General features: G+C 37.8%; 2 pseudogenes; one reads left to right on the top strand and one right to left on the bottom strand.

Annotated features, from left to right (window-relative positions):
* Positions 1 to 26,693: 26,693 nt before the first annotated feature.
* Positions 26,694 to 56,110, bottom strand: LOC149246844 (polyadenylate-binding protein 2 pseudogene; annotated as a pseudogene).
* A 1,364-nt stretch (positions 56,111 to 57,474) lies between these two features.
* Positions 57,475 to 59,223, top strand: LOC149246843 (arginine decarboxylase-like; annotated as a pseudogene).
* The last annotated feature ends 12,866 nt before the right edge of the window (positions 59,224 to 72,089 follow it).

Here is a 72,089-nt window from a genome sequence, read left to right as displayed (position 1 = left end):
TCGGGTCCGAAGCCCCATCACATATCGCATATCAGCGGAGCTCAGGATCATTTATAAAATGCAATGCGATATGGCAGACCCGCCGCGTTATTAAATACATATATATATATATATATATATATATATATATATATATATATATCGATGTCGGGTCCGACTAAGTCACATATCGCAATTGGCGGAGTCCTAGGCCTGTGCACATTGCAATATGCGATTTGGTGGACCCGCCGATCTTATCAAGTAGAATATATATGTTATCGGGTCCGCCTTCCCCACTGCTAAGTCTCTATTGGCAGAGTCTAGCACTTATGCCTAAGGCTCGAAGCGATGAAACATACTCACCGATAACTATGCATCTGGGCGTATTAATTTTGAAATCCAACCTTGTGATCAAATGCGGTATTTTCTATGTATTCATGTGTTTTCGGTAAGATGTCATGGTCTGCGTTTTCTAAAGAAATCCAATAGGGGAGGTGTTGCATATGATGTCCCATTGGGATGTGCAATTACAACTCGTCGTAGCACAGCTTCGGCTGAGCCAGGGGCCATTTCTTTCACACTCGCTCTTTTAATTTCATTACGCCTTATCATTTTTCAATGATGGCGAGAGATGTTCTTAGATGTTTTTATCATTTGTTCGTAATCATAAGGCTAATATGAATTATTTCTGTAGGTGAGTTCGAGTGGATCCAGTAGCAGATAAAGGTGTTGTATGTCTAGATGACACCTCTGCACCCCCAGTGTTGATACTACAAAAGCAAAACTTGCAGAAAGGGGTATGAACTGCCATAATGCATAATGAAGGCATGTTCTGTGTCAAAAGGGAAGTACAACGCTGATCCATCAAGATGTCACTCCCTCCAGAAACACCTCAAAGCATGCTAGATGTGGGATGATGGGCACGACATCTTGAGTTTCCTCCAAGAAATGACAGGGAATAATAGCCACTCCACACAGGTGCAACGAAATGATACACAACCATTCTCTGTTTCATCGACATCCATTCATTTCCCCAGGAAGAAGGATGCTCCAGCAAAGGTGGCTTCGACGTGTCAACAATCTCATCGACCGTTCTCCTATGTACATTTTTTGATCCATGTAGTGAAAAGAGAGGGGAGTGGAAAAGTTAGGGGAGACAGGGGGGTCAGTTCCTGAAGGCATAAATATTACTTCCATAGATGAGAGCAGGGCTTTTTCGTTTGGTAGAACAACTTTTGTTTATTGTGAGTAAGGAAGATTTTTTGGGTTAGAGAAGGAGCCTTTTCTCAGATTGATTTTCCTCTTCTTTATATGTTAAGAATCAGGATGTTGTTGTGAGCATAAATATGAATGTGATTTGTGTTTGTGCCCATTGATGACTTACAGTTTATGATTAGCTTTGGTTGTTTGAATGTGATTCTTCATCATAGTTAATTCATGAGCAGTCCTTGATTTGAAACTATGTTAAACATCAGTTGCAAGCTTTAATTCCATAAAATGAATGTGTATTCCTGTATGAGTGATTGGATTGCAATTTAGAATTGATGCAGCCTTGTTCTTATGTGAACCAGTAATTGATTCATTTAGACTTGGGATTCATATATGATGTTTAACCTCTATTTCGTCATGCTCATGCAGGATAGATTAGGATAGCTAGAACTAGATTTGAGTAGTTAGAAGTAGTGTAGATAGGATTTAATACATAGAGGTTAGTTGTTTTATTTTGTTGATTTAATTTAAATCTTCCTCCCGAAAGCAATCTAACAATGCATTTAACAGTTTACGAGGTCCACTAAAACCGGTTAGAACCAGCCATTCTAAATGAAAGTAGGTCTAATTGGGGCTTGCGATCGGGTTAGTTCCCCTTGTTGGTATAGCGAACATTCGCCATGTCAACAAATTGGTGCTAGAAGGAGGGCTTGAACCACACCGTCCACAGCTTTTCAAGATTTCATCTATAAGTGCCACACATGGATTCAAGAAGATTAATACATGGATTATGAAGATCGAAAAGACCCCTCCTCTCATTCGGAAAAGCCTCATTTCGAAGAAGAGACACTGTGGGAGTATCCTGTCACTCAGGAACAACCAATTAGAAGACTTACTCGGGCTTATGCTCGTTCCCTATCACATATCCTTATCTTTCAGTCATTACCTCCGATAGCAAAAAGAAAGCCAAGGGTCTATCACATAAATGAAGAAACTTTTGCAGCCCCTTCTCTTGAAGATATTGTGCTTGATTCTTTGCAGAGTATCAACTCTCCTTGGGAAGAATCCCTGAGGATTCCTCATCCGAAGGAAATCCCTGGCCTGATTTGGAAAATGCTAATGAAGAAGGCCTCAACCAGAACATCCCTATCCTCGATATGGCTAATATTCCTCCACCGGGTGGAAACAAACTCCCACCTCCTCTGGGAGCACTACCGCCCTGGCTCGCTCAGGATGCTGTGGCGATACGTGGGCAACAACATCCCTTACCCAAGAATGCAGAAAAGGTACTGCCTAAATTCAACCCTGAGCGGGGAGACACCACTAAAAACCATATTAATTCGTTTTTCCTGCTCGTGCACATGTTGGGGGTAGCTGATGAAGATATAGTCTGTCGCCTATTCCCTTTTACCGTGACTGGTGCAGCTTCCATGTGTTACTTTAACTATCCCTGATGCCTTAGTCCTAGAACCATCCTGTTTGAAAATGGAAACCAAAGAAAAGGTTAAGGATTTTAATATCCGGTTCAACGCCTTGTTCAACATAATCGCGGCCATCGCCAAACCTACAAAAGAGGTGCTTATGGAATTCTACATTGCTGCTCTCCTTATCCCTACTGTAATGTGGGTCAAAAGGAGTAATGCACAGACCTTACAAGGTGCTATCGGTGAAGTAGTAAAAGTCGAGAATGAAATGCTTAGTGGCCACCCTACAATCGGAGAAAAGAAAGCCTCTGAAGTATCCAAGAAGAGTAATGGGAGTGATAACAAAGGGGCTGAAACCAAGGAAAAGGATACCACAGATGTAGAAGGTTTGCATTGGATCATTAAGAAGCTGACAAATGCAGTTGTCGATATGAAAAGGAATCTTGGAGAGAGTACGAGTAGGAGTGGAGGAGAGTATAACAGCAGAAGACCCTTCAAACCTTTCTATCGTAAGAAGATAGAGGGTAGTCATGGTCCACTTGCACTGCCTGCTCCACCCAATGAAGGGAATTTAAACATGGAAGAGCTGGCTCTTATTGGATCACTCCTTAACAAATAAGAACCTATAGTGGAACAAGAATATGAGGAAGAGTACTAGGTAGAAGAACCCTCACATGAAGAATCTCAAATCAATGTACTACGAGATTTCTACACTAATGAGAATGATGACGATGAAGGAGGTAGCACGACAGAAATAAATGCTAATAAAACCCACACACAAAGCAAAGGGTCAATTGCAGGCACCATGAAGCCTATAGACCAGACAAAGAAAGATACTCGCCCTTTGAAAGCATCCACTCCCAAGGTCCTTATTGAGAAGGTTAAACCTAGTGGTGATTCCAAGAGTACACCAGTCATGAAATATCTAGAGAAAGAGAATACGTCTTCGGCTGCAACGAAGATGACCCAAAATGGTAAACTCTTGCCTAAGAACAACAAAACTAGTATGTTTACTCTGCCCTACCCTGTTTATAACATTGATTACAACATTGTATATGATCTTAAGAAATCTAGGGCTAATATAACATACTTCGATTTGCTAAAATTAACGCAGCAAGGGGATCTGCTCCTGAAAGCTATGAATGAGCGGAATTACAAAGCTCTTACCAATATAAGTAGCCAAACCAAGAAGTCAGAATCCAAACCTCTTAGTACCCCCAGCATAGCCCAAAATCCATCAGCTATGGAAGCCACTCTGTCAAAAATGAATTGAAACCCCCAAGATGTCAGTGCAGCCATGATAGGGAGGAAATCAAAATCAATGGCTCCACCTTTCCTTATCACATTTGAAATCTTCAACATGAATGTATACAATTGCTTGGTAGATCCTGGTGCCTCATCCATTGTTATGCCTTACGCTGTTGCTAAAAGACTGCATGCAATACCCGAGAGAATTGGAACCCGAATTATGGAATTGGATAGAATAAATGTGAAAGTACTTGGGGAGTTAAAATATATGTTGATTCATATGGGTACTAAACCACAATACACACAAGTCATTGATATAGTGGTAGTCGACATACCTGAGGCTTATGGAATGTTGCTCAGTAGGGATTGGTCATCAAATCTGAATGGATATTTCCTAACTGATTGGTCCCATCTCTTGTTGTCTCAGAGGGGAAAAGGTGATATTTTGAGAGTTGATTGAAAAAGATACATGAAGTATGTGGTAACAGAACTAAACAACCCCAATGAACCTGTAATGTTTACTAACTCCATCCTTGGGAATTATAGTTTCAACCTTTATACCACCGAAACCTGTTTCAGATAATTCCAGGTAGAAACAGTTGAAGAAACTGTGACAAACACGTAGTTGGAAGCTCTCCCTCGTGATCCAACTGATGAATCATCGTGTATTATAGTAGATGAGGGGACTATTTTCATAAGTCGCAGTTATTGAATGTAACATTAGATTCTATTTTTTGGATGCTCTATTTTGATGGCTCTAACTACCTTGGAGGTGTAGGCGCTGGAAACATTCTCATTGACTTGCAAGGGAACCAACATCTAATGGCCAGCTGGTTGGAGTTCGCGTGCACCAAAAAGACGGAAAAATACGAAACCGTGCTGCAAGGCCTCAAAAGGGCCATTGATATGAAAGTGAAAAATCTTAAAGTTTTTGGTGACTCACAGATAATTGTGGACCAGGTAAGGAAAAGGATGCGCTACAATTTGCCACACCTAGTAAGGTACCAACATGAGATATGGAGCTTAATTGATAGTTTTGATGCTTTTAATATTTCATACATACATCGAGGGCAAAACCAAGATTTCGATCGGGTGGTTGGTATGGCTACAAAACTTTTGCCTAATATTACATTGAACAAGAATAATTTTTATGTTGAATTAATTTTTAGACCATCCGTACCTGATAACATCTCAAATTGGCAGGTGTTTGAAGGTGATAATCAAATCCCTGAATTCCTGCATTACAAAAAGGCATTCACAAATACATTCATTGGTGAAAAGGAGCGTAAGTATATACTCACGGTAACCGACCACCTCACCAGATGGACCAAAGCCATCTCACTTCAGAAGGTTAATGAGGACAAGGTAATATCATTTATTGAGAAATCTATTATCAACAGGTTCGGCATCCTTTACGCTCTCATATTTTATAATGCTTCTTCCCTTTCATCTCTAAAATCGACTGGATTTGCTAGCAATGTTGGCATTTTGGCACAGGTGTGGCGCTACGATACGAGTGTTGTCCTTGATGGCAACTCTCTTTGATGACAGATCTCAGTCCAGACTACAAGTATGAAGAGAAATTTCATATACGCGGGTTCATTAAGCCCAAGTTGTGTATACACGCAGGTACTCTATATACTAAGTCGCGGATACGCTGGTTAGCTATATACGAAGTCGCGTATACACGCAGATGCATGAACAGAAAAGGGCGTATATGTCGGGAAGCTTCCCTTTGGTCCGTGGTAGTTAGTCCTCGGTACTTGAGCCCATGTCTTTGGACCAAAGTATCTCGACAGACGTGTTGATCCCTAGTTTTGAAGTTGTTGGTATTGGATTTCTATGGTTTTGGCCCTTGGTATTGAACAAGGCCTAAGGCTATATAAGGAGAAGGAAATCATTAGGCAAGCGTATCTGAAAAGTCTTGAATATCTGATGAAGTATTAGATCCAGTATGCAGGTTATTGGTTGATGATGTATTGCTTGATCTGAGCTAAGGAGAGATCTTATCGGTTGATGGAGAACAAGATCTAAGGAGAGATCGGGATCAAATGGTTTGAAATGCACTATCTTTATATGGTTGATTATGCGTATTTCTAGATCTGCATACTGACGCAATGTTATGTTCTGGGTATAACTGATGTCTGGTACAGCTGCAAGTTATGAAAAATTATTTTTAGATCTATACGCAGGTTGTCTTCGGTAAAACCGTGTGTATACGCGGGATGCCCTCATTGAAGTAGCGTATATCTTTTGGAGCTTGATTTTTTGGGTTGCAGCTGGGTCTGACTGTTATTGCAGAGTTCTGTAGTCTGCTCTGTGTTCTGGAATATCCAGTCTGAAAATGTATGAAAGGTGGTACCTGAAGGAAAGAAGATTGTAGGCCAGCACCTACGTACTAGTATCTTAGCTAGTACAAGAGCAAAGGGGGTTGGAGCTCCCTTCCAAGAAAGTTTGGAGAACGAGAGAAGGTTGAAGCATTCAGCAGGTTGTAGCCTGCGTACTGGTATAAGGCTGCACCAGTACAAAAGATTGTAAACTGAAGTTTCATATTAAAGAAAGATAGAGACGACTTGCAGCAGGCGGTTTTCACCCACATTGGGTTTCCACCTTATATCATGGTGTTCATGTGTGTGTTTTTTGTGTGATGATCTGTTCTGTTATACTGCACCTGTTTTACTATCATGGTTAATAATGTCCTGATGCATTTACTGAAGATAAGCTACTGAATCATAAGTTTTCTTGTTATACGCTGGTTGCTTTAGACAAAGTTGCGTGTACACGCTGTTTCACTTAACTGAAGTAGCGTATATGTTTCTGAGCATAAAATGAAAAAGTTTTTCTGATAATACTGATTCACCCCCCCCCCCCCTCTCAGTATTATTTCCAACAAGCAATAAACCAATCCACATAAGGCATGCATCAGACTATTATCCCTAAGGAAACGGAGAGCTAGTCCTAAACTGGGGCAAGCTGAGTAAGCTGAAAGGTGAACACACGAAGTTTCAGCACTTATGGTTGGGCCCATTCCAAATTAAAGAAAATATTGTTCAGGGAACTTATAGACTGAAAAGTTTACGGGGAGAAACTGAAAAACTCCCTGTTAATGGCCAACACCTCAAAAGATACTTCCAATAGCCATGTAGGGTGGTTACCTCTTGAGTAGGTTAGGACTCCTTTTATTTTGTTGTTATCTTAGTTGCATTTTCGTCCTATCCATTCCCGTTTTGTGCAAAGTTTATTTCTCTGATATCTGCAATTTTAGTCTTTTGTAGCCATCCGATTTCTGTCTTCCAGCCTTGTTTTCACCTTCTCAAACCTCTTCAGATTGCCTTCATTCACTACCTTCAGCTTTTTCAACCCTCATTAACTTGCTGATGGATCTACTGATCCTAAATCCATCGTTACCTTGCAAATCAAACAAATTTTCAATGAGCCCATGAGAACTTAAAAAAAAAAATCAGCAGTGGAATTCAAAACTGAAGTCACTCAGTGGCATCTGTTGGAAACTATGTGAGATTTGTTGATAACTTGGATATCTGGAGCATGTAGGGGCATCTTTATAAAACAAAAATGTGTAACTACAACTGGACTGGCATGGAGGAATGCTACATTTTTAAATAAATCCCACTCAGACCTAGCCTATTCTTGTCCATAAGGTTTGCAGTCATTCTCCATTGGTTTCGTCCACTACACTAAGTTTTCCAATGCTTTCCATATACAAGTAAGCCTCCTTTCATGGGCTATGCCCACTGTCATATATCCTGTGGCATATCCAATTGTGCTCTAGTCCTTGTGCTTGAAACTGGAAGGACTTATTTAAAATAAAATGAAATGTTGAGTCCTTGTGCCAATCTCGAAGGACAAGTTAATTGGGAAGCTGGTTGGAGTAAGGACTGTTACTTGCCTCAGAGAACCGGTTGACACAACAAGCCCCAACCTTGCTTCAGTAGTTTAAAAATATGGCATGATCCATGATTACGCCCCATTCAATCATATGAAAGTATAGCACTAAAATTTCTATAGAAAGTGCAGATAAACATATCTTCATCAAGTTTGATGGGCAATGAAGAGCTGAAGTACACACCTGAACAGGTATTGGCAGGCTAGTGATGGCCCCGAAAGGATCTTTAAAGTAGAAAACAGGTAAAGGAAGGTCAACAAACCCCATAATATGACCATTGGAGAATGCCTGTCAAAGCCTTATCAATAAGTAGAAGCTATTTGTCTTTAACCCACCTAAAGAAACTAATGTTGAAGTGGAATCAATGCCTGTCCATCTATGCAGTTTGCATTTCAAGTTTATCTTTAACACCCTGATGTTCTATTGATCTAAGGGTCATTTGGAAATAGAGATAATTGGTTCTCCCAGCGGTTCACCATTTATTCTGACCACAACCACCACCCTATTAAAATTTTATCTAATAAGAAATTTTGAATGGGTCCCCTAGAAGTTGATTTGCACCCCTCCGAATGATCTATTTTATCCCAGGGATTTTGACTCTTGGCCAAGTAAAATCTTCAATTTTTAAATGGTTAAGGCCCCCTTTATAAATCCCTGCTGCATGATTCATCTATTTCCTTTCTTAGCCCTTCATTCATATCCTCATCAGGACTTTTCCAACCCCTCAAAACCTCCCATCACATCTTTATTCCCATTATAACTCGTTATAATGAAAATACCTCGAAACCATGCCCAATTTCCCCTTTTCGCTTATCGCATGAAAATTAAACACATAATGCTTACCATAATACACTGGACCTGACAGCTTTATTGAACGAAATACATATATTTTCGGGTCCAGAGCATTTCTCATATCGCAATCGGTGGGGTCCCAAGGCTTGAACATAAAGTATGCAGTGATATGGTGGACCTGCCGATCCCATTAAACATAACACATTCATTTCAGGTTCGAAGCCCCATCGAATATCGCATATCGACGGAGCCCGGGATCATTTATAAAACACAATGCGATATGGCGGACCCATCACGTTATTAAATACAACATATATATATATATATATATATATATATATATATATATATATATTGGGTCTCGCCGAGTCGCATATTGCAATCAGTGGAGTCCTGGGCCTGCACACATTGCGATATGTGATTTGGTGGACTCACCGATCTTATCAAGCAGAATATATATGTTATCAAGTCCGCCTTCCCCATCGCTAAATCGTTATCGGCGGAGTCTAGTGCTTATACCTAAGGCCCGAAGCGATGAAGTGAACTCGCTGATAACTATGCATCCAAGCGTATTAATTTTCAAATCCAGCCTTGTGGTCAAATGCAGTCTTTTTCGTGTATTCCTGTGTTTTCTGTAAGATGTCATAGTCTAGGTTTTCAAAAGAAATCTGATAGGGGCAGTGTTACATATGATGTCCCATTGGGATGTGCGATTGTGACTCGTCGCAACACAACTTTAGTTGAGCCAAGGGCTGTTTCTTTCACACTTGCTCTTTTAATTTCATTACGCTTTATCATTTTTCAATGATGGCGAGAGATGCTCTTGGGTGTTTTTATCATTTTTTCATAATCATAAGGCTAATATGAATTATTTCTGCAAGTGAGTTCGAGTGCATCTAGTAGCAGATAAAGGTACTGTATGTCTAGATGACACCTTTGCAACCCCAGTGTCGATACTACAAAAGAGAAACCTGTGGAAAGGGGTATGAACCACCATAATGCATAATGAAGGAATGTTCTGTGTCAAAAGGGAAGCACAACACTGATCCATCAAGATGTCACTCCCACTAGAAACACCTCAAAGCATGCCAGATGTGGGATGATGGGCACGACATCTTCAGTTTCCTCCAAGAAATGACAGGGAATAATAGCCACTCCACACAGGTGCAACGAAATGATACGAAACCATTCTCTTTTTCATCGACACCCGTTCATTTCCCCAGGAAGGAGGACACTCCAACAAAGGTGGCTTCGACGTGTCAACAATCTCATCGATTGTTCTCCTTTGTATTTTTTTGATCCATGTAGTGAAAAGAGAGGAGAGTGGAAAAGTCAGGGGAGATAGGGGGGTTAGTTCCTGAAGGCATAAATATTACCTCCGTAGATGAGAGTAGGGCTTTTTCATTTGGTAGAATAGCTTTTGTTTATTGTGAGCAAGGAAGATTGTTTGGGTCAGAGAAGAAGCCTTTTCTCATATTGATTTTCCTCTTCTTTATATGTTAAGAATCAAGATGTTGTTGTGAGCATAAATATGAATGTGATTTGTGTTTGTGCCCATTGATGACTTACAATTTATGATTAGATTTGGATGTTTGAATGTGATTCTTCATCATAGTTAATTCATGAGAAGTCCCTGATTTGAAACTATGTTAAACATCAATTGCAAGCTTTAATTCCATAAAAGGAATGTGTATTCCTGTATGAGTGATTGGATTGCAATTTATAATTGATGCAACCTTGTTCTTATGTGAACCAGTAATTGATTCATTTAGACTTGGGATTCATATATGATGTTTAACCTCTCGTTCGTCATGCTCCTGCAGGATAGATCAGGGTAGCTAGAACTAGATTAGAGTAGTTAAAAGTAGTGTAGATAGGATTTAATACACAGAGGTTAGCTGTTTTATTTTGTTGATTTAATTGAAGTCTTCCTCTCGGAAGCAATCTATCAACGCATTTAACAGTTTACGAGGTCCCTTAAAACCCGTTGGAACTAGCCATCCCAAACGAAAGTAGGTCTAAATGGGGCTTGCAATCTTGTTAGTTCCCCTTGTTGGTATAGCGAACATTCACCATGTCAACACTATCAAATACTTATAATTTTAAAGTTTACATATCATTATTGATATTTACATAAATTTTAAATTCCATCTTTATGGCTCGATTAAGCTCTTAACCTAGGGGTTACACAGGAGATTGATAGAGATTTAGTTTTAATGCTTAGTCGAGCTACTTTTTAAGCGCTTGAGGAGCTCGATTGAGCCTTTAAAAAAGTCTCGATCAAGCACTTAAATGGCTCGATCAAGCCGTAATTTTTTCCACCCAAACTCTCCCTCTCCTGCCAAAAAGTGTAACTCATCTCCATGCTTCGATCCCTCCTACCTAATTTTAAGAATGTGAAATTAATGGAGACAATTACTATCAGAAGTGATCATAATGGCCTACTTAAACCACCATAGGTAAGTAGATAGGTAAGAGGTGTGTTTGTTATTTTATATTCCATTTCAAGTTATGTGTGTTGATTTTAATGTTTTTTAGTTATCACTTAGTCTATAAATGACTCATTCTTGTTCCTAGTGAATGTCTAAGTCTGTTGTCCTTTGTTGTGCCCAATTTATCCAAAAAACAATAGGCAGATCAAGGCTCATCAACGAAGACAACAATGTTTTTCAACATCGCTCTAATGATTTTGGGAATGATGGAATTGGGATGGATCTAAGATGTGTATGTAGTTACTTTTCTCTATATTCATGACTTACATGCATATATTGTGATAATGCAATAACTTCATGTCTCCTCCTCCTTAAAACCTTTATTATTTAATTATTAGAATGGTAATTTATTCTTCCTCATTTCTGAGGCTTCCTTCCTCCCTCTTCCTCTTCCACAAATATTTCTCTCTCCCTCTCTTTCACCTTCGTTGTCTCCCAAAAATCTGTTTATCTCTCTCCTACTTGTCTTCTCTTTTCATACCCCATTAAACCCACCCTTTCTCTCACTCTTCTCCCCTATCTCTCTCACAACCTTTCACTCACTCTCCTTATCTCCCTCTCTCACCCTTCCCCACCCATCATTGTTTCTTTGTCTCTGTCACTCATTCCCTCTATCCCTCCTTCTTCCCCCCACCCCTATCCTCCTCTTCCTCTCTCTTTATCCCTCCACTCCTTCCCCCAACCTCAACCCTTCCTCCATTTCCCCTTTGCAATACTTCCTAGGGACTTCCTAGATCTACGTAGTTGCATGCACTCCTATCTATAGGAATACACATATTCTTTTTCAAATTCAAAAATTTTCACATGGGAAGCTTACATGCATGACAAGTCATTTTCTTCATATATAGGTTTAAAATGAAAAACTTGGTTGCTTGGGCTAAAAATACATGAAACACTCATTTTTTAAGAAACCCCTCTATATCTCTATTTTTAATGCTAGTTTTCTATATGATAGCTACATTATTTATCCATGAAATAAAGATACATATATAGGTTACTTTACAATATATATATATATATATATATATATATATATGTGTGTGTGTGTGTGTGTGTGTGTGTGTGTGTGTGATTGTGTATGTGTGTGTGTGTATATATATATATATATATATATATATATATATATATATATATATATATATATATATATATATATATATATATATATAGTTGGAAATATAATTCAGTTTCCCACATTTCATTTTTTACACTATATTCAAGTTCATTATGGAAGTATCTTCAATCATCCATCCAAGTTAACATATTTTTATTTTTCCAGGATTGCATTACCAATAACATGTCATGAGATATTGTCATTAGATTGCACACACCCTCATTTTGTTAAAAAAAAATCTTCTTTTATTTTCAAAGGTCTCGAGATTCACCTTCCCTTCAAGTATCTAGCTTTTCTTGGTGGGAAAACACTATAATAGAAGAGACCCTATTAACTCATCTTTGTTCCCTTTTGTTGAGAGGCTAATGGTCACTTAGGAATAGAGTTATCACCTTATTATGTGTCCTTTGGCTAATTATCATGAGGGACCACATCTATGGAATACTTTCACAATGACATGTAACCTCAAAGAAAATGCGTCGATCATAGATTTTTAACTTGGAAAGAATGAAGCGGTAGTAGGTGGAAATAGGAACACTACAGCTACTCTCCTAATGGCACTAAATACACTTCCATATATCCCCAGTATTGATATGTGAATTGATTTTGGAAGCCTCCTCCATACAATGATGCATACATGTACTGCCCCTATGAATGCACTCTTGGTAGTAGACGATGCCCCTATGAACTTGAGCTCACTGATGAGGCATGGACGAGGGATCATAGGATAGGAAAGGCCACAAAAACAAATGGAAATTTGAGGAATGGTTTCAAATAATCAGGAAGAGTGTCATGTATCTCTCTCTTGCATAACGAGGAGGGGAAACATGGAAAAAGGGACAACCAATTAGTGCCACTGGCTATCTCTATGAGAAGGGCGAGGGGAAATTGAAGGTGTGTTCCTATAAAGGATAAACAAGAGTAACCCAAAGCAACAACCCACATAAAAAATCCCCCACTAAAGGATCATGAAATGTGATGGAGAAGATAGGAGATTGAATGTGTGGAAGCACAAAGGGAGCATAAAGAGCCCTGATAATGGGGGAGAGGAGGGTATGGGGATTTAGATTAGACCAAAAAGAGACTGAAGAAAATATGTGAGAAGGATTATACCAAGAGAAAGGAGGGAGGTACTAAAAAATAAGGCCCAAGAACAAGAAAATATGAAGAGTTTACCAACCTGCAATGAGATAGTGAGTGTTAAATGAGAAAAATGATGCAAAAGATACAAATATTAGCAATTTGATTTTGATGCCACAAACTAGAGAGTGAAGAAACTCCCTTGAATTTATAAGTACCCAATTGAGAATGTATTATTTTATCAGTCATGTGCATGAAAGGGAAAGGATGTGTATAGCAACATGAAAAACTATTCCTAGTCACTTTTGGTACACTGATCAAGTTTACTTGCTCTCCAATTTCATCAATACTGAGCTTGGAATGAGATTATAGTCTTAGATCATGATGACAATGTTGGATACCAACAAAATATAGGGGGTATCCCCAATGTAAAGTCCCAATTAGACCTCAAATTGTTTGGAGTAGGAGCCCCATATATAGTATCGTTCTAACCACCATAATTATATATTTTGCGTTGGCTGCAATGAATAAAATAAGAGATCACACACATATCCTATGAAATCAACAAGTAAGTTTAGACTATGAAACACCAATTATAGTGTGTAAATGGATACTTTCATGAGAGGGTTGAAAAGTGTGAGTTTCTAGGAGGAAAGTAATAGTACTATCCTAGGAGAGGCAAACAAGAGCAAGGAAAGATTCGTTAGTTATCTAGAGAGAGAGAGAGAGAGAGTAGGAGGAGGGAGTGACAGGTATATAGATAGATTGGAGAAAGAGAGTGTATGTTGTAGGGGTGATATAGAGATACAAAGGGAGATTTAGATATATATGGAAGGCGAAGAGAGGGAAGAAGAGAGAGATGGAGAGAGGGAGGGAGGGATAGAGAGATTGATAGATATGGAGAGAGAGAGAGTGTGTGTGTTTGGTGGGGTGAGATAGAAATATAAATAAGGAAAGATGGAGGGATATATATATATATATATATATATAGGTATAGATATAGATGGATGGGGGATGGAGAGGGAAGAATATTTCTTGCACTATATGCATTGATTTTAGTGTAGACGTCAATTTCTAATGATATTTGATTGCTTTCACTAGATACATTGATTTCAATGTTGATAATTTCTAATGCCATTTGATTTATTGCACTAAATGCATTTGTTTCAGTGTACATGGTGATTTATAATCCTATTTGATTGCTTGCACTAGATACATCAATTTCAATTTAGACGTTGATTTCTAATTATATTTGATTTGTTCCGCTAGATGCATTTATTTCAATGTAGATGATTTCTAATCCTGTTTGATTGCTTGCACTAAATGCATTGATTTCAATGTAGATGGTGATTTCTAAACCTATTTGATTGCATGCACTAGATGCATTGATTTTAGTTTAAATGTTGGTTTCTAATCCTATTTACTTGCACTAGATGCATTGATTTGAGTGTAGATGTTGATTTATAATCCTATTTGATTACTTGCATTAGATGCGTTGATTTCAGTGTAGATGCTATTTTATAATATTATTTGATTTCTGGCATTAAAGGCATTTATTTAAGTGTAGATGTGTATTTCTGATTTGATGTAATTGGATGTATAATGGCACATTAATTTTAAAGTGATTGGATTAACAGTGTGCATTGATTTCAGTGTAATCACAAACATCTATTGACAATGTACATTGATTTTTGTGTTATAGTAATTCAACCTATTAATATTGGAGAGCAAGAGAGACAAGGTATGATGTTTACTACAACAACTTGAGCTAAATGTTTAAATGGTTTACAATTTCAACTGCCCTTTTCATATAATCGATATGAAAAGATGACAAAACTAATAAGGGTGACAATAATAATAGTAGAAAAGAATAGTTTGAGATTGATCACAATGAATACTATTTGTAATTGATTACATTCTTATTATTCATATTTTATATCAGTCAAAATTATTACCTTGTCACTTTGAATTCCAAGTTTTTATTTCATCATTTTTCATCATCAAAGTTATTAACAATATTTATCATCTCAAAAAACTGAGGTAACTACGAAAATTTAAAATTAAAATGACTAGATCAATCTCAAACATATTTAGCATATTTAAAATGATTATATTAATATTAGATGTATTTAAATATTATTGATAAAATTAATCATATGTTCTATTGTCTCTCCCAAAGATAGGCTTGGATTGCTTACAAGACCAGTGCTTGGACACATCTAAATTCTATGTAGCTCATATGATCCTCAAGAAACCGAAGGCATCATATGCATCTTCTACAAAATAATTACAAATATACAAATACACATATAACAACATGGTTTGTTTCCTTCATCCAAGGATATAAGCCATGTATTTCTGGTATCCTTTCACATATACTACTCACAAGAATAAGGTAGAAACAAGTGGAGGCTAAGTAATCAAGGACTTACAGTTTAATCAGATTTTACAAAATAATGAAAGAAGAGAAAGAGAATAATAACTCATCACATACAACTTGAAACATGCTATGATTTCAGGAAGCACACATTTAAAGATATAATTTCAGACTTGCATATAGGAATATGTATTAAATATTTAACACCATTGAATCTGTAAGAATATAAGAGATATTTCTGGCGGCCACAATTGCTTGAAATCAGAGAGGAAGTGCAAACATAATGGAAGTTTAACATAGACACAACATACTATAATACTCGAACATGGGAATCACCATTGTTTCATTCATATTAAGAAAGATTTTGATCTGGAGTCCATACAAATTCAGAAGCATAAAATGTTTTTTCCTAGAATTCATAACCTTTCTTCAATGTTTCTTCGTCCATTTTATAATGAGAGGGAGGGTAACAAAATCAATTACAAAAATATCTTCAAGTGGAAATTTACAGTTGTCTATATGAATGGTTGTCTTAGCATAACTCCTCTAAATATTACAACAGGGAGTTTCCTTTCTTGAAGGAAAAATAGAATAACAATACAATGATCAAAACAAAAAAATGAAATTAGTCCATCACAACTGAAATGATGGTTTTTGGAAATATCTTCATGCCACTCTTCTTTGTTGGCCTTTAGTCTTCCTCAACTTCTTGCAACAACTTAGTTGTTGGCATTACTAGTTGAGAGTCCCAGTTCCTTTGTTTTTGAATCATGGTCTTCTTTAGAACTCTCACCATAATTTTATTAGAAGACACAACCAAGCCATTCCCTTAAGGGTAGTATGTAGTGGAGTGTCAACAAAGGATGTTGAATTTGTGGTAGAAGTTGGTGAACTTGGCAGATTTGAAGACGATGCATTATCAATGATGATTTTAAAAGGACACCCAAAGCGGGATCGTATGTTCTCCTCCATGAATTTAATTACCACTGAATAAGTAGCATTCGTAGCTGGGATAGACTCTACCCACTTGGTGAAATATTCAGTGGCTGTTAAAATCCATTTATGTTGGCCGCTAGAAGGTGGGTTGATTTCTCTGATGAAGTCCAATCCCCACTGTCTAAAAGGGCTCCTCTACATGCACAGGAATCAGGGGAGAAGATAAAACTTTTGTCTTTCAACAAAAAACTGGAATCTTTGGCATGAACTGACCTTAGAATAAACATCTCCAAATAGCATGTGCCGGTAAAATCTTTCCTTGAGGGTTTTGTGTGATGTTTCCTTCCCACTGTAGTGTCCTCCATAGAAAACCCCATATAAATATTCTATCACTTCATGGGTTTTCCCCTCAACCAAACACAATAGTAATAACTCCACCGAGTCCTTCCAATAGAGCAGTCTGTTGGATATAATGTATTTCTGTACCTGCAATCTCTTACTCTAGTATTTTTATCTATCCAATCCCAACGAGCACCTTAAAAATAAGAGGTAATTAACAATGTTCTTATACCTGGGCGATCCCTCATACTTGGCATAGATCTTTTGTTCATTCGTTTTAATTTTGCTGTGTTCATCCTCTAGACTGCCCTCCTATGTGATCAGGCTTATCCTAGAGGTTGGCATATGGATTCAGACAAAATCTCGGCCAACCGCTAGCCTTTGATGAGCTTGGTAGGCTTGATTTCTAGCTCATATTCCTGTATTTTAGCTGTCCATCTACCCCTCTTTTCTTCGTTGTCTCCCTACACCAGAATTTCTTTGACTATAGTAGTTGCGTCAAACACTGTGTTTTTGGATTACAATACATACATATGGAATGCCTTCAGTGCCTTGAATAGTGCATACTATTTGTAATTTATTACATTCTTATTATTCATATTTTATTTCAGTCAACATTATTACGTTGTCACTTTAAATTCCAAATTTTTATTTCATCATTAAAGTTATTAACAATATTTATCATCTCAAAAAACTAAGGTAACTAAGAAAAATGACCAAATCAATCTCAAACATATTTAGCATATTTAAAATGATTATATTAATATTATATGTATTTACATATTATTGATAAAATTAATCAGATGTCTTGTTGTCTCTCCCAGAGACAGGCTTGGATTGCTTACAAGACTAGTGCCTGGGCACATCTACATTTTATGTACCTCATATGATCCTCAGGAAACCGAAGGCATCATATGCATCTTCTACACATAGTAATTAGAGATATACAAGTATACGCATAACAACATGGGTTGGCTCCTTGATCCAAGGATATAAGCCATGTGTTTCTGGTATCCTTTCACATATACAACTCACAAGAATAAGGAAAAAACAAGTGGAGGATGAGTAATCAAGGACTTACGGTTTAATCAGATTTTACAGAATAATGAAAGAATGGAAAGAGAATAATAAATCATAACATACAGCTTGAAACATCAGGATCTTTATACTTATTTGACCTAAAGATAGACAGGTGGATGTAAGAAGAGTGACTGTTATGATTTCAAGAAGCACACATTTAAATATATAATCTCGGACTTGCATACATGCATATGTATTAACTAGTTAAGACCAATAAATCTATAGGAATATAAGAGATATTTTTGGCAGCTAGAATTGCTTGAAATCAGAGAGGAAGTGCGAACATAATGGAAGTTTAACAGAGAAACAACATACTATAATACTCGAACATGGGAATCACCACTGCTTCATTCATATTAAGAAAGATGTAGATCTGAAATCCATACAACTTCAAAAGCACATACAATTTTTTCCTAGGATTCAAAGCCTTTCTTCAATGTTTCTTCCTCCCTTTTATAATGAGAGGGAGGGTAACAAAATCAGTTACATAAATATCTTTAGGTGGAAATTTACAATTGTCTGTATGAATGGATGTCTCAGCATAAATTCTCTAACTATTACAGCAAGGAGATTCCTTTCTTTAAAGAAAAATAGAATAACAATACAGTGATCAAAACAAAAAAACAGAATTAATCCATCGCAATGGAAATGATGGTTTCTAGAAATATCTTCATGCAACTCTTTTTTGCTGGCCTTTGGTCCTGGCATGTTCCTACTAAGTCATGGGTAATCCTCTCTCAGTAGGTTCCAGGTCACTCTCAGTCTTTAACAGCCTCTGAAATAACTGCCAACTCATACGCCTTTTTAACTTTATGCTAGATAATATCGGTGGCCTGAAAATTTTGGTGTCGTATTTCATGGAGTACCCTGGAGCGTTTTGAACATTGGCCTTTTAACACAGGAACAACATGAAACAGGTGAGCCCGACTTACCTTTACATCGTTCGGCATACAACCCCCTTTCACTTCTTCTTTTATGTGATCGAAGGCTTGAACTGAGCGCTTGGTCCTTTGGGTGCTAAGGCTTTCAATTGTCTCACGGGGGCCTTTTCCTTTGTTACCTGGAAAACCTTTAATAACCCCTTACACTGCATCAGATGATATCCCAAATGCAAGAAACTTATGAAATACAGCCTCTGGAAGATCATATCTTGTCTTAAACTATTTTAGTCCTTCCCCGAAGATACAACATTATATCGCAGATCGACCCCCCTGAGTTCTTGGAGTATGCAGTGACTGCATGCCTGCGATGACAACCAATTTGTGGGATTGTGATATCAACCCTCAGCATCAAGAACCGCTGATAATATTTAAGTGTGAACCCCGAGAATCTGTCGATAGCCGATTGCGATTTTCCCTCCATACTTAGCAATTTTTTGGTTTGTTGGGATTTTCCAAGGTAGACCTTCAAAATGCTTTATCTTCTGCTCTCCAGGAGTCCATTTTTGGATTTCCATATACAGTCGGAAATCTCTTTCCGATTACTACCCAATGGGGAGGGTATGATTCCGCTCTAACACCTTTTGTGGACTGGGGAAGGGCTCCAAACTTCATTGCTCTTGGGAAACTTTGACCATTTAAAACCCACAATGCAGTCAGTGACAACATGTTCAATATATTTTCCTTGACCGCACACGATTAAACCCAACCTAAATCCATCTTAACTCTGGATCTATCAAGCACTGAGAGGGATCAAATATCTAAAGGTGCAAATCTTTCCTCAAGTTTTGCACTCAAAAACGACGTTTTCACATCGAGATATTTGGTCCCTCTCTCTCCACTTATAGAGCCTAAGGAAAGTATTATAGAGCAATAAATCCTTGTGATTAGGTGATTTCATTCAGAACAAAATTGTTTACTATCTTTGCGAGACTACCCTAGTATTATTGACATCTCTTATTATCCTAAATATTTTTGTTTTTTTTTGCTTCCTTCATGTTCTTTGTTGTTGTGCAAGGACATTTGGGTTTGATTTACTCCCCTTGGCTTGAAACCTGGTTAGGTTTCATTTGATTTTTTGTTTCAAAGTATATTGCTAGATAGATGTTGATTCAAAGCTAATTACAGAGTGTTTTACCTTAGGGATGCTTATTAACTATTATTAATGTACATCAAAGACTTTGTTTAGCCACTATTTAGTCAACATTTATACCTATAATTTGATTTTTGTAGGGTTGTTCTCTTAGGACTTGTTTTGAGGTTTTATGTTTGTGTTTCCTCTATATGTTTCAGTTAAGATCTATTTTAGACCATATTGAGAACTATTTCTTTGATTAGATCAAGTTTCTTTCTTATTTAAGGGCTTCTTTTCAAGTGGTTTTGCTTTGTTTTTCTAGGGATTTTCCCTCAGATCTTGTTTTCATATTTTAGATCTATGCTCCCTATGATTACATTAGTTCATATTTGTTTTAAATGTACATTAGAGAAGTTTTCTTGAAGTGGATATTATTTATTCTCTAATTTTGGTGTTTCCATTGTAGGGTTTTGCTTGAGTTTGTTTGTTTTTAGTGGCATTCTTATGTTTGGTTCTATGCGGTTGTGCAAATTTGGACCTGAGAGGTCTAGTTTAGTGTTTCGGATATGTTCATCTTATTATATTCAGAGAAATCTCTTTTGTTTCCATTACTTTCTTGTCTTCACCTTGACTTAGGGTTAGGTTTTTTAGCCATTTTAGATCATTGTTTATGCTTGATTTTTCTATCCACTAAACTATAGCCATAGAGTTTCTTTGCACTTCCTCTTGTTGTTTATCAATTTTCCTTGATTTCTTTTGAGGGGTCTTTTATTTGCAAAGCCAAGTTTGGGATTTTGTGTGCTTGGTGTACTTCCATTGCAGATAGCTCTAATGCTATGCCAAACTTTTGATACCTAGAAGGTATTACGAACTTATTTAATTATTCTAATTACGTATACATGTCAAAATTAATTTATCAACTAGAATTACTCAATAAAAACATGAACAAAACCATTCATAAAATAAAACTTTTAGTGGAGTACACAAGAAACCAATCACATAAGTAACACACCTGTTTTTGACAAATGACCCCAGAAAAGCCCCAATGTTGGGAAAACCAATCTTTGGTTGGGTGTGGAGCTTGCTTACCTTCTTGATTCAAATGTATTGTTTTAGTTTCGTTTGGTTCTCATCCCCGATGGGGGACGTGTGGGGGGGTATTCCCCAAACTAGTGCCACTAGGGGGGTCCAACGGGGGGTGGAAACAATTATTTAGAGCCCCACCTCTAGATGGTGTTCAGGGACAATGCCTTTGAAGCAAAAAATTAGATAAAAATTTCCTTGTAAAATACTATAATTTTGTAGTCAATATAGTCATTCATTAGGCAAAAGGTATGAAGGTAGAATTTACGTTAATTTAGGGTTTTTTTCCTTAGAAGGAAACCCCTGGTTTATATGAGGTTATTTTATTGTATATGACCATGATTTTGTGTGAGAAAAAGGGAGGAGATTGTGTGAGAGTGTAGAGGAAGTTATAGTGAATTTTTTATAGGATGCATCCCTTTAGTTTGATAGATAATATAAAAGGAAGGACTAGTTATTCCTCCATGGATGTAGCCCAAATTGGGTGAACCACATCTATCTGTGTCTCTCTTGTTCTACGCTTCTCTATCTTTTTTGTTTCTACATTATTTTATGTGTTACATTGCTCTGTTATTTGATTTATAATATTGTATTGTCATGAGGACTAGTGTCTTGTAACTGTAATGTATTGTGTCATGCCATGCATAGTTGAGCCAAGGTCTAAGCATTGAAGTGTCTATGTTTTAATCTTCCTTATGAGGACTTTACATTGAGGATTGCTACATGTGTAGGTTGATGTTGATTTTGTATCAAGAGAGTGTGGATGGGGTTTGTATTGTAAATCATTCACCAATCCTGATGGTTACACAAGATGAAGTTGTCAATAATTTTATGCCTAGAGGTTGTGTTTTAAAAGTATGGTTGAATGGTTGCTACTGTTGATTTTGGTTGCACCTATTGTTAATGATGCTATGTTGTGTTTCTTTCTCTTCACAACTGAAGTTTATGTTTTTGTATGTTATTAGTATGGTGATGGATCTATGATATGTGATTGATTGCAGGAGGATGGATAATGGTATATTAGTGGACATTGTCATGTGTTGATGGAGAGATGCTACTACAAATGATTTTTATAGCGTTATGATGTTAATGCTTCTAATTATTGATGATGAAATTTATTAGTGTTGAAATGTGTTGTTGATGACAAGGATTGAGTGGTTGGATTTTTGAGGGTTGTTTATGCTCTTCTTGGTTTATAGATGTTTATTCCCTGATGTTGAACATGGTTTCTACTGCTAATAGTGAATTTGTAGAGATTAATGAGGGTTATCATATTTCAATCATGTATGGGAAATTGTATGCATTTTTATAACATTGTAATTTTAGTGTTATAGCCTTGTACTCTCATTAGGAAGCCTTGTATCATTATTGTTTATCATTTGGTTAGTTGGTTGATTGATCTTTGTGCTTACATGCATAGAGGAGAGAGCGATCATAGTATTGTCCATATAAATTTCAACCTTATCATTAATCAAATGAGAATATATGCTTCATATTTTCCGTTGGAAGGTATCATGTGCATTGCAGAGGCCAAACAGAAGAACAAGATATGTGAAGGTGCCCCTTCGTTAGGTGAAGAGCCTCTTCTCCTAGTCCTCTACATAGATCTGAATATGATTATACCTACTAAAACCATCAAGGAAAGAGGAAAACAATTTCCTTGGTAGTGTATGCCAGATCTGACCAATAAATGGTAGAGGAAAATGGTCATTTTGTGTTGCTTTATTCAGTTCACGATAATCTACATAGATTTGCAAGTTGCAACTTTCCATTCTTCTTTGGGACAATCAAATTAATTCATCAATTTATAAATATATTGTTGACCTAAATAACAACTGCAAACATTGATAAAGATAAAAATACAATGAGAGATAATTGAATGTTCATTTAACTATGGAGTCAACTTCATTGAGGTACAACTAAACTTTGATATAATAACATTTTAAGAGTTTAAAGGGATATTCAAAAAAAATAATTTATGATTAAATAATCAATGGAGACTATCCATATGTTTCAACTCATGCATAATGAATGAAGTCTATTATTACCTCACGCCATAATAATATTCTAGTCATAGAATGCACTACCATGGTCAAGTACGATCATTCTATTTTACCGAAATATAACATATGAAATGGTGACATTTATCCATCTCACTTAATTTCAATTCCCACTATGACTCCCTATGGGTGACCTTTATCACTGGAATTTAGGTTTGATATGAAATATAACACCATATGTTTCAACAACAAAACTTGTTTTCTCTCTACACCTTATGATAGTTGCATGTAGGCACTACATATGAGAATGAATGAATACATAAGATGGAAGAACACATGTAAATACTAAACTAGAAGATCAATCTCTATAATTGAATACCAAATTTAATGCCACCCACTATTACCTTGTTGGCTCTACCTATAACTAAGTAAAGGATTTCTTTGAAAGAAGAAAGATAAAAAAAATCAATAAAATGGTATTACAAAATGCCTAAAATAAGGTTGAGAGCAAAAAATTGAAAATTGGATTGAAAACAAAATCGGAAACTCTATCAAGTAGACCAGTAGACGAATTGATGTTTTTTGAAAACATCAAATATATTTATGCATTGGAAACAATAATTTCATTGATTTAAAATTGTGGTCGAGATCTAGTCATGGCATTTCAGAAAGGACATGAAAGGAAAGAGTATAAAGCCTTGATTTGGTAAAATTATGAATATGGATAATTTCTATAATGCATGGAAAATAAATTCTCCCACGTTTTTTATGACACAAACCTCAACCAATTTTAGCATAATTTGACACATCTCTTATTTCTTGTAGCAATGGAATCTTGAAACATATATTCTATGGTTCCCCTAACAAATCGAACTTAGTTCGTGGAGTTGTTTTCACTATCGATAGTGTTTTTGAATATGGGGAATAACAAATTGGATGTTTGTTGGGATGGAAACGACCACGTGAGTGGGATGGAAATGACCACGTGTGTTTCAATTGTTACTCTAGGATTTTTAGTATTGTAGAGCCCTCTTTTTCTTCATTATCATTTTTCACTTCAACGCGTGAGGGAGGCTCATCCTCTACTTTTTTTGTGATTAATGGTGGGCTTTGGGGGTGAAGTATCTTCCTAGACCTATGTTGTAGATCATTCCATGAAAGAAGACCGGCGTCATGTTTTCTTGAGTGGCTGTCCTATTAAATAAAGGAAAGGAGATGGTCATGAGAGGAAAAGCACAAGTGACAAATTTAGAGAGAAAAATTGACATTGAGTAGAGCCAGATCCAAGTAGTTAGGCATTGAAGGTGGATAAGATTTGGGAAGGAGATGAATAAAAACCAACAAACAAAGAGGATGATCTAACTCACGAGGGTTCAAAGAGGGTGACAAAGAGCCAACTAGAATGAACACCGAGGAAAGGGGAATAACCCAAGGGACAAGATTAAAGAGAGACATATTTGGCCCTAAAGCAAGATGAGTACCAAGAGGAATGCACTTGATGAGTATTTTGAGTGAGGAAACACCATAAAAGAGTCCAAAAATGAAAACAAAGACTAGATTATGGGTGCTACTTAAGTTAGAGCATATTGGGAGAAAATATACATAAGTAATCAAACAGTAGAATGAGTAATCTTAATTCATGCAAGAGGAACCGTATTGGGAAGCTGCATTAGGAAGGTCAAGCCTACAAGGGGAATGGAATAGTTAGGCAAAGCATATTCTTCAGTTAATCAAATGGAAATTTCCTTCATTGCAACAACTCCAATCCATGTTGAAGGTTCATTCTCTTCCAGAGTCGCTAATTCTTGCCAGGATAGAAAAACGTCCTAGCGAGAGCTCCAGGGGGAGAGCTGATAGGACACCCCAATTATAATTAGGGAGAGCCATGGATTGTGTTTCAGTAGCACAACCTAGAATCCAATAGCATAATAATAGTATTGAGCCATGACAAGGGATATAATAAACCACAATATAACTCATTAGGGATTCCCACAACTAGGGAGAGCCATGGATTGAGTATTTTAGAATAAGTTTGATATCAACTATTTATTATGCATCTTATTTAATATTATTTTGAATTAAAAATTATAATTAATGACAATAACATCACACTAAATATGATTGTGTGGAGAGACACTTTGCAACCTAGTATAGGGGAGATGGACTGATGCCTAAGATGAGATATTGTAGTGAAGCACTAAATCAGAAAATAGTAATAATAATAATAACAAAATACAATTTTAGCTAGATTAAAAAAGTAATAAAAATTAGTAATAAAATAAGTTGATTCAATTAAATTTGCTATATCATTTCTTTTATTTTAAAAATTTGAAGAATTTATTTAGGAAAATGCATACACATATAACATTAAAATGATGATTAATATTGGTAATCATAATATTAGAGAACTTCACATTTAAATTGAGTCAGTATTTAATTTTTTTTAATACTTTATACATTTATATTTCAATTCAATTTTGTAATACTTACAAACACATTAATTCATCAATTTATGAATATATTGTTGACCTATATAACAACTACAAACATTGATAAAGATAATAATACTTTAAGATATCATTGAATGTTCATTTAACTTTGGAGTCAACTTCATTGAGGTACAACTAAAATTTCATATAGTAATGAGTTTAAGAGTTCACGGAATATTTAAAAAAAATGATGATTAAATAATGAATGGAGACTATCCTTACGATTCAACTCATGCATAATGAATGAACTTTATTATTACCTCATGCCATAATAATATGCCTATTATAGAATTCATAGACTCCCTATGGTTTCTTATGGTTCACCAACAAATATAATAGTTGCATGTGGACGCTACATCTAAGTATAAATGAAGATGTAAGAAGGAAGGCTCCATGTAAATACTAAACGAGAAGATCAACCTCTATCATTATTACACTAATAATTGTCCTAAATATTATATGAATATTATTATTTAATACATAGTGATTACTACATTATATCCTTAGTTGGAATATACTATTGGTTTTAATTTTGCAAAGTTACTTGTTGAAAGCCAATTCTTAATGAAAATAAATTTGAACACACAAATTTACATGGATACTTTCCCTAGGAACCAAAAATGGGAATTCTAGAAGATTGTTAATTATATTGTTCATTCCAATATTCCAATATATTATGTATAGATCATCACATCCATAAATCCAAATCCATTAACCTTATATTAGAATACAAGGACAATTCCAGAACCAAAACTAAAAAACTTGAACCAGTAGACCATTAAAAACTAAAATCATGTGTGTAAAATTGCTAAAACCAATGTGCATGATTAGCTCTAGGAACAGACATGTAATTGTTACACAAGCAAGAAGTCAAAATTGGAACCCACTCATCCCCAAAGCATGTAAACATGTAATGCAAGACTAAAGAAAAAAAATTAACAAAAAAATCGCTACCAAAAAATCTTCACTTTAATTGTTAAGAGTCTTTATTTTAACTCAAAGAAATAAACCCAAGGGCCAACTTAATATAATGTATAAATATCAATTTCTAAGACTAAAATTCATAATTAATGAGACCAAACATATATATATTACAATCAAAATATAATTAAACACTAAAGAGTAGTAATGTAACTATGATGGAGGTGGTGGTGGGCCATGTCCATAACTTCCACGATTGGACATGGGGACATCAAACATTGGCTGTTTTAGTCCATAACTTCTTCCATGAGAAAAATTAGGTGGTATCATGTCAATTGGGTGAGATAATATAGGACGTTCAGGAGGTGGTACCATCCCCATCCCAATTGGATGATATAATATAGGAGGTTGAGGAGCTGGTACCATGCCAATTGGATGAGATAATGTATGACCTTTGGGAGCTGGTACTATACCAATTGGATGATATGATATAGGACCTTTGGGATTGCACATGGGGACATGGGTACACACTGTTGGTTCCATGTCAATTGGATTAGGCAACTCGGAGAAATGAGACTGTAGCTTTTCTCTTCTCTCCTCTTTTTGTTGGGGGAAATGAGATTGTAGCTTTGCTCCTCTCTCGTCTTTTTGTTGAGCCAAAGCAACATAAAGAGATAATATAGGACATTCGGGATTGCACATGGAGACATGGGCAAAAGCTGTCGGTTCCATGCCAATTGGATTAGGCAACTGGGAGAAATGAGAGTGTAGTTTTTCTCTTCTCTCCTCTTTTTGTTGGGAGAAGTGAGACTGTAGCTTTGCTCTTCTCTCGTCTTTTTGTTGAGCCAAAGCAACATAAGGAGGCCTACCCAGGACAACTTTCTTATTCATTTCTACCAAAGCTCGGGATGCATGATCAGGTGATGAAAATGAGACAAATCCTGAACCTTTACTATGTCCATGAAAATCCCTCATTATCTTGCATGAAGTGATTATGCCATAAATAGAAAATAGTTCTCTCAACTTGTTATCATCTATGCCATCATCCAAATGTTTTAAATAAAGATTTGTTCCAGATTGTTGTCTCAATTCAGATTTCTTCAGTGCTTTTCCGACGTACCATTCTTTGCCATCAATTTTCTTGCCATTTAAACTCTCAACGGACTTTGCTGCATCATCGACATTCTCAAAATTGACAAATCAAAAACACTTTGACTTCCCTGATGCATCTCTCATCACTACCGCACTCATAATTGTCCCATACTCATCAAAGTATTTCCTTAAATCTTCATCATTCATGGACTCTGATAAATTGTTCACAAAAACATTTTTAAACTTGCCTTTCCCATTTGTTTGTTCCTCTGGCTCTGGTTCCTTTTTCATTTGTTCTCTATCCTTCTTTTTTGCCAGCTTCGTTTGTTCTCTCTCTTCCTTTTTCATAAATGGGCCAACATAAATGTGACTGTCATTTATCAAAGTACCATTCATACATTTAATTGCATCTCGCACTGCTTCGTCTTGCTCAAAATGAACAAATCCATATCCTTTAGATTGCCCTGATGCATCTGTTGCAATTTTGGAAGAAAGAATGGGTCCGAACACAGAGAATTTGTGATAGAGGGTTTGATTGTCTACTGATTTGTGAAGAATTTTAATAAATATGTTTGCCGACCCACACTTGTGGATACTAGGGTCATGGTGTGAGTACATTATCCAAATAGGCTTTCCATTAAGGGGTGTAAAATTCAAGCTGCGTAAAGCCTTTGTGGCATCTTCAGCAGTGCTGTAATTGACATAGCCATATCCCAGAGAAGTCTTGTTCATGGCATCTCTACAGATGCGAACACTGACCACTGGGCCACCCTGCTGGAAAAGTTCCTGAATCTGGGCATCGCTAACATTGGGCTCCAGATCCCCCACATACAGAGATTTGGGGTGTGCAAACTTCTTAATTGATTTAGAAGCTTGCTAGTGGGAAGTTTAATGTGCCAATGTTTAGTGACAAGAAAAGGAGTTGTTATCATTGATATTGGTAGATTGACTAGCATTGATATTTTCCATTGGGAGATCGATACTTATAGGGAATCTAGTTTCAGAGGGACTAGCCCTATGGAAGCTAGTACTTCAGGATCTAGCAAGATCAGACAACTTATTGCAGTAGTTGCAACAATATTATGGAAGCAACAATAGAGCAGTAGAAGTAGTATGAGTAGATCATATTTTTCCATGCATGCAGTTATACCTCCAGGTGTTAGGTGGGGTGATGTGAAGCCCTATTCGTAGAATTGCAAAAATTTTGGGAGGGTCCATTGAGGCATTCTCCTCATGGATCATTACCTTGCTATGAGGGCAGATTGTATTTAGTAGAAGGAGGATTAGTGTCAACCATATACTGAGGAGTGTAGAGGAGTGTTGCTAGTAGAACATGATGCTTAGTAGGAGAGTCATCAACGACACAATTTTCTCAGTAGATAGTTGCAAATTGATTCAATATTTTTTTAATGCTTCTCAATTGTAGATGTTGTAGTAGCAGCAACAACACTCAGAGTTGTTGCATGCAGTACATTCCATAGGTGAACGATAGGGGTGGTTAATAATCAGTTTCTTTCTGAGAGGGAGTGTTTAAAACTGAAGTAATAAATTCTTAATTTGATTTTTCATTAGTGAAATTGAGGAAATCCGAAATTCCATACCAGTAGAAAACTTGGAATAGTTAACTCAAGTGAAATGGCACTTGTCACTCAATTAACTTAGTTAATTCGAGTTAGGGGCATGAAGTTCAGTTGTATGTAATGATTCCTAAAATTCAGGAGCCTAGGTTGAGTTAATTCCAGTTGTAATTAATTAACCTAGTTCTAACTGTTAATAGAACTAGTTGGTGGTCAATTAATTAGTGGGACATTAGTCCAACTCAGAGATCATCTAGTTAACTGATCAATCAACTAATATTTAGCTCATGCATGCAAAGAATACGAGTTTCCCATCTTTGGTAGAGTTCCCAAGGGAATGTACAATTAATTATATACTAGATTGAGTGTATAGTTATTATATTGGCCAAGTGATCAACCCAGAGGAATTGCTCAAGAAAATAGGTAGAAATTCCTAAAGAATAGGAGCTTATTTCCTCAGGAAATGTGCAAGGAAATATCGACTTAAGTAGAGGCAAAAATTGACTAAGTCTGTGTTAGAGCTTTTTAGTGAGAAGAGATATACGTTATTTAATTGTAGGTTGAGCTCATATAGAGCAAGCAATTGTAATACATCTCTACTCATCAGATTAATGCAAGCAGGCAAAGCGGTTTTTAACAGATTGTTTTCCCTTGGAAAAATATTGTGCATGTGTGTGGTTTCTTATTGCATGTATATGATTGATGTTCTAAATTGTGAATTGAATTCTGTAGATCATTAGAGTAGGGATGTGTCTTGTGATTTAGATTATAATTTCATGAGAAGTTAGAATTCTACACCATAATTTCTACATGGTATCAGAGCCAGGCTTCATATTAGAATAAGTATTCAACCTATGTAATATGTGTTGGATTCATGTTAGTGGTTGCCTAGTTTCCCTAAGTGTTTTGTACAATTGACAAACTTGTCACAACAAGTGGGTTGTATTTTGATACCCTAAGGATTGACTTTTCAAGCAATGAAGATCAGTCAAGCGGGATGGTTTTACTACCCTAGTTCACTATTTTTGTGTTTGACAAATCAGAGATAATAGGGCTCGTTGTAGAGGTCATAGATCAGTGAAGGAGTGACTCTATGTGGGCAGATCTGAAAGCCCTATGAAGAGTGACAATAGCAGTTGATATGTCATAGAGATAGGGTAGATCTAGACCATTGATTACGTTTGTATGCAGTATGCAACAAATTTAAGACCTCAAGTATAGTGCGCATGAAAGTAGTCATGGAGCTTTAGGAGGCATAGTTATGTATCCCTAGTTCAAGGCAGATCTAGAAGACCCTATGTGCGTACTTCTTAATGGAGCTAGAAGGTTTCTAGTGGGCAATTCAATGAGCCAATGTTTAGTGACACAAAAAGTAGTTGTGATCATTGATATTGGTATATTTAGGAGCAATTATATTTACCACAGGGAGATTGATACTCAAAGGGAGTCTAGTTTCAGAGGGAGTAGCCCTATAGAAGCTAGTACTTCAGGATCTGGGGAGATCAGACTAATTATTGCAGTAGTTGCAGCAGAGTGTGGAAACAACAATATAGTAGTAGAAGTAGTATGAGTAGATCATATTTGTCCATGCATGCAACTGTACCTCCAGGTGTGAGGTGGGGCGATGTGAATCCCTATTCCCAGAATTGCAGAAATTTGGGCAGGGTCCATTGAGGAATTCTCCTCATGGATTATTACCTTGCTACAAAGGTCCAAAGAATTTAGTAGCAAGTGGATCAGTGTCATTCAGAAACTGTGGAGTTCATAGGAGTGTTGACAATAGAGCTGGAGGCTATGTACAGAATTCAACAACGACATTTTTTTCCTAGTAGACAGTTACAGATTGATACATTGTTTTTTTAATGCTTCTAAGTTGCAAATGTTGCAGTAGTAGCAGTAAGAGTGAGAGGCGTTGCATGAATTACATTCCACAAGTGCATGATAGGGGTGGTTAATAATCCTCTTCTTGTTGTGTGCGAGTGTTTAAAAATGCAACAAGAAATTTCTAATATGATTTTGCCTTAGTCAAATTGAGGAAATTCGAAAATCCACATCAGTAGACAGCTTGGAGTAGCTAACTGAAGTGACATAGCACTTTTCACTCAATTAAGTCATTTAATTTGAGTTAGATGCATGAAGTTCAATTGTATGTAGTGATTCCTATATTTTAGGATCCTAGGTTGAGTTAATTTCAGTTGTAATCAGTTAAACTAGTTCTAATTGTTAGTAGAGTTAGTTGGTGGACAATTAATTAGTGGGACATCATTCCAACTAAGAGATCATCTAGTTAGTTGATCAATAAACTAATAATTAGCTCATGCATGCAAATAATATGAGTTTCCCATCTGTGGTGGAGTTTACAAGGAAGTGTACAATTAATTATATACTAGATTGAGTGTATAATTATTGTATTGGTTAGGTGATTAACACAGAGGAATTTCACAAGAAAATAGAGGGAAATTTCTAAATAATAGAAACCTATTTCCTAAGGAATTACACACGGAAATAGGGGCTCAAGCAGGGACAAAATTTGACTAATTTCGGGTTAGAGATTCTTAGTGAGTAGAGAGATAGGTTAATATTGTTACTGTTGTTACTCCAGGATTTTCATTATGTGTAGAGCCCTCTTTTTATTCATAATCATTTTTAACTTCAATATGGGAGGGAGGCTCATCCTCTACTTGTTTTGTGATTAATGGTGGGTTTTGTGGGTGAAGTATCTTCCTAAACCTATGTTGTGCATCATTCCATGTAAGAGGACTAGTACAAATTCATTGAGGTACAACTAAAATTTCATATAGTAATGAGTTTAAGAGCTCACAGGATATTTAAAAAGAAATTATGATTAAATAATCAATGGAGATTATACTTATGATTCAACTCATGCATAATGAATGAAATTTGTTATTACCTCATGACATAATAATATGTCAGTCATAGAATGCACTAACATGGTCAAGTGTGATTATTATATTTTACCAAGCATAACATACGCAGTGGTGAGATTTATCCATCTCATTTATGTTCAATTCCCTCTATGACTCCGTATGGGCGACATTTATCATTGGAATTTAGGTTTGATATGCAATATGGCTCCCTATGGTTCAACAACAACTCACAACAAAACTTTGTTCTCTCTACATCTTATAATAGTTGCATGTGGGAACTACCTCTGAGTATGAATGAAGACATAAGAAGGAAGACCACATGTAAATACTAAAGGACATGAAGAGAAAGAGTATAAAGCTCCTATTTGATAAAAACTATGAATATAGATAGTTTCTAGAATGCATGGAAAATAGTTTGTGCCTTTCACAAAGGGGGCATGTCTTATTATTCTTACACATTAATAATTGTCCTAACTATTATATGAATATTATTATTTAATGCATAGTGATTACTACATTATAACCCTAATTGTAATATACTATTGCTTTTAATCTTGTAAAGTTAATTGTTGAAAACAAATTCTTAATAAAAGCAAAATTGAGCACACAAATTTACATGAATACTTTCCCCAAGAACCCAAAAATGGGAATTCTAGAAGATTTTTAATTATATTGTCCTTTACAATATTACAATATAATATGTATAGATCATATCACCCATAAAGCCAAATCCATTAACTTTATATTAGGATAAAACTTCAATTCCTAAACCAATATTACAAAACCATGGGTTGAACCATCATGAGCCATGAAACCATTAAAAGCTAAAATCATGTTTGGAACATTGCTAAAGCCAAACACAAAAAAAGCACCAAAAAATTACAAGCATTCCTAGAGCGAGGAATGTGCATAGTTAGCTCCAGGAACACATATGTGATTTTTTGAATTCGTCCATTTTATCATGTAGAATTAAAAATAAATTAATTTAGCAATAGATCATTTAAATATAAGAAAATAAATAAAATATTTTATGTAATCAAATAATTGAAATATTTAACAAAAAAACAAAAAAACTTTCGTAATACAAAAAATTCCTAGAAACATAAACATTTTAGAAATAATGTTCTCTAGTAAACAATAAATTTCCCTAAACATATATTCCCAATAAAAAAAACAAGTTTTGGATTGAAATTTCAAATATAAAATAGTCATGTCTAAACATACACACACACACACACACTCACAAGTTTAATATTCACAACTAATCCATAGTGGATTTTCCAGTCTCCTATGGTGGAAGCTGGGTTATGTAACTCAAATAAAAAATATTTCATACTAATGGATTGTTACATAATCAAAAAGTCAAAATTAGAATCTACTCATCCCCAAAGCATGTAAACATGTGATGCAAGACTAAAAAGAAGGATTTAACAAAAAATCAGCGCTAAAAGGTCTTCACTTTAATTGTTAAGTCTTCACTTTATCTCAAAAAAATAAATCCAAGACCCCCACCTAGTATAATGTATAAATATCAATTTCTAAGACTAAAATGCATAATTAATGAGACTAAACGTATATATCTTATAATCAAAATATAATTAAACACTAAAGAATAGCAATGTAACTATGATGCAAGTGGTTCTCGGCCATTAAAAATCCATTGGTTTAGTCCATAACTTCCACGGTTGGACATGGGGATATGGGGAAAGTGGGTGGTACCATGCCAATTGGATGATATAATATAGGACATTCTGAAGCTAGTACCATGCCAATTGGATGAGATAATATATGACCTATCGGAGCTGGTACGATACCAAATGAATGATATGTTGTAGAACCTTCGGGATTGTACATGGGGACATGGGCACAAGCTGTTGGTTTCATGCGAATTGGATTAGGAAACTAGGAGAAATGAGACTGTAGATTTTCTCTTCTCTCCTCTTTTTGTTGTGAGAAAAGAGACTGTAGCTTTGCTCTTCTCTCTTTTTTTAGAGCCAAAGGAACGTAAAGAGGCCCACCAAGGAAAATTTTCTTATCCATTTCTACCAAAGCTTGGGATGCATCATTGGAGATGAAAGTGAGACAAATCCTAAACCTTTACTGTGTTTAGATTGTGTATGTTCATTCAAGAGACATCGACCATGAAGTGGCATAGGTCTGACATCCATAGTGGAATTTCCCATCCCCAGAGAGATTTGTAAGCATCCAACCAAATACGAGATTCCCAACTTTGACATGTCGTCTTCAGTATTGTTAAATTCTGGGTGAATATGCTGAAACAATATATTTTGAAAAGATATTTTAAGGTAATCAATGCTCTTGATCGAACTCTGTAAATGAGGATGGGAGATAAAAGACAATCCCAACACATGATTGTTTAATGCTTGTGAGTCCCCATAGATCTGTAGGCTTGGTATGTCCAGGAATATGGCGAACCATAATAACCCCAAGAGTGCTATGGTTTCAAATCTCATATTAGTGCTCATCCCTCCAGACCAGTGGATCTTATATTGTTGATCTTGATTGTTTTGAATCTAGACACCCCATCCACATGATCCACCCTTTTCTGCACCATCAAAATACCCAACAGGGAAGGATATACATGGAGTAGATATCGTATGTATGATTTCATTATTCATTGCATTACTATGCATCAAGGGCCTCAACCATGATACAATATTGTTGATAATATGTTCAAAATTGAATGTGTTATCTTAAAAAATAATGGGGTTACTACCCTTCCATATTTCCCAAAATATCACTAGGGGAATAGCCATATTTGTTATAGGTCTTTGGCTCCACCATAACAAGCAATCATTTATAGAGCCATAGATCCTAGACCATACCTGTTTAGCAATTGGGCAGGTCAATAGGATGTGTAGATTTTTCTGTCCATTATTTTGCATAGGACACATAGCCCAAGTCCATTTATGCCTCTTTTCCACAAATTTTCCCAATTCAAAATCTTTTTTTTCCATGCCAACCATGTATATGGTATAATCTTATATGGGACCTGTACCTTCTAGAATCTATTGAAGCAACATGTACTCTAGATGTTGTGTTTGTTGCTACAGTTGTACACGTATGTGTCAGCCACATAGATAGATCCCCTATGTATGCGTCTATCCCAGGCCATCTGATCTCCTTCTCAGCATTGCAGATGCCCAGTCTATATAGCACATCGATCAATCTATCCCAAATCCCAGTTGCTTCCCGATGAAATCCAATCTCCCTCGCTCTTTTCCAAATTGGGGTGATTCCATCCCATGATTTGATCACTTGTGCAAGGTAGAAATTGCCCCTAGAACTTAGACTGTTAGTTAAGTTTTTAGAGTAATGTAAATCAATATTGGCACCCAAGGTACGATATATACCAATAATGATCTCCTTCCCTGAGCCAAAGATCTAACATGCTCGCTTCATGAGCCAAATCTTAATCTTGTTAAAAATTTTCCAGCTGGTGGATCCTTTTGATTTCCCAAATAGGTCATCCTTCATCCAGTGTCTGACCTTTATGCCACTTAAATATTTCGATCTAATGATGTCTCCCCACAAGAACTTGCCAAAGAAACGGCTCCATAAATATTTAGTTAGAAGAGCCCAACCAAAGAACTTTAGTTCCAATATTCCCCATCCTCCTAATCTCTTTGGTATTGTGAGCTTATCTAATTTAATGAGGTGGTTTTTGAAAATCTTACCAGAGCCAGCCCATATAAAATTTTCCATAATACCATTTATTTTCCTTATAATCGTGGTAGGTAGATAGAAGAGATATGCCCAATATACTGCAAATTGTTGTAGGACCGATTGTGTGAGAGTGACTTTGCCACCGAGACTGAGACATTGATGTTCCCACATAGTTATCTTGTTGTGAAATATGTTAGTGATCCACATCCAATCATTGACTTTATAATAATTTTGCTTAATGTTGAACCCCAAGTATTTTAAACCAGAGCAGATTGGTTGTGTTTCCACTCCAGAAAGAGCTGCAATATATCTTATGTCCTCATGTTACCCCTCCACAAACAATAACAAGGAATTATCTGTATTAGTAATGAGACCCAATGCACTGCGAAACCTATAGAAGATGTGTTGGAGTGTAACCTACTTGATCTTGGATAGCATAGCAAATAACAAAATGTTGTCCACGAAAAAAACTGTGTGAGACCCGAATGTAGTTACCCACCATGTGTCTATGGAAAATGTCCTCTAAACAGACAACTTTGATTTTATGGTTGAGGCCATCCATGATTAGAATAAAAAACAAAGGTGATAGTGAGCATCCCTAGCAGAGACCTCTTCCAACACCAAAAAATTTGTGGGATAACCATTTATAATGACTACGTATTGAACAAATGAAACACATACCATAATTCATTCAATATTTTGCATTTCCAATCCAATCCTATGTAGAATGATGTAGAGGAAATTCCAGTCTACACAGTCATATGTTTTTTTTAGGTCGACCTTCATGATAATAACTTCCAATTTATTAGTGTGAATTGAATGTAGGCATTCCTGCATTGCGGCAACCGCACCATGGATCAGTCTGTCCTGTAAAAAACCATATTGCTCCAGAGTAATGTAGGTGGACATGGTAGACTTTATTATAAGTGCAATGATCTTAGAAATAACTTTTTAAACCAGATTACTGAGTGATATAGGTTTGTATTCTGTGAAGGATCCCACTTCACTATGTTTTGGAATAAGAGCTATGAACGTGTGGTTGATAGTTCCCGTAATATGTCCTCCAATCCTAGATTGTTCAACCATCTGCACCAATTCTGGGCCAATAAGGTCAAGAAAATTCAAGAAGAATTCGATCATCCATCCATCTCATCCAGGGCATTTATATTTCACAAATATTTTTAGGACCAATTGTACCTCCTCCATATTTTCTATCTTGTATAATTTCTCATTCTTTGCCTGGTCAAACATGGTATGATAGGATTCTGACTCCCATATCTGGTCCTTAGGACGTGATCCCCCCTATGCCTTGTATACCTCTTCAAAAAAAGTAATTGTCACCTTCTAAATATATGAGAAGGTATGCACCATGTTACCACTTGAATATTTTGTACTCCAGATGGTGTTAACATTCCTCTTATAATTTACGTACATGTGGAAAAATTTAGTATTCCCTATCCCCCCTCTTTCAGCCGTATTGCCCTACTTTTTAATCGCCATGTGACCTCCTGAATATGTAGGATCATTTGCTTCTTTTCCTCCATCTCCTTAATGTTATTTATGAGTTTTGGGGAAGGATTCCCAACATCCAAGATCCTACCAATTTTTTCCAACTCCTTTTTGATGTTAGCTAAATCCTTTATCATGTTCATTTTCTTCTTGCGCTCCCATTTTCTTACTTCTGATTTTAAGGCATGTAGCTTCCCATGTATGGCCAACATGGGGAAATAGTCTGCTATCCTGTATTGTCTCCATAAATCCCAAATCAAGGTATTAAAATATGGATCCTAATTCCAAATGCAATTGAACTTGAAAGTCATGCCGAGCCATGTCTCTTCTCTTCTCTACAGAAGTGTGATGGGCAAGTGATAAGATATAAATGATTTTAGGACCTCAGTTTGTTGGAAACCCATTATCTCAATCATATCTTCATGGACCAAGTATCGATAAATTCTCTTGGCAATATGTTGTGTACCTGCTCTACCATTGTACTAGGTGGGCACAGTTTTATGAGGTCGAATGTCAATCAGATTGTTATCGTTGAAATTAGTTTTAAGTTTGTTTGCAAGTGGATCCATCCTTCGAACAAAACCCCACCCCAACATTTATCCAATGTTACAGTGCCATTAAAGTCTCCTACCAAAATGAGAGATGAAAATTTTAGTATATCTGATGACTCCAATTTGTCCTAGAAAGTTGCTTGATCCGTATATGGAGCATATACATTTAAAATTCAGAGTCTACCAGCTAGTCCCCTAAGTCATCCAATGAGTAAAATACCAAAAAAACATCTGTAAGATTGGAAATATGCCCATCATGGATTCTACAGTTTGCCAATCCTCCGGAAAGACTCAGGGAGTCAACAACCACCATTTGCCAATTCAGAAACATTTTTCTGAAGTATTCAAGTACTTAGTGAGAAATTCTCATGGAATTTTTGTGAGTTCCCCAGACCCCGCATATTGAGGGAAAGGTAGAGGGTCATGTTGCATGGAGGTTGGGCAACATTGCTCTAAGGTCCCGAGGTGTATAGGAGGTACCAATAGGGATATCAATGAGGGAGGAGGAATCATTCAAAGAGATGGATTTAAATTTGGACTGCCCTAGAAAATGTTTGCTACCCCTCTTTTCTCAACTTCTAACAGTTATATTAAGAATTGATTTGGGGTAATGGTTAGTGAGGTATGAGGACATTCCCATTGTATAGAAAGGGCTTTTAGGTCAAATGTCGAGCTCACAAGCAGAAATTCTATGTCGTTTTCCACCGAGTTCATGGGGGATGATACAAGGGACTAGGGGGATGGTGGGGATCCGTGGGGAGGGGAGGTTGTACGACATGAGGGATTCTCAGGAGTCTTCAATAGGTTAGGATGTGGTAGAGGAGCCAAATTCACAGGGGTCATCAAGGAGGCAGAGAGCGAAGGACGAAAATTCCTGAGAATCAAAGGAGGGGAAGTGTGATGGGGTATGTGGGGATGTGCATGCGGTGGAGGTGAGGTAACCAAATTCACAGTTTCTGAGTCTATTGAATCAAAAGGTGGGGGGGGGGGGGGGGAGGGGAGGATGATCTAGCATTGTGGGAAATGGACGATGGATGTTCCTTAGACATCAAACTAGGAGATGAGGGGATTGTGCAAGGAGAGTGTTTTACTGGCGACAACCACTCTCTAAAATTTTTCCTATGCTTATTTTTGGAGCCTCCCTCCTAAATCACAATAGCTCATCTCGCATTAACTAAGGTACTTGTGTTTTCATTGATATTTATCTTTTGCTTTATGGATTGTATTTGCTTACATGGTTTACTATCTAACCCACAAGACGATCTCTTGACTTGGTTGTAATTTGGTTCTAAGCCAGCCTTGCTGATTTGTGCAATCCTACAGTGGAACCAACCTTGCTCTTAGGAAATGCGCAATTCAAGCCAGCAGTGAGCGTCAGCTCCAAAATTGCGCAGACCCAGCTAGCAGCTTGCCTTCAAATGGGAAACTGTGTAGAGCATGAGAGACAACCTAAGACACTCATCTCCAGAATTGTGTAGAGCCAATTTACAACTTACCTCTAGCTAGGAAGTTGTGTAGAGCTTGAGAGGCATCCCAAAGCCACTCAACCTAGAAATTGTGCAGAACCTACTGTACTCAGAAACTTCTCAGTACATGAACCAGAGAGTTGCCTAGTACTTCCTAGAAATGCACAATATTTCCGGCAGTGCATGGTAGTTTTCTCGAAAAGAAAGAAGCTAAGAGGAAAAGCATCCCTACGAAGTAGGGATGTATTATTAGTTTCATGAATGTGGCACATTTCCATCTTTAGAAGTTTATGCCAAGTGTCGATGTTCTCATTGATCTCAAGCATACGCGTCATGAATTCAATATTTCTAACCTTTATGTAATGGGCACCTCTAGATGTCACTTATACATTCAAGCATCAAGCTCTAGCTTCCTTAGGAGATGAAGGAGCCATCAAATCATTGTCATCTCTTTTAGGGGTGAGCTTTTCTTTTATTGCCTTTTGTTGCTTTTTCTGTCGCTTTTTTTTGTTTAGCTTGTGAGAGTGTTGTTTCACTCACTTTGTTTAATGACCACTAGAATTTTAACTTGTCTTGGCTTGTAGAAGAGTTGTTTCAAGTTATATATTGCTTTCTCAAGTGTTGCATGAGTTTTCCCGTTTTTGCACGAAGGGTTGCCGTTGCGGCGACTCCCTTCAAATGCTCTATATTCCTTCTATTTAATTGATTTTTGCACTTGTTTTACATGCATACATATACACTTAGTCAGATATGTACTCATGCTTACATCATCATTCATATTTTCTTGTTTGCACACTCCCTAAGAACAGATCTTGGCTCCTCTTACCTGGATCTCACATCTCACAACATGGAATGCGCAATTTGGGATCTCAAGGCCATTGCCATGGCTTCTAGAAATGCGCAGAGCCTATCGTGGGTTGGATTGAACTATGCACTATGTAGTTCCAGGAGCCAGCCTCCCACCTTGGTCATTGAAACTTCATAATGCACAGTCTCTGCCATGCCCTATCCTATACTGAACTGTGCATTGCATAGTTCCATTCATCAAGCTTACACAATGATTACTGGGAATATGTAGTGTGCAGTTCCCACAGTCAGTCAGTGACCCCTGCCAATAAAAATTACGCAATTGCTCTCATTAGATGCTTTGGTTGCTGCTTGATCATGTTGTAAAGTTAGGTTTGTAAGAGCTACTATTTGCTTGCCATGAGTGTCCTTTCTATCCCACAGGTACCACACTCATGAAGCACTTCTCTCCAGCAGTCATTGTACCATGGCACCAAAGAGATTTGTTTGAAGAGTGACCACTGAAAGAAATACTCAGGAAGCAGTTGAGCAAGGGCCAATTTACTTTCTAATATATGTAGATTCCCAACTGTTTATAGAAAAGGAATCAACACTAACATGGCAACAAGACGAACAACAATGGTCAAAAGTAGCATCTAGTACATGATTAGGGAAGGAGAAAATTGTTGACACAATAAAGGGAGAACAAAGCTACAGAGTGAAAGAAGATAAATCTTCATGTAGGCAACTTTCATAGTAGAAGAAAAAGGAAGAAAAGGACACAGACAATAGAGCGGAGGCAGAGAGAAAATTTGAGCTTGAAGGTAGCAGAACTGAGATCTCAGCAAGAAGAACAAGAGTCTAAGAAATAAAAATAGTTGAGAAGAAAAAACATGAATAAGAAAAAAGGCAAGGTGCAATAATAGAGAAAAAAATGCCAATACAGGTTGATAAGCCAGAACAACCAAGAACTGAGGATGAGAGTGAATAGATGCAGGTTCCCTCACCAAAGTTAAGCACAAGAACCAAGTCCAGTTGGAGGTCGATAGGTACATGGAGCAGCTAAGGAAAGAGGACACCATGGATGACTTGGATATCAACGCAAAAAACATTCAAAGTACATTGGTGGTCCGGTTATTGTCAACACCATGTTACACATGCTTCGAGATGAGTTGGGCATAAGTTCCAAGACCATATACCCAGATGCTATGGAGGAAAGAGTCCACTATTAGAAAGACACCACCAAGCAGTTTGGGGACATCATCATGCAGTACCAAGCTTGGCATCAATACATGAATAGAAGCATCAAGTCGAGGTCGTTGAGTTGGTCTTTCCCCAACATTCAGAGTCATAGCTTTTTGTAATTTTAGGTTGTCTCTACCCTATTTTGTCTCACATGGGTACATGTACAAAATGTATATTATTTGTAGATATGTTGTAAGTGAAATTCCAAGTGTCACTAGTGGAACATGAAAAATCACTATGTAATGTAATAAGTTGTGTAAATAAGTTGAAGGGTTATGAGGGAAGAGTCATAAAGAGGAATGTCAAGGGTCACCCCACCCTTTGTTATAAATAGAACCTCATTACTCGGAGATTAGGGTTCTGGAAGCCAATATTTTTTCAACGCATTTCTTAGAGAAGGCTCAGAGAGTATTGTGACGAGCCTTGGATTATCTACAACGTAGAGCAAGTATACTTCTTTGGAGGAGTAGGTGGTGTTGACTGTAATGGTCCACTATTGGGGATAGTGGTTGTCAATGGTCTAGGTATGGATGGAACTTTCACTTAATAATAATATAACTGAGCCAACGTGTTTTCATGCATATGTTGTTATTGTAGTTGGACTATTCTCGTTTCTTTAGCAATGTATTCTATTTAACTTATGCATTTGTGTATGAACTATTTTGTATATGATTGTACGAATCTTGTTGAATATGTGTTGTTAGAATAACCCATCACTTTGGTTTTTGGACTATTCTACTTTCTAGCTTGTGATGTCTTTCTACTCGTGTGTTCCTTTCAGGTTGCGTACTATTACAGGCTTCTAAGGGACACACTTCCTTTTCCCCTCTGTGTGGAATAACCCCCATGAATCTCACTTGACTCACTGCAAGGTCACGCACTTGCTTCCAGCCAAAGCTATATTACTTACCTTTGTGCACTATCGCAGCGAAGGTGCTACTTTAGTATGCACTATTGGGAATCCTACTCCAAATAATTTGAGGTTTAGTTGGGACTTATTATCGGGTAGATCTCCTTGACATATTGGTGGGTCCAACACCGTCAACAAAGAGGTACCTGAAAACTATTGTCGATCTGTGAGAAATATTCAACTTTGTACATCAATACCTCATCCACGATGTTCTATAGGAACCATTCAACGCCATCATAAACCCAAGCCCCACCACCCACAACGCTTGTGTTCCAATGTCTTTGAGAGAATTGTGCCATAAGATGACCTATATGGTGGCAAATTAAATATCGAAATGGTATACACCAAAAATCTAGTCTCTGATGTATATGGATTTTGTCCCAAACCAGATCTATATGTGTAGGAAGGTCCCGAGTGAAGCCACATTCTATCAAAATCTAAACTACCATTTTGTCCCTAACCCCTAAGCACTTCGGATCCACATATATGAATTTACCAATTTCATTTCCAATGTCTATAAACACCCTTTTGGTCCATAATTCAATGGGAAGTCCAGGAAGCTTCACCAAAATCAGATTATTGTGAGGGGTGTCCCTAAAAGGGTTAAAGCTAACATACCAGGGTTGAAGTGACAAAACACCATGTTCTTGAACACACGACAATTTGAGGATTTTTTCCAGGTCCTCCTAGTGTAAGAAGTGGATGATGAACCAACATTTCATGAGCTTTCTGACTGTAGGAGTGTAACCAAGGAGTGCTTTCCACTGTGTTGAAATCGATGTACGCATCTCTTCTTCCTGTAAACCTGAGTAGTAACAGTGCCCCACAAGTTCTCTTTTCTGTAGGTTGATCACCTGGTCCAAGAGGAAATCATACCCAAAGCTTAGAAATTGTGTTTGGCAAGATGTTTCGATCCCATGGTGTTGATGTCTCATATTAGGAGCCCAAGTGGAGTCATGGAAGTTCAAAAAGTGTGGTAGTTCCACACGTGAGGCAATTGGAAGGCCCCCCTTAGCCAATTGTATTAGATTATTCTTCGTATTCGGTAGTAATGATGTTGCATGTCTCTCTGTTGACATATGGGTGACCGAATGGGGAGCGAGATTGGAATTTCACTTAGCTATCTGTAGTGTCAGATAAGGGCCAGTTGGATGTGCTAATTCAACCTCCAAAGTGGCTCTGATGAATGCCTCATGTTCTGAGTTGTCCGATATGAAAATATATGATAGGTCCATAGTCCCCTAGGTGGAATCAATGGGGTAGGGTGACCGATCCAACGTGAAGGGGTAGAGTAGGTAGAAAGGTACAAGTGTGAGAGGTAGGTATGCTACGGAGGTAGATGAAATCCCCAGTTGGGACATATGGTTGATAGAGATGAAAAGTACAAGTTTAAAAAATACCTCGGGAAGGATTCCAAAAGGTTCCAAGTCCCATCAAGTGCAAAAATGGTCAACACGTAGCACCCATGACACATATACCTGTAGCCACTCTACTGCCGATCCATTTCCCAATTTGGTAAGTTAATGTAGATAGAAGGAAAATTCCCAAAATACCAACCCTTGATCAACTGGAATGTTCGAAAATATGGATGATATGACAAAGGGTCACCAGGGAGTAATTACCTTAGGGTGGCAGAATTATATTTCCTTGAAAAAATCATCCAACAACCTCCCAGAAAAGCAGCGCCAAAAAATTTTAAATGATAAAAAATAGAGAGAAATGTGTTCAATTCTGCTATGGTCCACCAGAAAACGTGTGCCACCCTTTCATCTATAGTTACATTCGATGAAAGAAGGACCCAAAGTGCATCTATGAGATAAAGTGGAAGTATCATCCCGTGCAACAACAACAAAAAAAAACAACATCCCAAGAACGTCCACCATCGATTACAACATCTCAAACCAAAATTTTTGCAAGGTTTGGAAATGGTGAAAGTGTCTATCCACTTCTGTTAGAGTGTTGATTAATTAGTGGTATCTAGACATGATCCATGGTCTTGTTGTGATGTAGGGAAGACAATCTTAAGGATTTCAATCCACAGAGGCATATGGTATCTGGAAAAATGTTTTCAATTGGTTACAAATGATACAATAAAGGATTTAGATATCTATGGGGAAAATTATGACAACATGAAAAAATTCAGATGTAAGGATGTTAAACATGTTCGACGAGGATGAGGGGGTAAACCTCCAGAACACTGGCTAGATCATAGGCCATGATATGGTCTCATGTGGGATAGGAAGTGTGGATAACCCTAGCTGGGACAATATTCTAGATGTACCAAAAGAACAAAGTGCAGGAGAGGGCCAAAAATGAGAAACACCAAGACCTGAAGTGTTCCAATATTCAAAAACCCCACATTCATGGACAAAAATTATCCATCAACACTAAACTTATCATATAAATAATTGAATATTTCCCCTTACAACGAATATGGAATGCATACAAACCCAGTCCCCTAGTTATAAACAAGGCTACTTGGAATCCTGGAAACCACACACTGCATCGTGTCTTGACCTACTACTCATTATACTCTCGGAGTATTGTTGCAATGTCAGTGTCAACTTCAGGCCTTCCAAAGTCTTTCCCTTCAATACAAGGCTCTCTTTCTCGTAGAATCCTGTTGTGGTCACCAACAACCCCCCTTCTTCACTTGACATTAGCAATAACGTCAAGCAAAGAGGGGACCCTGAACGAAAATCCCAAAAAAATGTTTTTCTAAAGTTTTTGTATTTCTCTCCCTAAGGCTTAAATCGCATCGCAAAGAAAGGCCGAAGCATAACTCGAGAGCGAAAAGAAAATACTGCGAAAGTGCGATGTGAAGTTCATCGCATCACATACATCACACGCGCCCCTTTAAAAGAAAAACCTTCGAGAAATGCCGATCGCCGATGTGCGATATCGCAAATCGCAAGCATCACGCTATACGGCGTAACCATTAAACAAGAATATGTGATATTTGCGATTTGCGATATCTGCGATTTGCGACCTGTGATCAATGCGATATGCGTTCTGCGATCTAAAAAGATTTATCACACGATAGACCCAACATCAAGCGCGCCTTGAAAGAATTTAATGACCGCATGCTTGAGTATCTAGGAATGATTGCATTACATTTATCAAAGAGTCAAGTTATGATGAATGTCAGGATTATGCATTCATTAGAAATTAATGCTTTCACGTCAAATCTTTTCATTTCCCTTCTCCTTTGCGTAGACTGCAAGACACGCAACTAATATAAGTTTATATGCAGGAAACATCTGAGGGAAAGAGCAAAGCGCCAATCAGATAGCAAAGAGAGAATGCCTCCGCAAACGGATGCCGCATGCAGTAGAACCACGGATTCCAGACTATCAGCCAACCGGCACTGATGAAATTAGACTATCCAGGACTCAGAGTCAAAGGCGCACAAAAGTAGCGCGTTCAGAAAAGATCCTGAAGCTCAGGCTTGGTAAAGCAGAGAAAGAAGCGCATGAGAAGAAAGACGCTTCAGGAAAACCTGGAACAAAGAGCGGAAACAATTCTTAAAATAGGGGGATGTCCATACAGCACGACTCCTAACCCACTCGATCATTCGCACGACCGGAAACCGAAAACAGCAACAGCAAAATCAGTTTGAGAAGAAACTGGGATATGCTAAGTATACACGCGGCGAATACACCCAGCTAGAGAAAGGTTTTCGAAAATATCTTCTGGTCTGCTGGAAGGAAGTGCCAGCTCCTGTTATTTCCACTTTTATCTCCAGAGCGAAAGAAGAAAGCGGCCAGCCGACTCTTCCCAGGAAAACGTTGCACTGTTGACAGCACTAAAGAGAATATACAGAAACGGTCAGAAATTAGATTTTAAGTTTAGAAATAAAGTTACTTTTAGTAAAAGGGCGGTCATTTGAAGTCAATTCCCTAATTTCATGTAATTAAGATTGATTAGTTAGTAGTATTTAACCCTTCTCATGGTTTTTGGAGAAGGGTCCGGAAATCTGTCAAAAAACTTGTCCTCAGAACATGCACTTCTGCACCCTCAGAGGAGGTTTTTGATGAATGGATGGATCGAGATTTATTTATGTTTGCATTTTAATATCTGTTACTGATGTTGCACTTTTGTACTCTTAGCAGATGTTAGAACAAGTAGAAATAAATCATTATTACTTGAAGTTTATTAGTGAAGTTAGTCATAAATGGTACTTTTATCTCTTGACTAGATTCTGCTAGTATCCCTAAAGTGATATGTAGCTGAGTTCTTTATATGTTATCGTATGAATGTCTGCATTACCATTTGGCACTTCTGTACGGTGGGGTCATTTATTTATGCTTAACATATAGAAAACTGATTATGCGATATGCTGTTCACAACTACTCTGCCTAACTTCTTATGCAGAATGGTTTATCCTTATTGATTTATATTCTGATATCAGTTGAATGATCTTTATTACCAGCTGCTGTTAGAAATCTTTCTAGATCGCATAACAAAGGAAAAACACCCCGGGTTAGTGTAGATTAGATGTATTTTTCCTCATTAGATTACATTAGCATAGAGTTAGTTTAGCAGCTAGAATTAAGATTAGTTTAGAAAAACCCCTAGATTAATATCATCAAACTCTACACACACACACACACACCCATCACATTGGGAAACTGGTCCCATTACCCCCAGTCGGACCCGCTACTCCAAATGGGCAAGGGGCCGCCAACCAGGTTCCGGACCGGGTGGGTATCCCCCTTGTTGTTGACCCGACTTCGGGACCCTCAACATTTCTGGCGCTAGAAGGAGGGCCAGAGCTATGAATGGCACATAATTCAAAATCCAAATACCATTCTAAGAGCAAATCACCCTCACCAACTTCCCCGACTTCCCCGGTACGACTAAACTCGGAACTGGAAGTCGCTCGGACATCCACCGCTGCTATACATCCTGATACATCAGAACAACTTATGGTCGATCCCCCTGAAGTTCAAACCTTGATCCGTAAACTCCAGGGATTCTCTATTCTTAATCAGAAGTCTGATAAATCTAAAAGCAGCTTGACTTTGCAATACAACCCTGCTCATCCCCTGACCCGATTGAAGAGTGAAAAGTTTGGCATTCAGCCAACTGAAATCCCTCTCCCCACTAGGAAAAGAGCAAGGAAAGCACTTCAAGAGTCTGACAGAGAGACTTTTTCATCCACCTCATCCATTTCAACTCTCTCTCCATGAAGTCAACCACCCACATCTCCACCTCAAATCACTCATCCATCTTCCGCAACCCTTCCTCCACAATCGTCAAAGATCATAACATCTCTATCTTCTCGACCTCAAAGATCACCTTCTGCACTTTTATTAACCAGCAACTCAGCGATGGCACAATCTCCATGGAACAACCCTGGGGCGGTTTTAATGCCTCCACCCCTGAGTCCAATACCTGCCCATCCTGAGAAGTGGTTACCAAAGTTCAATCCAGAAACTGGAATGCTAGCTGAAGAACATATCAATAATTTCATGCTTTCTGTTAATCTCAACGGAGTTACCAACGAAGACGTCGTGGTCCGAATCTTCCCCTATACGATACAAGGGATGGTCGGGTCATGGTACTTTTCGCTACCCTCCGGATCTATCACCAGCTGGGATATTTTTCAAAATCAATTTCTCACCAAATTCGGCGATGATAGATCGACAGCGACACTGATCAACGATCTGTCCAATCTTAAAGCTGAGGCTAGGGAACCCATTAAAGATTTTAACTTACGGTTCAACAAGATCCTCAATAAAATCCCCGCTGCTTCCCAACCCAGCGAGGAAGTAAGATGCGAATGGTACATCACGGCTTTACCTTCAAACTTGGCCATCTTCGTAGATAGGGCAAGCAAGACAACCTTAGTCGACAACTTGGCTGAGGCATTGGCAGTCGAGATAGGTTTTCGATAGAATTAATTTTTAAACCGTCTATCCCTGACAACATCACCAACTGGAGAGTATTCAACGACGACCCAGACATCGTAAGTTTCCTCACCTCTGAAGGATCCTACTCAAACCAGATAATCGACGAGGACTGTCATGACCACCAAATACAACAAAATGGCACTGATAATGCTATACCCAAATCGGTGGTCAAATTAGAAGATTTGTATGACTTAAAAAGTCGGTTCAAAAGGTCATCTAACGCTAAACTTTACAGTTCAACTCTGAACTACGAATCAGTGAACTTAGGAACCGATGAGAAACCCCAAAACGTCAATCTAGGCCAAGGCCTAGCTCCTGAAGAAAAATCAGCATACATCCGTCTTCTACGATAGTACAAAAACGTCTTTGCCTGGAACTACGATGAGCTGAAAACTGATAAAACTTCTATCATTCAGCACACTATCCCTATGATTGACAACGAGAAACCCGTCCAACAGAAGCTTAGGAAAATCCACCCCAACCTGGAAAATCAGATAAAAACCGAGCTGAATAAGTTGTTGAGAGCCAGAATAATTTTCTCGGTCAGACATTCCAAATGGGTATCCAATATGGTACATGTTCGGAAGAAAAACGGAGATATTAGAATCTGCATCGACTTCCGGAATCTCAAGAAAGCCTGTCAGAAAGACAATTTTCCCCTCCCACCTATGGAGCAAATATTACAGGCTGTAGCAGGCTCAGAATTGATGTCTTTCTTGGATGGATTTTCAGGATATAATCAAGTGCTGGTACACCCAGACGATCAGCTAAAAACCACCTTCCGAACTAAATGGGGTACCTACGCGTATCGGAAGATGCCGTTCGGTCTTATCAACGCCGGCGCTACTTTTCAAAGAGCTATGGACATTGCATTCAAAGGGTTAGTCAATAAATCAATAGTGATTTACCTGGATGATATAACTATGTACTCCAAGAGCCGAAGCGACCATCTCAAAGATTTGAAGCAAATCTTTCAAAGATGTTTAAGGTATGGAATCTCGCTTAACCCGAAGAAATCTTTTTTCGCGTTGAGTGAAGGAAAATTGCTAGGGTTCATAGTGTCCAAATCGGGCATTCACATTGAACCTGACAGAATCAAAGAAATTTCCGAGATATCCATGCCCCATAACAAAAAGACCATGCAATATTTCCTAGGACAGATCAATTTTGTGAAAAGATTTGTCCCAGATTTTTCACGTATTATTTCTCCTTTACAAAAAATGATAAAAAAGAATTCAAAATTTAAATGGGGTCTAGACGAGCACGAAGCATTTAACTTAATCAAACAAGCCATCATCAACGCTCCATCCCTAGCAACCCAAAATTTTTCAGAACCATTCGTCTTATACACATTTGCCTCAGAAAATTCTTATGTTGCGATCTTGACCCAGGCAAACCAAGAAAAGGCAGAAGCCCCAATCGCATTCTTTAGCTCAAACTTACAAGGTGCTGAGCTGAAATATTCGGACGTAGAGAAACAGGCATATGCCGTCTTTAAAGCGGTCAAATATTTCAGACCCTTCTTCCTAAAGGCCCATACCAAGGTCATAGTGCCATTCCCAGCGGTAAGAAACCTCCTGATTCAGAAAGACGTGGGTGAAAAGAGAGCGAATTGGATCACCGCCTTGCAAGAATACGACCTGGAAATCAAGCCGGCACACATCGTAAGAGGTCAAGGCTTCTGCAAGATGTTGGCTGGAGCATCGTAAATCCCCGAAGAATCGCCTGAAGAGGTACACACGTATGAGGTAAGCCTAAACGACGCAGAATCATTTTATGCTGACATCATTTATTTCCTGAAAAACGGATATGCTCCATTTCACCTGGATCACATCAAAAAGAGAGCCCTGAGGTTAAAAGCTAAACAATACCAGCTCGTAGATGATGTCTTATTTAAAAGAAACTATGATTCTGTGCTTCTTAGATGTCTTGAGAAAACTGAAGCCGAAAAGGTTTTGCAGGAACTCCACGACGGACCAGCAGGTGGACACTATGCTGGAGAAGCCACCGCACACAAAATCTTACGTGCAGGATACTACTGGCCCACGTTGTTCAAAGACTCGTACAATCACGTAAGAAAATGCCAAGTCTGCCAAACTGCTGCAGGGAAACAAAAGAAGTCATCCATGCCACTGCAGCCAGTTAACATCGAACAGTCGTTCAGCCAATGGGGCCTGGACATAATAGGTGAGATCGTTCCTCACTCCTCTAAACAGCATAGGTATATCCTCACTGCAACTGACTATTTTACTAAATGGGTAGAGGCAGTTCCTCTCAAGACAGCTAATTCTGAAAACATTGTTGAATTCATAGATCAGTTTATCATTACTAGGTTTGGATTGCCAACGGCCTTAATATTTGATAACGCTTCATATTTTTCTGAAATACCATGACTAAGTTCGCACTCAAAATAGGGTTCAAACTGAAGTATTCCGCCAACTACTATCCGCAAGGTAATGGGTTGGTTGAATCAACGAACAAGAACCTAATCAGGATTATCAAAAAGACAGTTGACCAAAACCAAAAGAATTGGCACAAAGCGCTGGTAAACGCCTTATGGGCAGACAGAATTACCAAGAAAGCTTCTATCGGGACTTCTCCCTTTAATTTGGTTTACGGGAGAGAAGCAGTTCTTCCTACTCACTTACTCATTCCCTCCTTGTCCTTAGTACTATACATTGATGAAGTACCTACTTCTCCCTTACAACTAAGGCAAATGGAAATAATCAAGTTAGAAGAACGACGAGAGCAGGCCAAGAAAACCCATGCCCACCACCAAGCGCTGATAAAATCCTCTTCTGATTCGAACATAATGACCAGAAAAAACTTTCAGATGGGTGATTTAGTTTTGAAGTGGGATAAGGCTCACGAAGAAAAGGGCAAACATACGAAATTCCAAAAGCTATGGCTTGGTCCTTTTCAAATCGTAGAAGTCATAGGCCCATCGACTTTTGTGTTGCAGGACTTGACAGGCAGGAGAGATTCTCTGCCTGTAAACGGACAAATCCTCAAAATGTATTTCCCATAGAAGGTCATCCTTCTGTTTTTGTAGGATAGTTTTAATTTTTATGTTAGTTTTCCATTTTTCATAAATAGGGCTGGTTGTGAACGATCATAAATAGTATTCATGAAGAAACATACCATTTCTCTATCAGATTTTGATTTCACTTGTATAAATAGCAAAACTTTTCGAAAAATCTGACTTTTATTATTGACAAGTAGAGTTAACTTTAGCCTGAATATGATGTTAGTTTCAAGCTTTACAAAGAAGCCTGGGATGAGAGTAACTTTTGGCAAAAAATTGTTTTATGCCAATGCAATGAAAAGTATCATCGATAGCAAAATAAGTATTCTCTGCAAAACTGCTGTTCTTAAACTCTATTATTGTCGTCCAGAGCTTTCTTAAGGAAAAACAATGACTTCCTCCCTGCTAAGGAGAATCGTAGCATCCAGAGAAACAATCCAAGAAAACACTATATCTCAAAGAATAAGAGGTCTCATCGCGAGCCGGCTTATCATGATCACAGATATTATAACTTGCTGACTTTGCCACTACTGTCTATCAAAACAGGGCAACGACTCAAGATTGTTGCAATCGAAAGGCAAGGGGTCTCATCACGAGCCAGCTTGTTCAGCAAAAGTGTAAATGAAGTGGATGACTGTGTCATAATTTGGCCACCAAACCAAGACATTGTTCTTTAGAGAATAAAAAAATCAAAAAAGAAAGAAAAAGTGTCAAAAGGATTTTTCTCTGGAATGTTGTAAATAACCTCAAGCAGGAAAAAGGATCATTGCTGGATAAAATGGTAACCCTGTCGAGGCTATGGACGCTTGCGGGGAGCAGAGGCTCTACCTACGACAAATGAGCATACTTTACAAAGCCAGTACGCAGAGAAGACCTTATTTTGTCTTTGAAAAGACTGAGTAATGATTAGGTATGAATACAAGAAATAACCCAGAGGAAACAAACAATCAGAATGAAATAAGAAGTTGTGACGAAGCATCATTGACAGGATAAAAGGTAATACTCTATCTGTCCATAACAAAATTTAGGCATAAGAAAACTTTTCTGTTTTGGAAGTGAAAATGCAATAGAACAAACAGAGATAACTGGTTCTTCACAGTGAATCGCCATTGTTGTGGTCACCAACAACCCCCCTTCTTCACTTGACATTAGCAATAACGTCAAGCAAAGAGGGGACCCTGAACGAAAATCCCCAAAAAATGTTTTTCTAAATTTTTTGTATTTCTCTCCCTAAGGCTTAAATCGCATCGCAAAGAAAGGCCGAAGCATAACTCGAGCGCGAAAAGCAAATACTGCGAAAGTGCGATGTGAAGTTCATCGCATCGCATACATCACACGCGCCCCTTTAAAAGAAAAACCTTCGAGAAATGCCGATCGCCGATGTGCGATATCGCAAATCGCAAGCATCACGCTATACGGCGTAACCATTAAACAAGAATATGCGATATTTGCGATTTGCGATTTGCGATATCTGCGATTTGCGACCTACGATCAATGCGATATGCGTTCTGCGATCTGAAAAGATTTATCACACGATAGACCCAGCATCAAGCGCACCTTGAAAGAATTTAATGACCGCATGCTTGAGTATCTAGGAATGATTGCATTACATTTATCAAAGAGTCAAGTTATGATGAATGTCAGGATTATGCATTCATTAGAAATTAATGCTTTCACGTCAAATCTTTTCATTTCCCTTCTCCTTTGTGTAGACTGCAAGACACGCAACTAATATAAGTTTATATGCAGGAAACATCTGAGGGAAAGAGGAAAACGCCAATCAGATAGCAAAGAGAGAATGCCTCCGCAAACGGATGCCGCATGCAGCAGAACCGCGGATTCCAGACTATCAGCCAACTGGCACTGATGAAATTAGACTATCCAGGACTCAGAGTCAAAGGCGCACAAAAGCAGCGTGTTCAGAAAAGATCCTGAAGCTCAGACTTGGTAAAGCAGAGAAAGAAGCGCATGAGAAGAAAGATGCTTCAGGAAAACCTGGAACAAAGAGCGGAAACAATTCTTAAAATAGGGGGATGTCCATACAGCACGACTCCTAACCCACTCGATCATTCGCACGACCGAAAACCGAAAACAGCAACAGCAAAATCAGTTTGAGAAGAAACTGGGATATGCTAAGTATACACGCGGCGAATACACCCAGCTAGAGAAAGGTTTTCGAAAATATCTTCTGGTTTGCTGGAAGGAAGTGCCAGCTCCTGTTATTTCCACTTTTATCTCCAGAGCGAAAGAAGAAAGCGGCCAGCCGACTCTTCCCAGGAAAACGTTGCACTGTTGACAGCACTAAAGAGAATATACAGAAACGGTCAGAAATTAGATTTTAAGTTTAGAAATAAAGTTACTTTTAGTAAAAGGGCGGTCATTTGAATCCGATTCCCTAATTTCATGTAATTAAGATTGATTAGTTAGTAGTATTTAACCCTTCTCATGGTTTTTGGAGAAGGGTCCAGAAATCTGTCAAAAAATTTGTCCTCAGAACATGCACTTCTGCACCCTCAGAGGAGGTTTTTGATGAATGGATGGATCGAGATTTATTTATGTTTGCATTTTAATATCTGTTACTGATGTTGCACTTTGTACTCTTAGCAGATGTTAGAACAAGTAGAAATAAATCATTATTACTTGAAGTTTATTAGTGAAGTTAGTCATAAATGGTACTTTTATCTCTTGACTAGATTCTGCTAGTATCCCTAAAGTGATATGTAGCTGAGTTCTTTATATGTTATCGTATGAATGTCTGCATTACCATTTGGCACTTCTGTACGGTGGGGTCATTTATTTATGCTTAACATATAGAAAAATGATTATGCGATATGCTGTTCACAACTACTCTGCCTAACTTCTTATGCAGAATGGTTTATCCTTATTGATTTATATTCTGATATCAGTTGAATGATCTTTATTACTAGCTGCTGTTAGAAATCTTTCTAGATCACATAACAAAGGAAAAACACCCCGGGTTAGTGTAGATTAGATGTATTTTTCCTCATTAGATTACATTAGCATAGAGTTAGTTTAGCAGCTAGAAGTAAGATTAGTTTAGAAAAACCCCTAGATTAATATCATCAAACTCTACACACACACACACACCCATCACATTGGGAAACTGGTCCCATTACCCCCAGTCGGACCCGCTACTCCAAACGGGCAAGGAGCCGCCAACCAGGTTCCGGACCGGGTGGGTATCCCCCTTGTTGTTGACCCGACTTCGGGGCCCTCAACAAATCCATAGACCCTAATAACAACCAGCTTATGAACGATGTGGAAGTACGTTGCTCCATTGGATGTGAAATAACATAGATTAAAGAGTTTGTTAGTTTATATCATTTAATAAAAGATATAATTTAACATATTAAAGAGTTTGTTAATTTATATCATGTCAGATGTCAAGACATTGCAATTGATGTCTCACACTTTGTGAATTCATAGTCTAACAATTAGGATGTAACTTTTGTGATGTGAAATTGCAAGGCAATTTTTATGCCATAAGTTGTTTCTGTCTGAAATGAACTCCCTTATGTTTCATAGTGTACTATCTTGCACTGTTGATTTGATGTTTTAGACAACTAAAAATATTTTCATCATCGGATCATCATAGGCAATTATATTAAGTTTGTTATTGTTACGACTGTCTACAACAACTCAAGGCACCAGGCACAATAGAAGCTTTGAATGCCACCATATTTCTCAGGATAACCTCTGTGTTATTGTCTAAATTTAATCTGGGGAGGCAAAGTATGGTTGTTTTCTCATCATATTTTATTGTGCTAATATTGCCATCAGTAGGAGAGAATTTCACTCCTGCCAAATGTAAATCAGCCACAGAAGGAATATTCAATTCATGTGGAGAGGGTTTTATGATCTTAACAGATGATTCTTCCTTAGTTCCCACAACATCTTTTTCAAGCCTTTTAAACATACTCAATATAAGAAGAAAGGGAAACTTCATCAAAAATTGCGAAGGCTTCTAGTTCAACGCTCGCTGAAGTAACAACGTGAGAAATTGAGCGAAACCAATGTTCATAGAAGAGAGAGTTTGATAAGGCATACTGAAGGCTTCTTTAATGGTTAAACTATCGGCTAGATCAAGTGAATCATATTTTTCCTCAATTAGAGTTGGAGTAATGGCTGACACGTTCGCTAGAAAAGGAGCATCCTTTCCTTCATTAAATCGAATTGGAACTTTATTGTCAGAACAAGGGACAATACAATAGTACAACACCTTCAACATGTGCCACCTTTCATCGATATAAATATTTCCAGTCTCTGGAAACTTGAAACTAAAAGGTAATAGTTCTTGAACCATTAGACACAATAGGCTCGAGAGCCTCTCCTCTGCCTTGGCTTCAGAACCCAACTCCAACTCCAAAATTATTTTCATTAGGAAAAGTGGCATCTGATTTTCAAGCATCATCAAATCTCTGAGAACATAGTTGTAGAAGGAATTGGTGCGAGTCAGATCTAAGACATGTCCTAGCATTTGACGTCAGAGTAGAAGCTTTGGTCAAAATTTCTGACATAAAACTGCAAACACTCAAGAAGGAAAATGGAATCTGGAGGCATGACCCATGCCAAGGTTTCTTCCTTATATTCGATGAAGTTGTGATAACAACTCCCGACTTCCCAATCATATTCTTTAAATTCCTCCACAGTGACCGACTAAAACTTTGCTAGACCCTTCATTTTTTTCTGAAATCTGCAAGAAAAGTTTCCAACTTGTAGCGGTCTGTATCATGGATCTCATATCTCCAATAGTGACAAGGGCCAATGCAAACCATTTTAGGAATGTAGGCTTGAGGCTTGTCTCCTAAGAACTCTTTTGGCACATTAAACTTCGAGACATAGAACCCTTTCACATTCTCCTCCTCTTCTTGTTGGAGTGTGTCGAGAGGTTTGTTAATTTGAATAACCCAACTATCCTCATTGATATACATTTGAGCGACATCAATGTTGGATTCCATTTTTTCGGGTCGAAGAAAAGGAGCCAAAAACAAAATAGTGGAGAAAATTTTGGAAATGCATCGACCAGAATTGAGAGACTTTGCAACCTTATATCGAATTCAATGGGCTGAGGTTATGAGTCCTAAGCCATTTCCTACATTTCAATCCATTGTTTCATTAAAGAAAATAAGTCTGCCCTTCGTTACAAACAATCTCCATCTATATAAGTAAGCTCCAACTCCCTAGATGAGGTGAATCCCAGAGAAGGGGTAAACGATACATGCGTTAAGAAAGCAAATAAATGCACATAGGAGGAGAGGAGATTTGTTCCCGTAAGGGTGACAGGAGTAGTTCTCTCTCGAGACGCAATATGGCGTTTTATATTTGTCACTATTCCTTGTTCCATCTTGCATTTTTTATTGGTTATATTGTTTGAATTTTCAATAACTCCGTATAACTCATTTTTTTCATTAATCTTAGTTATAATTTTTGTTAAATTATTTTCATGTCTTTTGTTTTTTAGTTAAGTTTTTATGATTTTTTAATAACAATTAATTTACCTATATAACTTAAATAGTTAGTAAACACTAATAAAATATAAACATAAATTTTTTTATTTATGATAAACATCAAAAAACTTATTTATGATACATTTCAAATTATTAAATTACAAAAAATCATAAAAATTAACTAACTTATAAATTATTATTATTATATAAATTAAATATTTATACATTAAAAAAAATCACTTGACAATATTCTTAACCATGGAGATTCACACTCAATTTATAGGCTTTGCTACAATACCATGGATAAATATCACGGATTATCAATACTATATGTCCACTAACCATGAGTCATTTCATATGACATTCGTTCATATGACATTTTTTAATTAATCAGTTTAATTAAAAATGCGAAAAAGGGCATAACTACTTTGGATATAAATCTTAACATTTGATTTTTGTCTACAACTAAGAATATTTAAAAATATTTTGTGGAGGTTAAATTCACCTAATAATTATTGATAATTAAATTAAAATTATGGAAGCCCTATTCCAAAATAGACACATGCCTTTGTGTTGTTTTGTATTGATTAAGTTAATGTTAAAAACTAGCAAATACTTCAAACTAATAATTACGTCGTGAGGTGTCTCCCTCGAGAAGAACTCCCCTATATGCTTAGTGTGTTTCCCTTTGAGAAGAACTCACCTATGTGCCATTGTGTACTCTCTTGCGTCATTGATTTGATGTGTTAAATGATTAAAAAAAAATCGTCGTTGTATCATCATAAGCAGTTACATTAAATGCTACGTTGGAAGTTCGTTAGAGTAATGACCCATGCCACTCTAAATCCCGAGAGAGAGTAAAAATGTTGGCAGGGATGCTTCCCTTGGCTTGCTTAGGTATTGTGGAGTCTCCCCATCATAACCCCCTTTGTATCTATGGCTTGCCAGGGGATGGATCTCTTCCTGTTCTTTTGGTTTTGATTTTTCCCAACCCCTTGTTTTCTAATGGAAACGATGTAGGCATTATTGCTACACCCATCTCCTGGTCCATTGCCCATTATTTTGTGTTGTATAGATTCAAGGGGTGGGTAGCTCCATATTTTGTGGTGAATTATAATGGGAACGAGGTTGTTCGACCTCATGGTTATCAGCTCAATGTGATGAACGAGGTTATTGACTCAATGTGATGAAGATCATCAAGAAGGTGGTTGGTTCCAAATATTTGGGAGGGCTGGGAATGTCAGCACTTCTTATTATTAGGTTTCTTGATGTGCTGAAACACAGGCTGGAATCTCTACAATCAACCTTTGATTCTACAATACATATGCAATCAATATCAATATGTTGTGGAGAACATTGTGGAGTTTGGGAAGCCCTATGAATTTGGGCTTGAAGCTAGGTCGAAACTAGAGTTGTTGCTAGCCATGGGTTCCATGTGTAAATCAAGCCCTAAAGATTTTCTTGCCTGTAATGGATACAAATATGAAGAATATATTTCGTTGGTGCTTACTACCATACCCTTGAATTTTAATTACATTATTATGTTGGAGCAAGAAGAAGAACTGGATTCGGTTCTTAGTGTGAAATGCAAGTTAACCATGAGGGCCGTTATTGGGGTTTGAGCCAACTTAAGGACCAAACATGGTGGCCATTTTGGCACCAAATCTAGTGAGAAGGGAAAATTTGGGCTCACGAGTTTGGAAATTGCTGGCATCGTTTGGAAATTGTAGAAATTAGGGATGTTGGATTATCTTGATTTTCTTCTTTTACATAGTATGTCTTAGATCCCATGCATTTAGTTCTTAATGATGGTGTGAGCGAAGTGATGTATATATACTGTGATTTTGTTAAGCTAGACACCAATATGAAGATCATTGACATTGGAGGAGGGCTTGGTATTGATTATGAAGGTACCAAGTGTTCTTGATCTGATATGTTTGTTGCTTATAGTTTGGAAGCATATGCAGCGACTATGGTCAAGGAAGTTCATGTGGCCTATAACCAGGAAGGGGTAAACCATCTCATCACATGCAGTGAATGTGGGAGAGCTCTGGTTTCACACCATTCTCTTCTAGTGTTTGATGTTGTGTCTGTGCATGAAAAAAAGGACTTTGTATCTGCAGTTGTGGCTGGAACGGATCTGAAGCCTTTGGTGGACAATTTTCCTAAGAAATTAATGGGTGATTATAAAAAAATCATGGATAATACTGCCATGCGGAATTTCCACAACAACCAATGTACATAGAGCATATGAAAGCAAGGTTCCTAGATTTGTTCAAAGAAGGGAACTTGAGGCTTGAACCATTAGCCACTGTAGACGAGATGTGGATGTCATATCTTTTCTTGTTGCAGAAGGGCCCGCTATGTGTCACATAAATATGTCAATATTCAAGTTAATTCCTAACTTCTGGGAAATTGGGAAGTTGTTTCCATTGATGCCTACCAATAGGCTCAACGAATGAACTACTCTGTGTGCCATTCTGTCGGACTTCACCTGTGATAGTGATGGCAAGGTGGAAACTTTCCTAATTGATGATGATAGTGGTGGAACCTTAACCAATTTTCTTCATTTGTTGATGCATGAACCCAACATGATGTTCAGTTCTCTCAAGTGTCTCATTTAGGACTCCCTAAACTTGGATGATGACTGTGAATTAGACTCTGTTATCTCTAACCTTAACACCATTCCTTCAAGATACAAATATCTACCATACCTCTCATCCTCATCATCCACCTCTTATGTATTCAGTAACGACGATGAAGAATCCCATGACCACGACCACGACCACGACTGTGGCCATGATACCTGGTAACCCTACTCTAGGTCCATTGATAAAAATAAACCATTCATTCTCCCTGAATTTTCAGTTGGATTAGGTATAGTTAGGTATGTCAGTGATTTCTTCATCTATAGAGAGTTTTATAGCAGCAAAAACAACCACCATGTTTTGAACTTGAGATGTAAATTCATTTCTTAGTGTTAATTGTACATGCCATTCTATATTTTTTGAATGGTGAGTTCCTTTTATTTGGTTGTAACCAAGATTTAGAAAGTCATTCGACCTGCTCTTGACTATTCTGATAAAAAGGCAATCTTGATTTTAGATCCCTCATTTTCAAATGTGAATTTCTAATTGAAATGGACATTGGATTGGCCAAAAACGAAAAAACAGTAATGGCCCATTGTGGGCGATTTATGTTTTAGGACTAGTCCATGTTTGAAGACATTACATGGTTCATGGGCATTAGTTGGTTCATTAGAGGAGCAAGAGGAAGCTCACCTGTCATCAATGCAACCTACTAAATATGAGTCATTGTAGCCAGTCAACTCCATATTGAATGTGGTTAAAGTATAACATCTCCTCTTTCTCCCTCTTTCGGTATCGTCATTGGCTTATACATTGGTATATTTACTTTGATATTGTATCAATTTACAACTTAGATATTTTTTTCCCCTTCTATCTTATTTCTTAAAGAATCAACATGAATTGTCCTATCACCATTTGTGATGAATTTTCTATTTTCTTTTGCGTCTATGCTTGTTAATCCACACCAATAGAGTTGTGGACCAACTCCAAATAAGTAAATCCTCTTTGGATGTATCTCTTTTTTGACTAGTGCTTTTCTAGTCTCAAGGGGATGTCCCTAGCATTGTATGATGTTATTTTCCATTAATATTGTATGAGGGGAGAGGTTTAAGTAGAGAAACATATATGTTGAAGTTTTCCCATCACCACGAAGATCACGTATTTGATGTTTGAAGGAGAGAGGATGCAAATATTCTGGGGCATGTTAGAGGTAAAAGAATAACTTCCATTATGACCCATGATCAAAGGGGAAAAGGTCATGAACTGATTTATTAAAGTACTTAAATACTAGTTAGAAAATTGAGAACGATTATTTCCCTATCTACAAGTTAGAAAACATGTTACTGTACTAATCAAATGTCATTATTGTTTTCTGATAAATAAACCCAAATAAGGTCCTTCCTTAATTCAACTAGAGATGCAAAATTCAATAATATTAACACCAAGGAAAGAATGGGAAGTGTTCTCCAACCACATCAAGAAAATACTTTGTGTACACCGCACATCATTCCCCTTCAACCAATATCCTTATGCACAAAAAATGCTTTATGTACAACACATCTCCACAAATGCTACAAAAACTATTGCATATCCATAGTTTCAAAATTCCTCCCCTAACTGCATTCCCTAGCATAACTCCCATTCATGAAATAAAACATAGCCAAACCCAATATTGTGGATATGAACATTCTACAACAATGAGGTGCATACAAAAATCCATGAACCCAAGACTAATACATGACTAATAAGAATTGGATTATATAAGTTTGATGACAAAAGTTGTGGATTCTGTTTCAATAAGCGTAACATTTTGGAGAACTATATGACAACATAGAAAATTATGGTTGAATACCTACATACAATGTTTGTGGGGCACATTAAAGGTAAAAGAACAAGTTCCATTGTGGCTCATGATCAAAAGGGAAAATATCGTGAACTCATTGCTTAAAGTACTTAAATACTTGTGAGAAACTTGAGAATGAGTTTTACCTATCTACAAATTAGAAAAATTGTTACTGTAATAATCAAATGTCATTATTCTTTGATTAGAAATCAAGACAAATAAGGTTATTCCTTGATTCCACCAGAGATGGAATATTCACTAAGATTAACAGCAAGGAAACAATGGGAAGTGTTGTCCAACCACATCAAGAAAGCACTTGGTTTACACTGCACATCATTCCCCTTCATCCAATACCCATATGCATAGAAAATGCTTTATGTACAACACATATTTAGGAAACATAATTTTTTAGAATATATTTTTCCCATTTGCGTACTAAATTCTGCTACTTGGGTATTGTTAGGGACTCTAAAGACTTACTTGCTTCTACATGGAATGGGGTCTATTTTCATCAGATTTTAGATATACATTCTATGGCATCTTCTGAGTCTGATAGAATGGCCCCTTACAGTGGTTTAACTACTGGGTTTGTAGGGGATTGCATAACTCCCAGTTAAGCAATGCCTTCAAAGATTGAATCCTTTCTGCAACCTATCGAGAAGATTGGTATGGATATGTTTCAATGGCCTAGGATATTTATCTCATTGTGTACTTTGGTGTAGACACTAAGAATTTTGAAGGCCATGGAGAGCCAAGATATTGATTGAGATTGATTTATTTTCCAACAAAAATGTAATATTTGATTTTTGTTAGAGGGTAATCTAATGGATTTTGGGCATCATGGACAAAGCTATATGTAAAATAATGCCAGATGAAATTCTTCTTGCTAGTTTATAACCTTGTTGCAAGAACTTAGGTCATAATTAGCTTAGATCACTAAGAACTATGAAATATTGGTATTCTAATAGACCTCATAATTCAACCTCTAGGAAACCACTTTATTGTGTTCTTTGATGCAGAAGCTAAGAGGTTTGAAGGCCATGCAGAGCCAAGAGAGTGATTTGGATTGATTTGTTGTCATAATAATTGCAAGAATCTACAACCAGCTATTGATTGAAACAAGACCATTTTTAATACAGAAGATGTGGAGCTTGACTTGTCTTTGACATTGGAAATTTTATATTCTGTGACATTTGAAATCTAAAACTTCGTTTTCCAAGGGAAATGTATTTTAGGGGTAGTGTTTGTATACTAACTTACATTTACCTTAGCTATTGACCTTCACTTTTTAAGTGTTGATTTGTTAATAAATTTTTTTGAGGATGCTCCTTTTTGTGTAATTTGTTGGATAAATTCAACAGAAATATAGGTGTGGAGCATGTTCTTCAAGACATAACTACAAAGGTATTGATTATGTGGCACTTCACAAATTGATAATGAAGAGACAACCCATATTATTTGTTTCTTTATATGTTGCATTGATTTCATATTGGAGATGTTAAGGAGGAAATGAGGAGAATATGAGCATCACCAAACCATTTATGATCATTCCCTCATGATGACATCACAGATAATAGAAATTTTTTGTGTTGTACCGTCACCCTATCAATGTCAATCCATTCTCAATTGTTAATTAGAGTGGAGGAAAATGTTTGTTTTTATAGAATGGTATGCTAATTCCATTAAGTAGTATTGTTTATGTTTCCAACTTATTTGGCTATGAGGTTCCCTCAACCATCAAGCAATGGAACCTTCCATTGGTCCCATCATTTTTTTCACTTGATATTTTTCCCTCATAACAGGACTAGTGCCAAAGGTGGGATATGTGCAACCATTGGGATTTGGCCTAGGAGAGTATTAGCGAGGTAATTTTGTAATCTCTTTAGCTCTTCGGAAAGTTAATTTCAATATTGTAGTTATTATGGAGCTATTTGGAATGTTTAGTTGGTATAGAGATGGAAGAGGATAGCTTGTTAGTTCATATTATTCAATCACCTCCTCCATTTTCAAACTAGTGATACGGGTTGCTGGTATAGTTGTGTGATGTTAGATTTTATAGCATAGAACAAGTGTTCTAGTCTTAATTTGTTTCAAAGAGGCTAAGGAACTTGAGATCTCCAAAACCCATAAAAGGTTTTGTGAGACATGTGAAATGCCTTAATTAAATTAACTAGCCATCATTTAATTTCGACACCATAATTTCTACACTACGAGGGCAAGTAGTGTGAGTTCTAATCATGTCGAGTTGTCAGGAAGAGAGAACGAGTAGGGAAGAGGGAGGTCGAGTTTGTATATGGAGGGAGAAAGGAGGTTGAGTCAAATATGTCACATATGATATCAAAGGACATAAAATAAAATGACATTGATGGTAATTTTCCATATTAGTAATAAGTAGTTAAATGATTTCATTCCTTTTTAGACATTGCAATGGTATCATTACTTTAAGATATTTCACTTTCAAATATGATGATATGAATAATTTTAACAATGAACTTATATAGGTTTTTATTATTTTTCCACCAGGTAATATGAATTTTTGACTTCACTAAGTATTTCTTTGAAAAGACTCACAATATGTTTAGCATTTGCATCTGGCTTGATAATAAGATCAGCAATTTAAAATATGAAAAGTTACATTTCCCATTAGGATGATCGTATCATATGTTGATTTAGTTGAGAGTTACATCCTTCAACCATAAAATGGGATTCAAATCCACTATCATCATTGGATGGAGGTTAGCATAATGGTTGATATCACATACAAACATGGGTCATATAGTAATATAGACAATAAAATTATGTTGAAGGAATATCACTTCTATATAAGTGATGATAGGGGCCATGAATTAGATTATGAAAATTCTAGGCCACTTTGAAAATTCTTGACAGTATTTCAACAGTTGTGTAAGTTTCATAAGAAATGCAAGGTGTGACATATTTAGAACTATTTCAAGGCTATTCAAGGTAAATGTGAGTATGACATATAGGTACATGAATCAAAACTATGTTATGCACACAAGAAATGAATTTCAAAGCTAATTTCTTCATTCAAGATGCAAAATATATTATTGGATGATGTTGTTTAGTAATGGAAAAAGGAACATGAAGGTGAGAAGACCAATCAACAAGGAATCCACATTCATAGAGATATTTTTTAGATGTGGTCAATGTAGATTAATCACATACATATGAATGAAAAATAATTGAGGATACTCATTAATTTAGTATCAACATCAAAGAATTCTATAGTTAAAATATGGATTCATTTTTTCTTATTTTTACTTATTTGGCTCATATAGTATTAGATAATGGATTGATTATGAATCTACATATTGGGTTGATAGAAGGGATTGTATATATTTCCCAAATGGGAAACATATAACTAGTGAATTAGCCTAGTTTGAAGAGGAACAATTAATTATTTCACAAGATTATGATCATGTCTCAAATCTCATACAACTAGGTTCGATCAATATTCTATTAACTTTCATTTACCTAGAATGAATATAGCATGACTTGTTGATCAAGTAGACTTATCTGTTGGCTCTCCATTTTTTGAGTGGAATATAAGAACAATGGTTTCCCCATAAGGTAATGAATTGGGCATTGACTATTGGTTAGCACATTGATTAGAGGGAAAGCATACCCTCAATGTATTAGTAATGGAATCCAAAAGATTTATGTTTATGATAGGGTTGATAGTTATTAAAGGAGAATATTTAACAGAAAATGAAAGAATGTGGAAGAAAGGTGTTTACGTATATCAAGATTATAGACCAATTGATATTGAATGCCACTATACAAACCTATTTATTTTGAAAAACATCATTCTACAAATAATTCAAGGGAGAACTAACGAAACATACAATATTTCCTCAGTGAATGCATGAAGATGGGTTACACTTTTGGGCCAAATGTGGCAATGAAATTTCAATATTTTCCTCTTTTATCAAATTGAAGCACTCAAAATTCATATAACCACTGTGAATTTTGATTTGGAGTAAAGGGAAAAATTGTGGAGAATTGTGTTGTTTTTTTTTAACAACTTCGGTTACTTTCATATTATAAAACCCCAAGATCAAAATTCTAGTACATAGATATCAGAGATTAGAGCGAAGAGGATCAAAATTGGGTACGCAGACCCATTTTCCTCAATTCTGCCTCTATAATGACTGAAGTTAAAAAGAGATTGGCTATATTGCCTTACAAAGGTGCCTCCTAACCAGCAGAATTTGAAAACCATGTAAGATTTTAAGGGAGTTTTTGTGTGACCGAATCATCCGGCATGGGATCCCTCCTTGCACTAGCCTTGGTGGAGGCTTCAGCCTGGTAACTTTGAGAGAGTGCTTTAATCTGTTCGATGGCTTCTTCAAGGTGACTGCACCTTCCTTTGGGACTTTCAATCTCTTCCTTCTGTTTCTCTAGCTTCTTTCTCTTAGACCTGCTGTCAGTTTCGAAATCATCCTTCAAATCCTTAAACTGCTTCACAAAACTGTTGATCATTATTGTGTGAGCTTTACACATGGTGCAGTCTCTGCTGAAGAGTCTGTCGAAAGGCCTGATGGCTGGGTCATGGACATTTATCAGGTCTTGGTTCTCCATGAGGCAGTGAACTGAGTGAAGAACAGAGGGGTGATAGTGGAGGAGGGTAGTAGGGCGGAGAAGAACAAAGGGAGGGACAAAAATCCTGAGAGGGAGGATCGGAGGAGAAGAAGCGCAGTACACTATGAAATAAGTAATCCCTGGACCTCTGCGAAAACAGAACGAAAGATTAGTTTGACTAATGAAAACCGAGAGGTGCCCGATGTTTACCATAAACAAAACGCTGATCTTATGATCCTGGAAGGAGCCCGCTAACTGAAGCCTTCGCCTGTAGAAATCACCGCGCCTCTGTCTTGCATAGCCTTGAACTGAGGTGGTCCTGAGTGTTATAGACATTTTTGTGCCTCGCGACATGGAGCATGAAATGTCAATAATTACAGGGATCCTCAGTCCCTAAACATGTTGTTCTTACCCCTAAAAGAACAAGGTCATCAAACAACAGCACTTCCAATCAGTTCTCCACCTGAAAACACTTCAAAACAGGCTAATTTTGGATCATGTCAGCTGCTCCACTGAGCATCTGCGCTGGAATGCAACTGCTCCTCCTTGTACCTGCACTGGAATTCAAATCTAATGAAGGCTACCTGCGCTGGGCGAGATTGGCCAAGTGGCACAGTCATTCTGCAAGGTGTCAACTGCCCAGGAAGCTTCCAAACTGACACTTGGTTCATGAGATTCGCCCTGTGATGAGTAAGAGGTACTTGATCACCATGTGTAAGCAAGGATCTCCAAGTGGACTCAAGAACTGAAGATTAACTGAAGAGGGAGAGGACACAAGGCAGCTTCATGTCAGTCTCAAGCTGACTCATCCTTTCTTCTTCTCTCCTATATATAGAGCTCTTCTATGAGGTCTAAGGAGGCTGGAATCTTGTGTAAAGCAAGGAGGTGCTGTTGGTTTACAGTTAGAGCTATTGGGTGATTGTTTTACTAGAGGTGAAGAGGAGAGTTCTTGCTGCTGGGGAGGTGCTGCTGGATTGGAGCCATCATTGGTTGTAACCTTCTCAGAACCCTGTTACTTCTATCAATAAAGTTTTGCATGTTCTCCTATATACTTGTATTGCATTGATGTATTGTATTTACTTGTATATTTGATTCACTCTAATCCATGCATCAGTTATGAGTACATGTATCTTGTAGTTTCCTCTCTTGTTTTGTGCAGGATCTGTGTGTAGCTGGACCGGCAAAGAGAGCAAGGAGCTGGGAACAAGAGACAAAGAGAGAGGATAAGGATCGACTAAGCGAAAGACACCAGGTTGGTTAACCTTTTCTTCCTTCTCTCTGTACTTTCATAAAGGAAAATATCAAAGCTTTACTTTCAGTTGTTGCTAAAGACTGTCACCTTTAGAGTAGGGATAGGGTCATCCGAGTCGGATACTTTTCCCCACAACAAACTGGCGACTCCGCTGGGGAGGTGCTGCTGGATTGGAGCCATCATTGGTTGTAACCTTCTCAGAACCCTGTTACTTCTATCAATAAAGTTTTGCATGTTCTCCTATATACTTGTATTGCATTGATGTATTGTATTTACATGTATATTTGATTCACTCTAATCCATGCATCAGTTATGAGTACATGTATCTTGTAGTTTCCTCTCTTGTTTGTGCAGGATCTGTGTGTAGCTGGACTGGCAAAGAGAGCAAGGAGCTGGGAACAAGAGACAAAGAGAGAGGATAAGGATCGACTAAACGAAAGACACCAGGTTGGTTAATCTCTTCTTCCTTCTCTCTGTACTTTCATAAAGGAAAACATCAAAGCTTTACTTTCAGTTGTTGCTAAAGACTGTCACCTTTAGAGTAGGGATAGGGTCATCCGAGTCGGATACTTTTCCCCACAACAAACTGGCGACTCCACTGGGGAGGCCGAAAAAGCCCTGAATGATTGTCATTCAGGCGCGTGCGGGGGACATCAATCTGGATATGCAACAGCACAAAGAATCTTACGAGCAGGATTTTTCTGGCCAACTATGTTTAAAGATTGCATAATAGCTGTCAGAAGTTGCCATGCATGTCAGATCTTTGATAGCAAAACCAGAAGACCGCCCGCACCCTTACAGCCGATAGTTGCTGTTGGGCCCTTCGCCAAGTGGGGCATCGATTTCATGCAATATAACCCCACCTCGACCGGGGGGCATGGGTATATTATAGTCACTGTTGACTATTTTACCAAATGGGCCGAGGCGATGCCTACATTGAATAACACTGGTGAAACAGCTGCCCTTTTCTTTTTTAATCATGTAGTCGCCAGGTTCGGCGTTCCGCAAGCTATAGTGACAGATCATGGATCGCATTTTCGCAATCACATGATGGTTGAATTAGCTGCCAAACTAGGGCTATCTCACGACAGCTCTACCCCATATTATCCACAAGCCAACGGACAAGTTGAGGCAATCAACAAGGTCCTGAAGCGTATGTTGCAAAGGATGATCGGGGTTCACAAGAGAAGATGGCATCTAATCCTGTACTCAGCATTATGGGCTTACCGAACCTCGGTAAAAAACGCCACTGGGTTCACACCATTCCAATTGGTGTATGGCCTAGAGGCAGTATTACCGATCCAGTGCGAAATTTCGTCTCTTAAACTCGCAATTGACCTCCTCCCCGGAACCTCAGAAGAAGAGGCTCGTTTCTTGGAGTTAATCCAATTGGATGAAAACCGTCGTGACGCTGCTTTGGCGAACGAAGCCCACAAGAAACGAGTCAAAGCACAGTTCGACAAGAATGTCAAACCTCGCATCTTCTCTGAGGGTGACTTGGTTTTGCTTTACGACCAAGAATCCGACAAATTAGGAGCAGGAAAATTTCAGTCCTTATGGATGGGTCCTTATATTGTTAAAAGGGTGTTAGCAAAAGGAGCCTACGAGTTAATGGATTATGACGGAATACCACTGGCGCAACCCCGTAACGGGTTGTACCTCAAGCGTTACTATGCCTAAATAGTAACCTGAGTGCTTTTGTTGTATTTTGTTTTCGCTAAAATGTTTGTTTCGGTTAAAGTAATCCGCCCTTCTCATTTGTTGCAGATGTCAAATTATTCTGAGACATATGTGGGATATGCTGACGGAGCGAGTCGTAGTACGCAGAATTTGTCCTCCGCAGCCTGGGCCATTTTTGATCCAAGCGGCGAGTTAGTGAGTTTCAGAGGTGTGTGTATTGGGCGGTCAATGAACAATATCGCTGAATATAGCGCGTTGATTGAACTCCTCTCTGATACCATCGCTCATGGTATACGCCGACTAATTGTTAGGCTAGACTCACAACTTGTGATACTACAACTCACTGGTATATATTCAGTCCGCAATCCAGCTATTTATCGTATGTTTCTAAGGGTTAAGATTTTGGAAAGAGAGTTTGATTTAATTCAATACCAACATATTTCCAGAAACTTGAACACATTAACAGATTCATTAGCAAACTATGTATTAGATAGACATTTACAACATATATAAAAAGAGATGCATCGGTGCTATGCAAGTGGATCACAAATAAACTGAAATAAACCCCGAAAATCAAAATATATAAAGCTGTTTATAGTTTGTACATAATGTGCTGTAATCAAAACAAAATTGGTCATACGACCTAGAACTCAAAAAGATGCTAGGGGGCACCCTAGCCTAGTGGTGCTCATGAAAGTACGTCACGGTCTGTGCGATCATGCGCAAGAGACAAGTCCATCGTCTAGGCACGCCAATAGTGTGCCGCTGCAACTGTAAAGGTAATTCGTCAATCTGTACATCCGGAAGACCACGAGTAAGGCTCTCAACCTGCTCCTGCACAGCTGCAAGTATCTCAGTATCACCAAGGTCGCGAATAACAACTCTCCTAGCAGGCTCTGCTGCTGGGGCAGCAACTGGCGATCGTGGACGAACTACTGGACGAACAGGACCAACATCTGCATGCACCCAAGAGTTTGATCAGTTTTGAACAGTAACATCATCAATAAAAACAATAAACAGTGATATGGTCAGAGATTTTACCAATAGCGCCCCATTGCTCGCCATCCGGGAGCACCAAGTCTGGATCACCTCGGTAGTCCATACCCACATATGGATACTTAGAAAATGCCATCTCCTGACGCTCGAACCACCTAAAGAAGGACTCAGTGAAAGTGATATGAGGTTGACCAGCATGCCGGGACATATGGTCAACCCACCTCTGCATGCGTGGCTCGGTCGGAGAAGGCAAATCAAGCATGATGTACTGAGGTTGCATCAATGGGATTTTCTCCAAGATAAAGGCAGTCAGAATAGAACCAAATCCAAAGTTCTTCAGCCCCCCGTCCTTTACCTTGGTCAATTGACTTTTCATCTGAACAAGTACTGCATCACACTAGTTAAACACTTTCGGTTGGAGACACTCCAAGGCGTGCTGCATATAAGATCTGTTGGCAACATGTAAAGCTGCGCTACCAGCCATCCTACCAATGGTAAACAGAATGGACCTGAGAGACCTGTCAGTGATGTCACGGATATTGATCTTGCCGTCTTTGCTCGGCTGTGAACCTTCCCGGCAATACTGACGAATGTAGTCCCTGGTGGAATTAGTCCCTCGGACCGTACCTGACAAAGAAATGGGGGCACCCCGCCTTGACAGCCCAGTCAAGAAGTACATGTCCTCTATGGTCAAGGGGATGGTTTTCCCCCTAATCTGGAATACTTGGTTAACAGGATCCCAAGCATCAAGCATATACTGCAGTAAAGAAATCTGTGCTCTCATGCTAGAGATACGGAAGAACTTCAGCAGGCCACAGTTCCGAAGCGCGTTCACCGTGACTGGGTCATGGAGTGCAACCATGTCCTCTGCTTCATGTTCTCGTTCTCGCCATGTAAGGGACATTTTGTTCAAAGTTCCCTACAATCAAACAAGAGAATGAGTAAGTTCCTGATTTTGATGAAAATCTGGCGAAAAATCATCAAAAAACTCATGCAAGGTCAGCTTTTCTAGGTCCAGCGCAGGCAGAGAGCCTTCCCCTTGCGCTGAGAATCAGTCTGCCATAAGGCTGTCTGAAATACAACGCAATTTTCGAAAGGGGAACCTGCGCTGATGCCAGGGCGCCCTGATGAAACCCCTGGGGCCCAGAAACCCTGAAAAACATGCATGAAACTGAAAAAGGAAACCATGAAAGTGAAGGGCTAAGGTTTAGCTCCTACCTGGTCCAAACGGCGCCGAAAATCGTCCACAGAATCTCCCGGAATCAGCTGGTGAAAATCAAGGAAGAAGAGGCACCTCCAGAGCTCCAACAAGCAAAATGCAAATGAAATGGTAAATGAGAGGTAAAAACCCCTTTTTATGACTTTTTACACAGTTTAAAGTTAAATATTAGGGTTATAATCTCCTTTTCATGCAAATGTTGTCCATTTCTAACAAAGTTTGTTGCAGCAATTGAATGTGAAGTACTACATTTGAAAAGAGAAAAGCTAGTAAAAATAAAAAATCAAATTTGACCATGAATCGAGCAGTTTTACCACGGAATTTATGCTCGTTAAAAAATAGAAAAGTGTGAGCAAAAGTTTCCACCAGAGTTCAAGCTCATTTAAAAAATGAACCTATCTCGGTAAATAACCATTGCGATCGTAAATTTATCAGCCTTAAAAGCCTTGGTCGTGTTTTCATCCATCACCTCCATTTCATTTGGCCGGTCGTTCACCCCCATATGTGTGTTTACCCATTTTGAGGAACAGCTGCAAAGAGTGATTTCACCTAGCCATCCTTGTGACACTACCGTGATTGGAGAATTCCAATTTGTACCTGGAATCTACTGCTATCCCTGTTTATCACTCGTTCCTCAAAAGACGAGTCTTCTTTGAGCTCTTTTCACTGACTCGTAAAATATGAAAAGTTTGCCGAGTTTTGGCCTTCCAGCTCGTTAAATGACCGGAACGCTATCCCTCCTCTAAATTTTAATCTTTTTGGACCTGAGGGATTATTGCACAAAAGGATCGAGCGCTTGTCTTGTTCGGCTCGTTAAAAGTACCGAACACTCATCCCTTCTGTATTGTTTTATACTTTTTCGGACTTAAGGGATTAGATGACGAAAAAGGAATTATGGAGTTAACTTTTTGTACCTTTTCAGACTCTCTAAAAATGAAAAGGACCGAGTTTTTCTTGTCGTTAGACTCGTTAAAATGATTAAATAGCGACAAACTTGTCTTTAGACGAGAACGAGTTTCCCTATCGCTAGGCTCGTTAAATCATAGCGATGGGCTTGCCCAAAGGGCAGGTTATAGAACAAGCATATGTTATCCTCCTCAAGCTTGACAAAAATAAAGAGGTACTGGTCAGAAATGACTGGGGAAAAATTGGGAGAACATCAAAGTTTAAAGGTAGCAAGTCACTCTTGAACATGACACTTTTCCTCCGTACCACATCGGGTTGGGTTGTTTCATTCACCGGTCTCATCACCATGGTCCTCGCCAAACCATCCACATTTGGGGTAATGCTACCGATCCATCGCATCAGTG

The sequence above is a fragment of the Pinus tabuliformis genome, chromosome 7, assembly GCF_031772625.1.
Source record: "Pinus tabuliformis cultivar Carrire ecotype Pingquan chromosome 7, CPIR1, whole genome shotgun sequence".
Lineage (NCBI taxonomy): Eukaryota > Viridiplantae > Streptophyta > Pinopsida > Pinales > Pinaceae > Pinus > Pinus tabuliformis.
Note: the sequence above shows the minus strand (reverse complement) of the source record. Positions and strands in the feature narration are given on the sequence as shown.